The 56,121-nt window shown below is 43.2% G+C and overlaps 1 protein-coding gene across 1 annotated transcript; it reads left to right on the plus strand.

Annotated features, from left to right (window-relative positions):
* Window positions 1–3,938: 3,938 nt before the first annotated feature.
* Window positions 3,939–35,072, plus strand: lingo1b (leucine rich repeat and Ig domain containing 1b). The gene is made up of 2 exons (XM_029720559.1): window positions 3,939–4,218; window positions 32,680–35,072. The coding sequence occupies exons 1-2, from the start codon at window positions 4,207–4,209 to the stop codon at window positions 34,537–34,539; spliced, it is 1,872 nt and encodes a 623-aa protein (XP_029576419.1). The 5' UTR covers window positions 3,939–4,206; the 3' UTR covers window positions 34,540–35,072.
* Window positions 35,073–56,121: the final 21,049 nt, after the last annotated feature.

Here is a 56,121-nt window from a genome sequence, read left to right on the forward strand (position 1 = left end):
GCACTAATCTCTTTCTCTTCTCTTTTCTTTCTCTGTTAATACAATGAAAGTGCTGCATACTCCCTCCCTCTCTGTCTCCATCTGCACCCCCCTAATACAATGACATGCTCATATTCCTCCCATTAACCCACTCATCCCCACTCCACTAATACAATGACATGCTCATATTCCTCCCACTAACCCACTCATCCCCACTCCACTAATACAATGACATGCTCATATTCCTCCCATTAACCCACTCATCCCCACTCCACTAATACAATGACATGCTCATATTCCTCCCATTAACCCACTCATTCCCACTCCACTAATACAATGACATGCTCATATTCCTCCCATTAACCCACTCATCCCCACTCCACTAATACAATGACATGCTCATATTCCTCCCATTAACACACTCATTCCCACTCCACTAATACAATGACATGCTCATATTCCTCCCATTAACCCACTCATTCCCACTCCACTAATACAATGACATGCTCATATTCCTCCCATTAACCCACTCATTCCCACTCCACTAATATAATGACATGCTCATATTCCTCCCATTAACCCACTCATTCCCACTCCACTAATACAATGACATGCTCATATTCCTCCCATTAACCCACTCATTCCCACTCCACTAATACAATGACATGCTCATATTCCTCCCATTAACCCACTCATCCCCACTCCACTAATACAATGACATGCTCATATTCCTCCCATTAACACACTCATTCCCACTCCACTAATACAATGACATGCTCATATTCCTCCCACTAACCCACTCATCCCCACTCCACTAATACAATGACATGCTCATATTCCTCCCATTAACCCACTCATCCCCACTCCACTAATACAATGACATGCTCATATTCCTCCCACTAACCCACTCATCCCCACTCCACTAATACAATGACATGCTCATATTCCTCCCATTAACCCACTCATTCCCACTCCACTAATACAATGACATGCTCATATTCCTCCCATTAACACACTCATTCCCACTCCACTAATACAATGACATGCTCATATTCCTCCCATTAACCCACTCATCCCCACTCACATCCCTACAGTAAATCAGATGAAGTGTGGGGATATAGAAGTTAATTTGTTCCATTGTTGCCCCTGTTTTAGGATAGCACCCACCCCCCTCCCTCTCTGTCTCCCTACCTACCTACCTCCCTCCCTCCCTCCCTCCCTCTCTGTCTCCCTCTGCATCCCCCTCTCCCTCTCTGTCTCCCTCTGCATCCCCCTCTCCCTCTCTGTCTCCCTACCTACCTCCCTCCCTCCCTCTCTGTCTCCCTCTGCATCCCCCTCTCCCTCTCTGTCTCCCTCTGCATCCCCCTCTCCCTCTCTGTCTCCCTACCTCCCTCCCTCCCTCCCTCCCTCTCTGTCTCCCTCTGCATCCCCCTCTCCCTCTCTGTCTCCCTCTGCATCCCCCTCTCCCTCTCTGTCTCCCTACCTACCATCCCTCCCTCCCTCTCTGTCTCCCTCTGCATCCCCCTCTCCCTCTCTGTCTCCCTCTGCATCCCCCTCTCCCTCTCTGTCTCCCTACCTCCCTCCCTCCCTCCCTCCCTCTCTGTCTCCCTCTGCATCCCCCCTCTCCCTCTCTGTCTCCCTCTGCATCCCCCTCTCCCTCTCTGTCTCCCTACCTACCTCCCTCCCTCCCTCTCTGTCTCCCTCTGCATCCCCCTCTCCCTCTCTGTCTCCCTCTGCATCCCCCTCTCCCTCTCTGTCTCCCTCTGCATCCCCCTCTCCCTCTCTGTCTCCCTACCTACCTCCCTCCCTCCCTCTCTGTCTCCCTCTGCATCCCCCTCTCCCTCTCTGTCTCCCTCTGCATCCCCCTCTCCCTCTCTGTCTCCCTACCTCCCTCCCTCCCTCCCTCCCTCTCTGTCTCCCTCTGCATCCCCCTCTCCCTCTCTGTCTCCCTCTGCATCCCCCCTCTCCCTCTCTGTCTCCCTACCTACCTCCCTCCCTCCCTCTCTGTCTCCCTCTGCATCCCCCTCTCCCTCTCTGTCTCCCTCTGCATCCCCCTCTCCCTCTCTGTCTCCCTCTGCATCCCCCTCTCCCTCTCTGTCTCCCTCTGCCTCCCCCCCTCCCTCTCTGTCTCCCTCTGCATCCCCCTCTCCCTCTCTGTCTCCCTCTGCATCCCCCTCTCCCTCTCTGTCTCCCTACCTACCTCCCTCCCTCCCTCTCTGTCTCCCTCTTCATCCCCCTCTCCCTCTCTGTCTCCCTACCTACCTCCCTCCCTCCCTCCCTCCCCCCCTCCCCTCCCTCCCTCCCCCTTCCCTCTTTCTTTCCATCTCTCACCCTCTTCCACATATCCTTTTTTGATCTTCCTCTATCCTCATCTTCCTCTATCCTCATCTTCCTCTATCCTCATCTCCCATCTTCCTCTATCCTCATCTCCCATCTTCCTCTATCCTCATCTTCCTCTATACTCATCTTCCTCTATCCTCATCTCCCATCTTCCTCTATCCTCATCTTCCTCTATACTCATCTTCCTCTATCCTCATCTTCCTCTATACTCATCTTCCTCTATCCCCATCTCCCATCTTCCTCTATCCCCATCTTCCTCTATCCTCATCTTCCTCTATCCTCATCTTCCTCTATACTCATCTTCCTCTATCCCCATCTCCCATCTTCCTCTATCCTCATCTTCCTCTATCCTCATCTTCCTCTATCCTCATCTCCCATCTTCCTCTATCCTCATCTTCCTCTATCCTCATCTCCCATCTTCCTCTATCCCCATCTTCCTCTATCCTCATCTTCCTCTATCCTCATCTTCCTCTATACTCATCTTCCTCTATCCCCATCTCCCATCTTCCTCTATCCTCATCTTCCTCTATCCTCATCTTCCTCTATCCTCATCTCCCATCTTCCTCTATCCTCATCTTCCTCTATCCTCATCTTCCTCTATACTCATCTTCCTCTATCCCCATCTCCCATCTTCCTCTATCCTCATCTTCCTCTATCCTCATCTTCCTCTATCCCCATCTTCCTCTATCCTCATCTTCCTCTATCCTCATCTTCCTCTATACTCATCTTCCTCTATCCCCATCTCCCATCTTCCTCTATCCTCATCTTCCTCTATCCTCATCTTCCTCTATACTCATCTTCCTCTATCCCCATCTCCCATCTTCCTCTATCCTCATCTTCCTCTATCCTCATCTTCCTCTATACTCATCTTCCTCTATCCCCATCTCCCATCTTCCTCTATCCTCATCTTCCTCTATCCCCATCTTCCTCTATCCCCATCTTCCTCTATCCTCATCTTCCTCTATCCCCATCTTCCTCTATCCCCATCTTCCTCTATCCTCATCTTCCTCTATACTCATCTTCCTCTATCCCCATCTCCCATCTTCCTCTATCCTCATCTTCCTCTATCCCCATCTTCCTCTATCCCCATCTTCCTCTATCCTCATCTTCCTCTATCCCCATCTTCCTCTATCCCATCTTCCTCTATCCCCATCTTCCTCTATCCCCATCTTCCTCTATCCCCATCTCCCATCTTCCTCTATACTCATCTTCCTCTATACTCATCTTCCTCTATCCCCATCTCCCATCTTCCTCTATCCTCATCTTCCTCTATCCCCATCTTCCTCTATACTCATCTTCCTCTATCCTCATCTTCCTCTATCCCCATATTCCATTAATCATTTTATTTTTCACATTCAGTCTTTCACAACCCTCTTTCTGCAGCTCCCCAGTTCATTTGAATCCAGCTGGAAATGGGGACGTTCAAGTAAACAGCATAACATATCGCCAATGCAATCAGAGAGCCTCCCTCCCTCCCTCCCTCCCTCCCTCCCTCCCTCCCTCCCTCCCAATGCATTGCAGCTCCTCCCTGCACCTTGCTCAGCAGCGGCCCCTCCCTCTATCTCTCTCCCCTCTCGCTCTCTCCCCTCTCCCCTCTCCCACTCTCTGTCTCACTCAGCTCGGTGCAGCATGTATGTTAGAGTGTCTGAGACACCGGAGCCTGTGTTTACATGCAAGCCTATCAGTGGAGGTGGATTTAGAGCATCTGGAGGACCCAGGCATCTCCCATGCTCCTCACCGAGGACTCACCTCCTTTTATCTCGCCTCGGGTATCCCATTTCTCCCTTTGAATCCTCCTTTCAATGGCCTCTTCAATCTCTGCCCTGCTCTCTGAGGCATTTTGGATTTCCTTGGCAACGTGGAGCAGCTTAAATTAGAATTCTGTGCATGACAGTCCTGGTAAGTAGCCTCCTCTGTCTGTTCTGTGGGTTTCCAGCACTGAGCCACAGAGACAGGCTCATCATGGTGCAGTGTTGGGGCAGAATTGGAAGGAAAATATTTGTCTGGACAAATGGTACATTATGAAAGGGGTAAAGGGAGCGCGAGAGAGAGAGGGAGGGATGGGATGTTTGATCATTCTACTGAATAGGATTCAGGACCAGGTTTGTTCTGTCACCTGGATGCTGCCATTTATTTAAATGTGTAAGAGCATACATGTAGGCTACTGTGTGTGTGTGTGTGTGTGTGTGTGTGTATGGTGTGTGTGTATGGTGTGTGTGTGTGTATGGTATGTGTGTGTGTGTGTGTTTGCATATGTGCACCAGTTTGTACCTGTATGTTGTGTGTGTACAGTGTGTCTGTGTGAGTGTACGGTGTGTCTGTATGTGTGTGTGTGTGTGTACAGTGTGTCTGTGTGAGTGTACGGTGTGTCTGTCTGTGTGTGTGTGTGTGTGTGTGTGTACAGTGTGTCTGTGTGAGTGTACGGTGTGTCTGTGTGTGTGTGTGTGTGTACAGTGTGTCTGTGTGTGTGTACGGTGTGTGTCTGTGTGAGTGTACGGTGTGTCTGTGTGTGAGTACGGTGTGTCTGTGTGTGAGTACGGTGTGTCTGTGTGTGAGTACGGTGTGTTTGTGTGTGTGTATGGTGTGTTTTGTGTGTATGGTGTGTCTGTGTGTGTGTGTGTACGGTGTTTGAGTACGATGTGTGTGTGTGTGTGTGTGTGTGCGTGTGTGTGTACGGTGTGTCTGTGTGTGTGTATGTGTGTACAGTGTGTCTGTGTGAGTGTACGGTGTGTCTGTGTGTGTGTGTGTGTGTGAGTGTACGGTGTGTCTGTGTGTGTGTACGGTGTGTGTCTGTGTGAGTGTACGGTGTGTCTAGGTGTGTGTACCGTGTGTCTGTGTGTGTGTACGGTGTGTCTGTGTGTGTGTGTGTGTGTACAGTGTGTCTGTGTGTGCACGGTGTGTCTGTGTGTGTGTGTGTGTGTGTACAGTGTGTCTGTGTGTGTACGGTGTGTCTGTGTGTGTGTGTGTGTACAGTGTGTCTGTGTGTGTGTACGGGTGTGTCTGTGAGTGAGTACGGTGTGTGTCTGTGTATAACTGTTTCTCTTTGTGTGTGTGCATGAATGTCTCTGTATGTGAGTCTCTCATGTGCTCCTGTGTCCCTGCTGTTTCCAGAAGTATTTTAAAAGGTGTGTCTTATTACTAGTGTTGGGGTGTGTGTGTGATGGAGCGTGCCTGCTGTGTGTTCCTGTCTGAGTGCTCCTCCACCACCATGCTTATTGTAGCTCCAACTAATCTGTCCTTGTTAGCACGCCTCTTTCTAAAGACCCTAAACACGCCGTCTAGCCTGACACTGATTTGCTTCGGGAGGTCAAACCTCATTCAATCACAATGAATTTGCTGTGTTCCCTCTGGGGTTGAAAGAATGGTGTTTCATTTCACCCACAGGTTCCAGGGAAGGCTTTTTGTCCCATTTGTATGTAGGTCAAACACCCCAGCCTCTCATCTGTTCTCTGTGTGTGTGTGTGTGTGTGTGTGTGTGTGTGTGTGTGTGTGTGTGTGTGTGTGTGTGTGTGTCTGTGTGTCTGTGTCTGTGTGTCTGTGTGTCTGTGTGTCTGTGTGTCTGTGTGTCTGTGTGTGTCATCCTTTCATCCTTCCAGCCTGCATTATTTGCATCCCTCATAATTCTGCCTGGCTGCAGTGCTCTGGCACACAGTAGAAATCTATAGAGACTCTTCTACCTCCTATAGAAGTACAGTACAGCAGCTGCCTGCAAGCCACAAGCTGCCACCTCTAGCTGGTGAAGTTGAGGCTGTTTTTGCTTAGAGACACACACTACACTGTTGGTTACTGTACACGAGGCTCCCTAAAATAGGCGAGACTGGAAAGAGACTTCTCTTCCACTGGTTTCACCCCACTGCTATTTTGTAACACTGTGAGACCCAAAGATGCAAAAATACGTTTCCTAAATTGCGTTCTAATCTAAAAAAAAATCCTATCCAACACTACCTAGTTAATCTCCTTCATCACTACCTAGTTCATCTCCTTCATCACTACCTAGTTCATCTCCTTCATCACTACCTAGTTCATCTCCTTCATCACTACCTAGTTCATCTCCTTCATCACTACCTAGTTCATCTCCTTCATCACTACCTAGTTCATCTCCTTCATCACTACCTAGTTCATCTCCTTCGACCCACATGTATCTCTGTGTAGTATTGTGTCAGTAGGATAAATGTTGGCATCAGCAGCCTCTGAAACGGTAGAAACATGGTCCACTCGTCTGACATCAGACTAGTCCCCTACACAAGGATATGTTGTAGGCCATTACATGAAATCTTCTTTCTTGTCTTCTCTAATATGTAATGACTATGAAGAACAAAAATACAGAGGGAAGCAAACAATCTGAACCTGAGATAGAGGTCGCTTTGGAAATGTTGAAGAAACCCAACATTGGGCTGAAGGGTTTAAACTGACACACAGGGCTACATTAATATACTGATAGAAAAGGGTTTAAACTGACACACAGGGCTACATTAATATACTGATAGAAAAGGGTTTAAACTGACACACAGGGCTACATTAATATACTGATAGAAACATTAGAGGGATTGTTTTCCTTCCAATATTCTGAAAATATGTACAACCAAATACTTCAAGAGTAAATTCGATGTCTCCTCTACACATCAAAATAACAGAAATGAATATATCTTTTAAAAAAGGTGTGGATTGTGAGGTCAGAATACTGCCGTGACGACCATTCCTTATATGGTAAAGAAGTAAGATAGGAGGTTCTCTCTCCAGATGAAGCCAGAAAGGACAACCAAATATTACTGAAAGTAACTTAGATGTTCTCCATACATAGGAAAAACCCCAGAATACTTGATCCTTTCAAAAAGATACACTACCGTTCAAAAGTTTGGGGTCACATAGAAATGTCCTTGTTTTTGAAGGAAAAGCACATATTTTGTCCATTAAAATAACATAAAATTGATCAGAAATACAGTGTAGAAATTGTTAATGTTGTAAATTACTATTGTAGCTGGAAACGGCTGATTTCTTTATGGAATATCTACATAGGTGTACAGAGGCCCATTATCAGCAACCATCACTCCTGTGCTCCAATGGCACGTCGTGTTAGCTAATCAAAGTTTATCATTTTAAAAAGCTAATTGATCATTAGAAAACCCTTTTGCAATTATGTTAGCACAGCTGAAAACTGTTGTTCTGATTAAAGAAACAATAAAACTGGCCTTCTTTAGACTAGTTGAGTATCTGGAGCATCAGCATTTGTGGGTTCGATTACAGGCTCAAAATAGCCAGAAACAAATAATTTTCTTCTGAAACTCGTCAGTCTATTCTTGTTCTGAAAAATGAAGGCTATTCCATGAGAGAAATTGCCAAGAAACTGAAGATCTCGTACAACGCTGTGTACTACTCCCTTCACAGAACAGAGCAAACTGGCCCTAACCAGAATAGAAAGAGGAGTGGGAGGCCCCGGTGCACAAGCTCTTTCTGAGCAAGAGGACAAGTACATTAAAGTGTCTAGTTTGAGAAACAGACGCCTCACTGGTCCTCAACTGGCAGCTTCATTAAATAGTACCGGCAAAACACCAGTCTCAACGTCAACAGTGAAGAAGCAACTCTGGGATGCTGGTCTTCTAGGCAGAGTTCCTCTGTCCAGTGTCTGTGTTCTTTTGCCCATCTTAATATTTAATTTTTATTGGCCAGTCTGAGATATGGCTATTTCTTTGCAATTCTGCCTAGAAGGCCAGCATCCTCAGAGTTGCCTCTTTACTGTTGACGTTGAGACTGGTGTTTTGCAGGGTGCTATTTAATGAACAGTAGTGTATGTTTTTGACAGCAAAATGTAAAAAAAAAAATGGAATTTGTAAAGTTGATCAATTTGTCTATTTCAGAAAAAATATGACTTCATTTCAGATGTATATATCATTACACAATATGTTCCTTCACATGTAAATACTTTTGCTCCATTTTGATGGGATTTTAGTTGAATTTCACATTTTTCTAACATTTAAGCCCAATGTTGCAACGTTTCCAGAAAATTCTACAAATTTGATTTTTAAAATATGTATTATTATTTTCATAATCAGAGGCGTATTCCAGGTATTTTTGAAGGGTAATGAAATGTTTTCCTCGTTTGGATCTATGTTTGGGTCTCACAGGGTAAAATGGGAAAGAAGCAGAAGGTCTATAGTAGTGTTTGTATTGTTTGTGCTGCAGCTTTAGGTTAATACATACAGTATGTGTCACGATAACAAGGTGACAGTACATATCAACCTACAGAACATCGATGTCACATGAAATGTGGGGCTGTCACATCGTGACTGATTAAAACCACGACGGTTACCTGGCAACACGTTACTGTAGGTGGTCTAATGTAACAATCTATAAAACCTTCAGAAATACTCTTCTCCAATTAGTCTTGCCATAATGCAAGCACAGATTCTTTAGCAAGCCCATCTGTTGAAGCACAATATCAGCACATGATTCCTTATAATAAGTACAGCATGTGGATATCAGGCTCATTCATGTCAATGATGGTGCAGTAGCAATAGAATGTTCATTACTGTAGCAATAGAATGTTCATTAAGTACCGCTTAAAGCAGGACAATGTGTGTGAGCGCCACAGCGCCCCTGGTTGTTCCAATACACTCACTGTTCATATGCTACTACCGTTCGCTGATGTATGAGCCTATTGTGGGCCGCTGCAGTCTTCCAACATGTGATTGCTCAACCGTGACATGTCAGACAGGAAGTCATCACTCATCACTGTTTTGACTCTGTAAGCAGAAGTGTCTCACGCATAATTCTGTTTTATCCTCTCAGACTACACAGAGATGCTACAGAGATTGCGGGCAGTGTATAATGATTGTCTATAGCCTTGCTGTTACATTGTTCTCCTGACCTATAGTGGTCATATGAAGGGTCTGTTCTGAATGTTCACCTCAGGGCCTTGGTACTTAAACTGAACCCAATAACCATTGGCTCTTTCTCCCATTTAACCTTTTTAATTGATTGTGTTGTCTGTACAGTTGGGTAGCATGTAAGCACTGGGAACGCCAATCTATACGCAGTTCCAAAATTGATAATTGCACTTTGATTGATTTGATTAAAATGGGAATGTTTTAACTATCTAGCAGAGGATGCCTCCATAGCGCCCTATTTGGCTTTTAATAGGATGGAAAACCAAATAGTGGTTAAGGTTGAGGACAATGCAGACGATGGCTGTACACAGTCTCTCTGGTGGTCCGACTGGTCATTACAGTAATAAGGCGGTTCACTATCCCCCTTTTGTTACACACAAGACGGAATAGAACGTAAGTCATCAACAAGCCATTACTAGTTCAACTCTTGACACGCAATAACAGATCTATAGATTAACATGTTCACTGTAGGCCAACTTCCTGTTCAACAGTCCATCCACACCGCCCATCTCTTACATTGTGTGACCCTGTTGTGAGCAGTAGCTTTTCATGTAAATCTGTGCCAAGGATATTTAGTCTGCCTGTCCTGTACTCTAGTCCTCCGTGAGATATGGGGGGAAGTTAGAGGGTGAATGAAGCTACAGAATGCTCTAATAGTGATGTTGAAAGATGGGCGGATTATAATCTCAACAGGGAGAGTGTTAAGGATGCTGCTGAAACCACGGCATTGCAGTAAACAGATGTAGGATCTTAATTTGATGACACTTTTATTGCTGAAAATGTTCCTGCAAAGCAGGAAATAAAAATAGTTGTATATTCAAGGTTTAAAAGCTTCTGAAGTTTGTAATTTCCACTATAAATTTCAGACTTGATTTTCCCTAACGAAAAATGTATCAACCCCTACAAAAATATCCATGAATTATAATCCACATAATAATTCACACTTCCTGTTGCTGCAGGATTATTTTCCTGCTGTAGCAAATTTGCTCAAATTAAGATCCTAAATATGTAATGGTTCCTTCCTGTCAGGGACCGTTAAGATGGTCGGACCACGTGTAGACCGCGTGCAGGCGGGAGAGACGGGTGAGACAGACAGACAGACAGACAGACAGACAGACAGACAGACAGACAGACAGACAGAGACAGACAGACAGAGACAGACAGACAGACAGACAGACAGACAGACAGACAGACAGACAGACAGACAGACAGACAGACAGACAGACAGAGGCAGATCAGTCACGGGGTAGCCTACTCAATCTTGCTCTCTACAAATGTATTCACAAGGTCACAGTGGCGCTTCGCTGCAGCATCCTCTCCCATTTAAATGTAATCATAACAGCTTTATGTAAAATATGATCCAGGCATGGTGGAGGATGGGGTTTGATTCTCCCTCTGACTCCTACACTCCACCGGCTCTATAATGCACTGATCTTTGCATATTCTAAAGCAAAGTGTGGGCTACCGATTAAACACTCCTCCTGCCCATTTGTTGTAATTGTCACTGTGAATATTTATTTATAAGTATTGGCTAGAGTGAGCTATATCAGCTAAATTAATATGAGAACGAAGATAGCTGGTGGTAATTATTATACGGATGATTTGGGATGAAAAAATCTCCCAGAATCGCCCATTGTGCTGTCCATAAAAGGCCTTAAGAAGCTTGGCCGGTGGAAAATTGCCTTCAGGATTGCATTGAGCCACAGTTTTCAATTCTACTGGAAACTTGGATCCCTGTTGATACAGAGGGGAAAAGGTTTGTGTAATTACCAGCTTAGGCTGCTGCTATAGCGAGAAATTTCCAAGAGGAATGGTGTTAATGAGGAAAGAAGCATCCCTTTACAGAATTATTATTAGACATTCAGTCAGAGCAGAGAGAGACAGATCTGTGTGGAAATATTACCAATTAGACTCGGCGCAGGCTTTGCACCGCAAGTCATTTCATACAGAACAAAGCACCCAAATGAAGTGAAACCAACTAAACAGCGACCATTACAATGTGTTCAGCACTTGTACAGGGATGTGTCATGCAGCACCATTTTCTGCATATTACATAAGGAGCTGATGTTCTTACAGATCCAATATTCTATTTGGGTTTTTCACATTTCAGGTATTCTTCATCTGGTGTGTTCCAGTTCCTTAAACACAACAGCTACGGGTATTAGAACATAGTGTAGCTAATTACATAAGACATCTTACTTACTAGTCCCTATGTACTGTACATTGGAGCAGGTCAATTGGTGGCAGTGGTGGGATCTCCTTGTAGGGCCAAGTCCAATGGATAAGCATGACAGAGGCATAGATTAACAGCAGTGGAGGCTGGTGACTTGAAAAATGGAGGAGGATGGGAGACCCACGGTATAGGAGCGGAACGCACGGAAACGACAGTGTGTTTCAAAAATCGTCAAAGACTAATTATTTTAACCTATGTGATTATGTGTTTTCATCTTTGCTAAGTAAATACCGGAGGAAAGTGGAAAGCCTACTTGAGCGCACGCGAAGAAATGCGACGCCTCAACATCTCTCTTTAATCAACATTTTTTGGATGATGCGATGGAAGCTATCTAATCATTTGGAATTGTTTTCGACATCCTAGAAAAGACAGTTGAATGTTCAATATGTTCAGCAAGTAAAGCATTGTAACGTGCAATTACCTCTGCAAGCTCCATGTAGTTGCCCTTGTTGGCAGAACTTTCCCTCTCACCGTGTCCTCTATCGATGCAGCTTTTCCCAGAAGCTTGAATCTGATGTGGGCATGTATATGCTCCCTTCTTTTGTTTTGCCGTTTAGCTGAACGATCGATGTTCTTCAGGTCACTGTACCCACTTTTCGACCAAGGCTCAGACTTTCCAAAAAGCAGACTAGCAATACAGGCGGCTTGATGACAGGTTCCCGATTAACCAGCTATAGTTTTGAAACCAGTTGGTTTTGAACAGAGGTCAGAGGTCGACCCTTGCTTTTAATTTGCACCTTTTCTGTGTACCCCAGAGAATGAAAGGGGTTCTTCAACAAAAAGTCCACAACATTTTCGTCAGTGTTGGCCATTCTAACATTCTGGCGGAGAAATATTTTTTTAATAAATTGCACTAACTGGACACAACATTTTTGTTTTAAAACCAAGAAAATAATGTATAATATACCTCCTCCGTCTCCTGTAATTTGAAAAAACTAATTTGAATTGAATAATATCCCAAAAATGTCTAAGGGGGTGAGGCCTATGAGCCTCCTAGGTTTTGTATTGAAGTCAATGTAGCCAGAGGAGGACGGAAGCTAGCTGTCCTCCGGCTACACCATGGTGCTACCCTACAGAGTGCTGTTGAAGTTACTGTAGACCTTCATTGCAAAACAATGTCATCTGAGTATATTTTGACATGGCCTGTGGATTAACCAGACACACCATTTCTCTTATTAGTAGTAATAATTTGCCCTTGACCTTGAAACATATTATCATAATGGGGAACCCTTAACTTGAAAAGCATATCAATATATTATTTCTGAATCAAGAAAAGGTATAACACAAGCTCTCTGGTAGGAGCTCAGCTCTTCGAATCCCCCCTGCCTAGTTTTGCAATCTTCACTTCAGTGTGCAAGGGCTTATTCTGTGGGATTCAAGGCTGCAGATAGAAACGATTTGCAAAGCTGGTAAAATCCCCTATTCTACAAGACAGAGAACAATGGCTCTTCTATTAACACTCCATTTCTGTCTGGATGTGCTGTGACATTGTGCCCTAACAAATCAGCCCATAGGGTGAATCCCAATGTGGTCGTAGTATAAAACGTCTTCTCCTTTCCTGCACCAGCACTGACTGGAAAAAGTGAAAGCAATCATGGTATGGAGGCATTCAATACTTAGCTTTCACCTTCCACATGTTGTCAGATCAGCCAAGAAAAGGAGATGAGGAAGCCTCTTTAGACTATTGGGACCAACTGCTGTCTGGTTGCCATGGTAGCGGACAGTCTTTCCAAGTGTTCTGTGTCTGAGATCCAGAAACCAATTGTAGTTCTTGCTCTGGCAGTTCCTCCCATGGTACACATACATTAGAGAAAAAGGCAGGCCCCTAAAATAGTCCCAATCCAATATCATAGACAAGCAACCAGGACGTTGAAACCGTTGGAGCAAACATGAATTTGAACTGAGATCACCTTTCAGTCCAGTAGCAGCTAGGGAGGCTTTCACCTAACCAAACCTACATATTACAACAATAAATCACCCCAACTACCCAAGTACACTGACTCGGTACCGGTACTACTTGTATATAGCCTGTGACAAATAACATTTTATTTGATTTGTGTTGGGGTTGGAGCCCTGTATTCCAAGCTGTCAATTTTATCCCCTTGTTTTGTGTGTTCTCTAGAGTAGATTTGTCTGCTCGGATCTCCCACAATTCCCAGCAGCAATCTTCCCTCCACTTGGATCACTCCCCTTCAATCAGCTGTCACTCAACTCTCATTAGCATATCCATCACTGTTTTATAGGGGGAAAAGGCTTCTTGGAACAGGCTCCTGTTGGAGGTCTAGGTGGAGTCGTCATGATGGCTGATACCTAGTCTTTTGTCTTTCCCCCCTTTTTGGGAGGCGCTAGTAAAAGGGGCATGGTCTAACACAGGTTAAATAAGTGTATTGAATACCTATTCAATCCCTTCATCTGTTTGTGGTAATGAGGGAAAAGAGCACAGAAAAGGAAGGCATGCAAAAGCATTGAGATGCAACCCCATGTCTGAAAAGCTCCCCTGAAAGAGCATTGAGATGCACCCCATGTCCCTGAAGGAGGGGAGCACAGATGTGCTGCAGGCGAGAGTCTGTTGAATTCGATAAGAGAAGACAGACGAGACAGTTCTAAGTCATCAATGAGCTCTAATTTACTTCATTTCTCATGTAAAATCAACCTGCAACACATGCAAAGTGTACTTTTATGAAGTACTTAATAATACCCAGCTTTTCATTTTACGCAATCTACAGTATGTAGCCTACACTTTAGACAATAGTTTGAAAATGTTGAATTGCTTTGAAATTATCTTTGATTGATGGTTTGTGAAATTTGAGAATATTTATTGATTTTGGCACAATCTGTCTGAGAAGTGTCTCTTTACAGTATGTCAACATCAAGGTGTCCAGAGTTTTTGCTGTAAGTCAACTTTTAACAGATTCTCAGCTGTCAAAAACTCTTTGATCTAAATCTTAGAGTAGTCAAACGGAACATCAAAGGAGGGTTGTTTTAGACTAAAAATAAAGCTCAAAGCATAAAAAAGAAGTTGTTTCCATTTCCATTTCAAATTGAACGTATTGGGATGCCAACTGCTTTACCCTCATTAGCTTCATGGTATTACAGTATCGTTGAGATGTGAGGCTAACTCATTAGCTTCATGGTATTACAGTACAGTATCGTTGAGATGTGAGGCTAACTCATTAGCTTCATGGTATTACAGTACAGTATCATTGAGATGTGAGGCTAACTCATTAGCTTCATGGTATTACAGTACAGTATCGTTGAGATGTGAGGCTAACTCATTAGCTTCATGGTATTACAGTACAGTATCATTGAGATGTGAGGTTAACTCATTAACTTCATGGTATTACAGTATCGTTGAGATGTGAGGCTAACTCATTAACTTCATGGTATTACAGTACAGTATCATTGAGATGTGAGGTTAACTCATTAACTTCATGGTATTACAGTATCGTTGAGATGTGAGGCTAACTCATTAGCTTCATGGTATTACAGTACAGTATCATTGAGATGTGAGGTTAACTCATTAACTTCATGGTATTACAGTATCGTTGAGATGTGAGGCTAACTCATTAACTTCATGGTATTACAGTACAGTATCGTTGAGATGTGAGGCTAACTCATTAACTTCATGGTATTACAGTACAGTATCGTTGAGATGTGAGGCTAACTCATTAGCTTCATGGTATTACAGTACAGTATCATTGAGATGTGAGGTTAACTCATTAACTTCATGGTATTACAGTACAGTATCGTTGAGATGTGAGGCTAACTCATTAGCTTCATGGTATTACAGTACAGTATCATTGAGATTTGAGGCTAACTCATTAGCTTCATGGTATTACAGTATCGTTGAGATGTGAGGCTAACTCATTAGCTTCATGGTATTACAGTACAGTATCGTTGAGATGTGAGGCTAACTCATTAGCTTCATGGAATTACAGTACAGTATCATTGAGATGTGAGGCTAACTCATTAGCTTCATGGTATTACAGTACAGTATCGTTGAGATGTGAGGCTAACTCATTAGCTTCATGGTATTACAGTACAGTATCATTGAGATGTGAGGCTAACTCATTAGCTTCATGGTATTACATTTACATTTACATTTAAGTCATTTAGCAGACGCTCTTATCCAGAGCGACTTACAAATTGGATTAGTACAGTATCATTGAGATGTGAGGCTAACTCATTAGCTTCATGGTATTACAGTACAGTATCATTGAGATGTGAGGCTAACTCATTAGCTTCATGGAATTACAGTATCATTGATATGTGAGGCTAACTCATTAACTTCATGGTATTACAGTATCGTTGAGATGTGAGGCTAACTCATTAGCTTCATGGTATTACAGTATCGTTGAGATGTGAGGCTAACTCATTAGCTTCATGGTATTACAGTATCATTGAGATGTGAGGCTAACTCATTAACTTCATGGAATTACAGTATCATTGAGATGTGAGGCTAACTCATTAGCTTCATGGTATTACAGTATCGTTGAGATGTGAGGCTAACTCATTAGCTTCATGGAATTACAGTATCATTGATATGTGAGGCTAACTCATTAGCTTCATGGTATTACAGTACAGTATCATTGAGATGTGAGGTTAACTCATTAACTTCATGGTATTACAGCACAGTATCATTGATATGTGAGGCTAACTCATTAGCTTCATGGTATTACAGTACAGTATCATTGAGATGTGAGGCTAACTCATTAACTTCATGGTATTACAGTACAGTATCGTTGAGATGTGAGGCTAACTCATTAGCTTCATGGTATTACAGTATCGTTGAGATGTGAGGCTAACTCATTATCTTCATGGTATTACAGTATCGTTGAGATGTGAGGCTAACTCATTAGCTTCATGGTATTACAGTATCATTGAGATGTGAGGCTAACTCATTAGCTTCATGGTATTACAGTATCATTGAGATGTGAGGCTAACTCATTAGCTTCATGGTATTACAGTATCGTTGAGATGTGAGGCTAACTCATTAGCTTCATGGTATTACAGTATCATTGAGATGTGAGGCTAACTCATTAGCTTCATGGTATTACAGTATCATTGAGATGTGAGGCTAACTCATTAGCTTCATGGTATTACAGTACAGTATCATTGAGATGTGAGGCTAACTCATTAGCTTCATGGTATTACAGTACAGTATCATTGATATGTGAGGCTAACTCATTAGCTTCATGGTATTACAGTACAGTATCATTTTTTATTTATTTATTTATTTCACCTTTATTTAACCGGGTAGGCAAGTTGAGAACAAGTTCTCATTTACAATTGCGAGCTGGCCAAGATAAAGCAAAGCAGTTCGACAACATACAACAACACAGAGTTACACATGGAGTAAACAACATACAGTCAAAAATACAGTAGAAAAAAAATAAGACTATATACAATGTGAGCAAATGATGTGAGATAAGGGAGGTAAAGGCAAAAAAAATGCCATGGTGGCAAAGTAAATAAAGTATAGCAAGAAAAACACTGGAATGGTAGATTTGTAGTTTGAAGAAAGTTCAAAGTTCAAATCTAAATAATATGGTGCAAAGGAGCAAAATAAATAAAATAAATAAATACAGTAGGGGAAGAGGTAGTAGTTTGGGCTAAATTATAGATGGGCTATGTACAGGTGCAGTGATCTGTGAGCTGCTCTGACAGCTGGTGCTTAAAGCTAGTGAGGGAGATAAGTGTTTCCAGTTTCAGAGATTTTTGTAGTTCGTTCCAGTCATTGGCAGCAGAGAACTGGAAGGAGAGACGACCAAAGGAGGAGTTGGCTTTAGGGGTGACCAGAGAGATATACCTGCTGGAGCGCGTGCTACAGGTGGGTGCTGCTATGGTGACCAGTGAGCGGAGATAAGGGGGGACTTTACCTAGCAGGGTCTTGTAGATGACCTGGAGCCAATGTGTTTGGCGACGATTATGAAGTGAAGGCCAGCCAACGAGAGCATACAGGTCGCAGTGGTGGGTTGTATATGGGGCTTTGGTGATAAAACGGATGGCACTGTGATAGACTGCATCCAGCTTGTTGAGTAGGGTATTGGAGGCTATTTTGTAAATGACATCGCCGAAGTCGAGGATTGGTAGGATGGTCAGTTTTACGAGGGTATGTTTGGCAGCATGAGTGAAGGATGCTTTGTTGCGAAATAGGAAGCCAATTCTAGATTTCACTTTGGATTGTAGATGATTGATGTGAGTCTGGAAGGAGAGTTTACAGTCTAACCAGACACCTAGGTATTTGTAGTTGTCCACAAATTCTAAGTTTGAACCGTCCAGAGAAGTTATGCTGGATGGGCGGGCAGGTGCAGGCAGCGATCGGTTGAAGAGCATGCATTTAGTTTTACTTGTGTTTAGGAGCAGTTGTAGACCACGGAAGGAGAGTTGAATTGTATTGAAGCTCGTCTGGAGGGTTGTTAACACAGTGTCCAAAGAAGGGCCAGAAGTATACAGAATGGTGTCGTCTGCGTAGAGGTGGATCAGAGATTCACCAGCAGCAAGAGCGACATCATTTATGTATACAGAGAAAAGAGTTGGCCCAAGAATTGAACCCTGTGGTACCCCCATAGAGACTGCCAGAGGTCCAGACAGTAGGCCCTTCGATTTGACACACTGAACTCTGTCAGAGAAGTAGTTGGTGAACCAGGCGACGCAATCGTTTGAGAAACCAAGGCTACTAAGTCTGCCGATGAGGATGTGGTGATTAACAGAGTCAAAAGCTTTGGCCAGGTCAATGAATACGGCAGCACAGTATTGTTTCTTATCGATGGCGGTTACGATGTCGTTTAGGACCTTGAGCGTGGCTGAGGTGCACCCATGACCAGCTCTGAAACCAGATTGCATAGCGGAGAAGGTACGGTGGGATTCGAAATAGTCGGTAATCTGTTTGTTGACTTGGCTTTCGAAGACTTTGGAAAGGCAGGGTAGGATGGATATAGGTCTGTAGCAATTTGGGTCAAGAGTGTCACCTCCTTTGAAGAGGGGGATGACAGCAGCTGCTTTCCAATCTATGGGAATCTCAGACGACACGAAAGAGAGGTTGAACAGGCTAGTAATAGGGGTTGCAATAATTTCGGCAGATAATTTTAGAAAGAAAGGGTCCAGATTGTCAAGCCCAGCTGATTTGTAGGGGTCCAGATTTTGCAGCTCTTTCAAAACATCAGCTGAATGGATTTGTGAGAAGGAGAAATGGGGGAGGCTTGGGCGAGTAGCTGTGGGGGGTGTAGTGCTGTTGAATGCAGTAGGGGTAGTTAGGTGGAAAGCATGGCCAGCCGTAGAAAAATGCTTATTGAAATTCTCAATTATAGTGGGCTTATCGGTGGTGACAGAGTTTCCTATCCTCAGTGCAGTGGGCAGTTGGGAGGAGGTGTTCTTATTCTCCATGGACTTTACAATGTCCCAGAACTTTTTAGAGTTGGAGTTGCACGAAGCAAATTTCTGTTTGAAAAAGCTAGCCTTGGCGTTTCTAACTGCCTGTGTGTATTGGTTTCTAACTTCCCTAAAAAGTTGCATATCGCGGGGCAGTTCGATGCTAATGCAGAACGCCACAGGATATTTTTGTGTTGGTTAAGGGCAGTCAGGTCTGGGGAGAACCAAGGGCTATATCTGTTCCTGGTTCTACATTTCTTGAAAGGGGCATGCTTATTTAAGATGGAGAGGAAGGCATTTTTAAAAAATAACCAGGCATCCTCTACTGACGGGATGAGGTCAATATCCTTCCAGAATACCAGGGCCAGGTCGATTAGAAAGGCTTGCTCGTTGAAATGTTTCAGGGAGCGTTTGACAGTGATGAGTGGAGGTCGTTTGACCGCTGACCCATTACGGGTGCAGGCAATGAGGCAGTGATCGCTGAGATCTTGGTTGAAAACAGCAGAGGTGTAATCATTGACATGTGAGGCTTACCCAACCTGACTTATTGGTTACACTTCATGTGACAGTACCTTTGACAGACCTTTTGATTTATTTAGATGGGATTCATTGAAACAAGTGTCTCTAAATATTATTTGGTCCAATAATTTGAGTAATTTGGTAAAGGAATTTTGAAGCAGGAAAGTACCAATTAGAAGTATCACCTCTTTTAATTCCCTGGTTTTCACTGATAGGCATACTGAGTCATCTACAGTGTTGATGCCCAGCATAGCAGAATTGCTGCCTGTAAAATCAATATTTTTCTTGCCTTGAAGGTCACTATGTTACCAATTTGTGTGGAAGGGGAAGAGAAATAACAACATCCAACATGTAATTTGCGTTTTGTGTTCCCATGTCTCTATACAAAGTCATAGAAAATCCTTCATACTTCATGTGTTGTGAATGATTGACAACTATGCTTATTTGCACAGCTGACACAATAGGCCAAGTTGTCTCATCTATAGTATGTTGTGTAAGGTTGTTTGCTATAGTTAGTTTTGAATAGTTAGCCTTGAATATTTAGCTTTGAAAAGTTAGCCTTGAATATTAAACCTTGAATAGCTGGCCTTGAATAGTTAGCATTGAATAGTAAGCCTTGAATAGTTAGCCTTGAATTGGTCATCCCCAAAGCCAATACCCCATTTGGCTGCCTTTCCTTCCAGTTCTCTGCTGCCAATGACTGGAACGAATTGCAAAAATCGCTGAAGTTGGAGACTTATATCTCCCTCACTAACTTTAAGCATCAGCTATCTGAGCAGCTAACCGATCGCTGCAGCTGTACACAGCCCATCTGTAAATAGCCCATCCATCCAACTACCTCATCCCCATATTGTTTTTATTAACTTTTTTGCTCTTTTGCACACCAGTATTTCTACTTGCACATCATCATCTGCTCATCTATCACTCCAGTGTTCATTTGCTAAGTTGTAATTACTTCGCTACTTTGGCCTATTTATTGCCTTACCTCCTCACGCCATTTGCACACACTGTATACATATTTTTCTATTGTGTTATTGACTGTACATTTGTTTATTCCATGTGTAACTCTGTGTTGTTGTTTGTGTCACACTGCTTTGCTTTATCTTGGCTAGGTCGCAGTTGTAAATGAGAACTTGGTCTCAACTGGCCTACCTGGTTAAATAAAGGTGAAATAAAAAAATAGTTATCCTTGAATAGTTAGCATTGAATAGTTACCCTTGAATATTAAGCCTTGAATAGTTAGCATTGAATAGTTAACCTTGAATATTAAGCCTTGAATAGTTAGCATTGAATAGTTAGCTTTGCATAGTTAGCATTGAATAGTTAGCCTTGAATAGTTAGCCTTGAATAGTAAACATGGAATAGTTAGCCTTGAATAGTTATCCTTGAATAGTTAGCATTGAATAGTTACCCTTGAATATTGAGCCTTGAATAGTTGGCATTGAATAGTTAGCCTTGAATATCAAGCCTTGAATAGTTAGCATTGAATATTAAGCCTTGAATAGTTAGCATTGAATAGTTAGCATTGAATAGTTAGCCTAAAAAAATTAGGCTCATAGGTCATAGAATAGTATTTGGATTTATTATGGATCCCCATTAGCTGCTGCCAAGACAGTAGCTACTCTTCCTGGGGTCCAGCAAAATTAAGACAGTTATACAATTTAAAAAACATTCCAATACATCCACAACACATTAAGTGTGTGCCCTCAGGCCACTACTCTACTACCACATATCTACAATACAAAATTGTATTATTGTGAGTGTATGTGTGCATGTGTCTGGGCCTGTGTTTCTTCACAGTCCCCGCTGTTCCATAAGGTGTATTTTTATCTGGTTTTTTTTATACAAATTTACCGCTTGCATGAGTTACTTGATCTGGAATAGAGTTCCATGTGGTCATGGTTCTATGTGGTTCTGTATAGACAGGGAATGTATAGACATTCACAGTGTAAGTGGACCACTCCCTGTGATTACCAGCTTCCTTGCTCAGCTGCATCTTACAGGAGAGGGGGGGGGGGGGATAGTAGAGAGAGTAGTTGGGGAGAGAAAAATGTGTCAGAATGTGATGAGAACGAGAGGTCCAGAGAGGAAAGGGCTAGCAGTCCTACAACTGCAGGAGAGAGGAGGAAGAGGAAGGTCCACTATGCTTCCTCCCAAGGTCAGTACTAAGAGGACATGGAGAGAGGGATGGAGAGACAGGGAGAGAGGGATGGAGAGACAGGGAGAGAGGGATGGAGAAACAGGGAGAGAGGGATGGAGAAACAGGGAGAGAGGGATGGAGAGACAGGGAGAGAGGGATGGAGAGACAGGGAGAGAGGGATGGAGAAACAGGGAGAGAGGGATGGAGAAACAGGGAGAGAGGGATGGAGAGACAGGGAGAGAGGGATGGAGAAACAGGGAGAGAGGGATGGAGAAACAGGGAGAGAGGGATGGAGAGACAGGGAGAGAGGGATGGAGAAACAGGGAGAGAGGGATGGAGAGACAGGGAGAGAGGGATGGAGAGACAGGGAGAGAGGGATGGAGAAACAGGGAGAGAGGGATGGAGAAACAGGGAGAGAGAGATCGCTCTTGCTGCGGGTGATTCCCTGATCCACCTCTACGCAGACAAAACCATTCTGTATACATCTGGCCCTTCTTTGGACACTGTGTTAACTAACCTCCAAACGAGCTTCAATGCCATACAACACTCATTCCGTGGCCTCCAACTGCCCTTAAATGCTAGCAAAACCAATTGCATGCTTTTCAACCGTTCGCTGCCCGCACCCGCCCGCCCGACAAGCATCACTACTCTGGACAGTTCTGACCTAGAATATGTGGACAACTACAAATACCTAGGTGTCTGGCTAGACTGTAAACTCTCCTTCCAGACTCATATCAAACATCTCCAATCCAAAATCAAATCTAGAATCGGCTTTCTATTTCACAACAAAGCCTCCTTCAATCATGCCGCCAAACTTACCCTAGTAAAACTGACTATCCTACCGATCCTCGACTTCGGCAATGTCATCTACAAAATAGCTTCCAATACTCTACTCAGCAAATTGGATGCAGTCTATCACAGTGCCATCCGTTTTGTTACCAAAGCGCATTATACCACCCACCACAGCAACCTGTATGCTCTAGTCGGCTGGCCCTCGCTAGATATTCGTCGCCAGACCCACTGGCTCCAGGTCATCTATAAGTCTATGCTAGGTAAAGCTCTGCCTTATCTCAGCTCACTGGTCACGATAACAACACCCACCCGTATCACACGTTCCAGCAGGTATATCTCACTGGTCATTCCCAAAGCCAACACCTCCTTTGGCTGCCTTTCCTTCCAGTTCTGTGCTGCCAGTGACTGGAACGAATTGCAAAAATCGCTGAAGCTGGAGACTTACATTTCCCTCACTAACTTTAAACATCAGCTATCTGAGCAGCTTACCGATCGCTGCAGCTGTACATAGTCCATCTGTAAATAGCCCACCCTATCTACCTACCTCATCCCCATATTGTTTTTATTTACTTTGCTGCTCTTTTGCACACCAGTATCACTACTTACACACCATCATCTGCTCATCATCTGCTTATCTATCACTCCAGTGTTAATCTGCTAAATTGTAATTACTTCGCTACTATGGCCTATTTATTGCCTTACCTCCTCATGCCATTTGCACACACTGTATATAGACTTTCTTTTTTTCTATTGTGTTATTGACAGTTCGCTTGTTTATTCCATGTAACTCTGTGTTGTTTGTGTCGCACTGCTTTGCTTTATCTTGGCCAGGTCGCAGTTGTAAATGAGAACTTGTTCTCAACTGGCCTCCCTGGTTAAATAAAGGTGAAATAAAATAAAATAAAATAAGAGAGGGATGGAGAAACAGGGAGAGAGGGAGGTGGAGACAGGGAGAGAGGGATGGAGAAACAGGGAGAGAGGGATGGAGAAACAGGGAGAGAGGGATGGAGAAACAGGGAGAGAGGGATGGAGAAACAGGGAGAGAGGGATGGAGAAACAGGGAGAGAGGGAGGTGGAGACAGGGAGAGAGGGATGGAGAAACAGGGAGAGAGGGATGGAGAAACAGGGAGAGAGGAAGGTGGAGACAGGGAGAGAGTGATGGAGAGACAGTGAGAGAGGGATGGAGAGACAGGGAGAGAGGGATGGAGAAACAGGGAGAGAGGGAGGTGGAGACAGGGAGAGAGGGATGGAGAAACAAGGAGAGGAAGGTGGAGACAGGGAGAGAGGAATGGAGAAACAGGGAGAGAGGAATGGAGAAACAGGGAGAGAGGGATGGAGAAACAGGGAGAGAGGGATGGAGAGACAGGGAGAGAGGGATGGAGAAACAGGGAGAGAGGGAGGTGGAGACAGGGAGAGAGGGATGGAGAAACAGGGAGAGAGGAATGGAGAAACAGGGAGAGAGGGATGGAGAAACAGGGAGAGAGGGATGGAGAGACAGGGAGAGAGGGATGGAGAAACAGGGAGAGAGGGAGGTGGAGACAGGGAGAGAGGGATGGAGAAACAAGGAGAGGAAGGTGGAGACAGGGAGAGAGGAATGGAGAAACAGGGAGAGAGGAATGGAGAAACAGGGAGAGAGGGATGGAGAAACAGGGAGAGAGGGAGGTGGAGACAGGGAGAGAGGGATGGAGAAACAGGGAGAGAGGGAGGTGGAGACAGGGAGAGAGTGATGGAGAGACAGTGAGAGAGGGATGGAGAGACAGGGAGAGAGGAATGGAGAGACAGGGAGAGAGGGATGGAGAAACAGGGAGGGAGGGAGGTGGAGACAGGGAGAGAGGGATGGAGAGACAGGGAGAGAGGGATGGAGAGACAGGGAGAGAGAAATGGAGAGACAGGGAGAGAGGGATGGAGAGACAGGGAGATAGGGATGGAGAAACAGGGAGAGAGGGAGGTGGAGACAGGGAGAGAGGGATGGAGAAACAAGGAGAGGAAGGTGGAGACAGGGAGAGAGGGATGGAGAGACAGGGAGAGAGAAATGGAGAGACAGGGAGAGAGGGATGGAGAGACAGGGAGAGAGGAATGGAGAGACAGGGAGAGAGGGATGGAGAGACAGGGAGAGAGGGATGGAGAAATAGGGAGAGGGAGGTGGAGACAGGGAGAGAGGGATGGAGAGACAGGGAGATAGGAAGGTGGAAACAGGGAGAGAGGGATGGAGAGACAGGGAGAGAGGGATGGAGAGACAGGGAGAGAGGGATGGAGAGACAGGGAGAGAGGGATGGAGAGACAGGGAGAGAGGGATGGAGAGACAGGGAGAGTGGGAGGTGGAGACAGGGAGAGAGGGATGGAGAGACAGGGAGATAGGAAGGTGGAAACAGGGAGAGAGGGATGGAGAGACAGGGAGAGAGGGAGGTGGAGACAGGGAGAGAGGGATGGAGAAACAGGGAGAGAGGGAGGTGGAGACATGGAGAGAGGGATGGAGAGACAGGGAGAGAGGGATGGAGAGACAGGGAGAGAGGGAGGTGGAGACAGGGACAGAGGAAGGTGGAGACAGTGAGAGAGGGATGGAGAAACAGGGAGAGGAAGGTGGAGACAGGGAGAGAGTGATGGAGAGACAGTGAGAGAGGGATGGAGAGACAGGGAGAGAGGGATGGAGAAACAGGGAGAGAGGGAGGTGGAGACAGGGAGAGAGGGATGGAGAAACAAGGAGAGGAAGGTGGAGACAGGGAGAGAGGAATGGAGAAACAGGGAGAGAGGGAGGTGGAGACAGGGAGAGAGGGATGGAGAAACAGGGAGAGAGGGATGGAGAGACAGGGAGAGAGAAATGGAGAGACAGGGAGAGAGGGATGGAGAAACAGGGAGAGAGGGAGGTGGAGACAGGGAGAGAGGGATGGAGAGACAGTGAGAGAGGGATGGAGAGACAGGGAGAGAGGGATGGAAGGACAGGGAGAGAGGGAGGTGGAGACAGGGAGAGAGGGAGGTGGAGACAGGGAGAGAGGGAGGTGGAGACAGGGAGAGAGGGATGGAGAGACAGTGAGAGAGGGATGGAGAAACAGGGAGAAAGGGAGGTGGAGACAGGGAGAGAGGGAGGTGGAGACAGGGAGAGAGGGATGGAGAAACAAGGAGAGAGGGATGGAGAGACAGGGAGAGAGGAAGGTGGAGACAGGGAGAGAGGGATGGAGAAACAGTGAGAGAGGGATGGAGAAACAGGGAGAGAGGAAGGTGGAGACAGGGAGAGAGGGATGGAGAAACAGGGAGAAAGGGAGGTGGAGACAGGGAGAGAGGGAGGTGGAGACAGTGAGAGAGGGATGGAGAAACAGGGAGAGAGGGATGGAGAGACAGGGAGAGAGGAAGGTGGAGACAGGGAGAGAGGGATGGAGAAACAGTGAGAGAGGGATGGAGAAACAGGGAGAGAGGGAGGTGGAGACAGGGAGAGAGGGATGGAGAGACAGTGAGATAAAGATGGAGAGACAGGGAGAGAGGGATGGAAGGACAGGGAGAGAGGGAGGTGGAGACAGGGAGAGAGGGATGGAGAAACAGGTTCTATGTGGTTCTGTATAGACAGGGAATGTATAGACATTCACAGTGTAAGTGGACCACTCCCTGTGATTACCAGCTTCCTTGCTCAGCTGCATCTTACAGGAGGGGGGGGGGGGGGATAGTAGAGAGAGTAGTTGGGGAGAGAAAAATGTGTCAGAATGTGATGAGAACGAGAGGTCCAGAGAGGAAAGGGCTAGCAGTCCTACAACTGCAGGAGAGAGGAGGAAGAGGAAGGTCCACTGTGCTTCCTCCCAAGGTCAGTACTAAGAGGACATGGAGAGAGGGATGGAGAGACAGGGAGAGAGAGATGGAGAGACAGGGAGAGAGAGATGGAGAGACAGGGAGAGAGGGATGGAGAGACAGGGAGAGAGGGATGGAGAGACAGGGAGAGAGGGTTGGAGAGACAGGGAGAGAGAGATAGAGAAACAGGGAGAGAGGGAGGTGGAGACAGGGAGAGAGGGATGGAGAAACAGGGAGAGAGAGATGGAGAGACAGGGAGAGAGGGATGGAGAGACAGGGAGAGAGAGATGGAGAGACAGGGAGAGAGGGATGGAGAGACAGGGACAGAGGGATGGAAAGACAGGGAGAGAGGGATGGAGAGACAGGGAGAGAGGAATGGAGAGACAGGGAAAGAGGGATGGAGAGACAGGGAGAGAGGGATGGAGAGACAGGGAAAGAGGCAGGGAGGGATGGAGAGGCAGGGAAAGAGGGATGGAGAGACAGGGAGAGAGGCAGGGAGGGATGGAGAGACAGGGAAAGAGAGATAGAGAGACAGGGAAAGAGGGATGGAGAGACAGGGAGAGAGGCGGGGAGGGATGGAGAGACAGGGAGAGAGGCAGGGAGAGAGAGATGGAGATGGAAACAGAGAGAGGGAGGTGGAGACAGGGAGAGAGACAGGGAGAGAGAGATGGAGATGGAAACAGAGAGAGAGGGAGGTGGAGACAGTGAGAGAGAGATGGAGATGGAAACAGAGAGAGAGGGAGGTGGAGACAGGGTGAGAGGCAGGGAGAGAGAGATGGAGATGGAAACAGAGAGAGGGAGGTGGAGACAGGGAGAGAGGCAGGGAGAGAGAGATGGAGATGGAAACACGGCGGCGGAGACAGGGAGAGAGACAGGGAGAGAGATGGAGATGGAAACAGAGAGAGAGGGAGGTGGAGACAGGGAGAGAGACAGGGAGAGAGAGATGGAGATGGAAACAGAGAGAGGGAGGTGGAGACAGGGAGAGAGACAGGGAGAGAGAGATGGAGATGGAAACAGAGAGAGGGAGGTGGAGACAGGGAGAGAGACAGGGAGAGAGAGATGGAGATGGAAACAGAGAGAGGGAGGTGGAGACAGGGTGAGAGAGATGGAGATGGAAACAGAGAGAGAGGGAGGTAGTGACAGGGAGAGAGACAGGGAGAGAGAGATGGAGATGGAAACAGAGAGAGGGAGGTGGAGACAGGGAGAGAGGCAGGGAGAGAGAGATGGAGATGGCAACAGAGAGAGAGGGAGGTGGAGACAGGGAGAGAGATGGAGATGGAAACAGAGAGAGAGGGAGGTGGTGACAGGGAGAGAGAGATGGAGATGGAAACAGGTAGGTGGAGACAGGGAGAGAGACAGGGAGAGAGAGATGGAGATGGAAACAGAGAGAGGGAGGTGGAGACAGGGAGAGAGAGATGGAGATGGAAACAGTGGGAGAGGGAGGTGGAGACAGAGGGAGAGACAGGGAGAGAGATGGAGAGGGAAACAGAGAGAGAGGGAGGTGGAGACAGGGAGAGAGAGATGGAGATGGAAACAGAGGGAGAGGGAGGTGGAGAAAGGAGGTGGAGACAGGGAGAGAGAGATGGAGATGGAAACAGAGAGAGGGAGGTGGAGACAGGGAGAGAGACAGGGAGAGAGAGATGGAGATGGAAACAGAGAGAGAGGGAGGTAGTGACAGGGAGAGAGACAGGGAGAGAGAGATGGAGATGGAAACAGAGAGAGGGAGGTGGAGACAGAGGGAGAGAGATGGAGATGGAAACAGAGAGAGAGGGAGGTGGAGACAGGAAGAGAGAGATGGAGATGGAAACAGAGAGAGAGGGAGGTAGAGACAGGGAGAGAGGCCGGGTGAGAGAGATGGAGATGGAAACAGAGAGAGAGGGAGGTGGAGACAGGGAGAGAGATGGAGATGGAAACAGAGAGATAGGGAGGTAGTGACAGGGAGAGAGAGATGGAGATGGAAACAGGTAGGTGGAGACAGGTAGAGAGAGATGGAGATGGAAACAGAGAGAGAGGGAGGTGGAGACAAGGAGAGAGACAGGGAGAGAGAGATGGAGATGGAAACAGTGAGAGAGGGAGGTGGAGACAGGGAGAGAGGCAGGGAGAGAGAGATGGAGATGGAAACAGAGAGAGAGGGAGGTGGAGACAGGTAGAGAGGCAGGGAGAGAGAGATGGAGATGGAAACAGAGAGAGAGGGAGGTGGAGACAGGGAGAGAGGCAGGGAGAGAGGGGTTGAATTTCCTGTTTTTATGGGTTGAATTTCCTCCAAAGTGGAAAGAAATGAGATCATGCACTAAACTCCAATACAAACATGCAAAGTGATTTGAGACAGAAAGCAACATTGGTAATGGGTTCTCTTGCCATTTTAAGGGTTATTTCAATTACATTGTTTGGTTTATTTCTGACCCACATAAAATAACAAATAAAAATACAAACTTTTGCAAGTGAATCCCGGATTACATAATACAGTAGAATATCCATGTAACCATTCTCTCACTGTAACATATTTTCACAGGAAGACAAAACATCAATAAGGCTGCATGACTTTAGGTTAGGATACAACTAAAGCGCCAAAGCACAGCAATGCCTCTCATCTACACGTCCATGTTATTGTCTGGACATGCAGTGGGCGATACAGGCTGCGTTTACACATGCAGCCCAATTCTGATCTTATGCCCAGTTATGAGTTGGTCAAAAGAGCAATTCTTAGCAAAAGATCAGAATTGTTGTGCCTGTGTAAATGCAGCCTTAGTCATGTGTTGGCGAGTTGTTATTCCAGACCCCTTTGACTCATTGTGTTTGGCATTTCATCACAGTTCGAAATGATGTCACAACATTTACATTCAAGTGCTTTTATCAGTTGAAATATCAACATGTCTCCTTCATCCTTTTTATTTTCCTCGGCTGGTAGACTGATGTCCTGTCTGGGCTAGATAAAGGCCAGCCATTTCCTCTATCAGATATCTAATAGATGTTTTATTGTGTGGTATATTCCAACCCTCAATTAGCATCAGTGTGATTTCACAGTCATTAACCCAATACATTCATGAAAGCAAGGTTCAATTCTCATCTTTATTGTGTGGCATATTCCAACCTTCAATTAGGTTGGGTGTTGGTCTGTGAATGCTTTTAAACCAACCTGATCAATCCATTCACAAGCCACACAATAATACTGTATGGTGAAAGGCTGAAACATGTTCTTGCAGTTTGAAACAAACAAAGTAGACTTTGGTGTATTACAGGGGTTGTGTATACTGTCACTATACAACCCCTTGAAAAATGTGGATTTAGATTGGAGGAGAAATGTAGAAGACAGTTAGACCTACTGGGTCGCTGGTCCTGCTAAAACAGTCCTAGCTGTTTTAATGGCAGTACTTTCTCTCCGTCTGGCATTTGTAAGGTGTAATTTGTGTTAGCACACTGCTACCAGCGGAATCACTCTCATCCTACTGTCAAGTCTGTTTAGTTAATCGCACAACTATGTGACACAAGTTGCGCAACGAGAGATACTATCGAGCACCTCCACCGAACAATTGAAGCACTCTTGAAAAACCATTATGTGTTGCAGGGAATGAGCCTCCTCACTTCTCATCTGTGTGAGTTCAAGCTGTTTATATGCTGATTCAGCACCACCACTTATCAGCAGCGACGACATGCTGGTTCTCTGGCAGGAGGCTGTATCCACTTGATACTTCCATTCATACCCTAACACACCTGGACAGCTTTGTACAACTCTCTACTTTACACTCATGGTTTTGCTCCTCTCGCTGTGGGAAACCCTGTCGAGGTAGAGCTGTGGTACTGATCTAGTGCGTAGTACTACCGGCATATTATACTTTCATTATACTGTAATAGAGTGTTTCTCAGAAATACCTGAAAAACAGATGTCTGTAGATCAAAGTGAAATACTTCCTAGAGTAGTTATCTTTTGGAGAATGTATCGGAGACAACAGAAATGTTCAATATGAATGGTTAGCTTACTACTTTATATACCCCATAAACCATGAAATCTTACTGTACTGCCCAGTGGTTAAATATGATGTCGACCGCAGCCACTCTTGGAAGCCAAATGCAGCATGTGCCATAGAACTAGAATCCATAGAACAAGCCTCCCTATTCAAGTCAATGATGGCATAATGGGTAGATTCTGTTTCTATGGTATGTGCCACATAGTTTTGGTTACTGCGGTTACCGTGGTCCTAAAATGGAACCTTTGATCATTCGTTTATGTCCAGGAATCTGTCCCTGGAGAAATGTACAGTCTAGATAACATGTTTAGTATCTGTCCCTGGAGAAATGTAGTCTAGATAACATGTTTAGTATCTGTCCCTGGAGAAATGTACAGTCTAGATAACATGTTTAGTATCTGTCCCTGGAGAAATGTACAGTCTAGATAACATGTTTAGTATCTGTCCCTGGAGAAATGTACAGTCTAGATAACATGTTTAGTATCTGTCCCTGGAGAAATGTACAGTCTAGATAACATGTTTAGTATCTGTCCCTGGAGAAATGTACAGTCTAGATAACATGTTTAGTATCTGTCCCTGGAGAAATGTACAGTCTAGATAACATGTTTAGTATCTGTCCCTGGAGAAATGTACAGTCTAGATAACATGTTTAGTATCTGTCCCTGGAGAAATGTACAGTCTAGATAACATGTTTAGTATCTGTCCCTGGAGAAATGTACAGTCTAGATAACATGTTTAGTATCTGTCCCTGGAGAAATGTACAGTCTAGATAACATGTTTAGTATCTGTCCCTGGAGAAATGTACAGTCTAGATAACATGTTTAGTATCTGTCCCTGGAGAAATGTACAGTCTAGATAACATGTTTAGTATCTGTCCCTGGAGAAATGTACAGTCTAGATAACATGTTTAGTATCTGTCCCTGGAGAAATGTACAGTCTAGATAACATGTTTAGTATCTGTCCCTGGAGAAATGTACAGTCTAGATAACATGTTTAGTATCTGTCCCTGGAGAAATGTACAGTCTAGTGAAACCACAATGTTTGGTTAGTCACTGTATGTTCAGTATGTATATATGCCTACATGACTTGCATACAAGTGAGCCTCCCTGTAGCATGTATTTCATCAGATGTTTTTGGACTTGGGCACTTTTCTTTCACCATGCATTTTGAAAAAAACAAACAGTATTTTTGATTGACTTTAGAGGCTGTAGATTCTTGTTGCACTGTGCAGACAGCCTTTCTTCCTCTCGGTCTCTGTGGGCTTTAGCCAGGAGTCAGTGAAATGGTTTGAGGACAGTGACATTTGCCCTGTCCTTTAGGTACATTTAGCAACATTAGCGCATATTGATGGATGGTACAGATTTTAGCTTGACTGTGAAGTAAAGCCCTCTCAATAAAGAGAATGTCCAGAGAGCTATTATTCTAACTTATCATGGCTTCTTCACAAAGCACATCCCACAGACATGGATGAGCCTCAAATTGTATGATCGATGTGGGAACCAGAGCTTGAAGGCTTTTGCAAGTTAAAGCGCCCCTGAGTCTAAAGCAAATAAGGGTTTAAACAGTCTCTCTCTCTCCGTTTATCGCTTCTCTGCAGCAATCTCCGTTGTATATCACTCCAAGGTCGACAGCTCGCCAGACAGCCGCATGGTAGTGTTGTGTTTAGTTACAGGCAGCACACTTGTTTATTCACGCCATTTAATGCATTGAATTAAAGCAATTTCAGTAAGCTACTTCTCATTCCAACTACTTGTCACAGGGAGATTGACAGGCGACTCAAGGTGCTGCTAAGACCTAGAACAGTAACTGACAGACCCTGGAGCCCACAATGCAGCCCATTCTCCTTTGGCCAGCAGATTAAGAGTTCATAAAGCCAGGATGAAGAATGTATCTGTCCCTCACGGTTGGATGGACAGTAGTTCTTTGGGGTTTACAGAAGACTTAGAGTCCTAAGTCGATAGAGCAGCAGTTGGTGTTTAGGACCCTGACACACAGATAAGAGAAGAGTAACAGAGAAGAGTAACCTGCAATCGGAATAGAGGGTCCTCCAGGCAATTGCACTTGTACAGAACAAAACATTATGTTCCACACAAGCCTGGCATAATTCTCTTTCACATTGGAAGTAGGTATCTCTCCATGATTTGTAAATTAAACTGACATTTGTTTATTGCTGTAAATACTTTGTCTGCTTCATTTAGTTGATTGAGGTTTATGAGAGAGCCTAATCGGAAGTGAAAAGGACTAATTTGAGCTTTGTCGTCCATTGCATTAAAAAAACTATTAAAGCTGTAATTCAGATGTGCCCTCTGTGAATGGTGTAGTTACTAAACATGACAGAAATAGTTTTAAGAAGATTTTTGTTGTGAAAGGAAATCTGAGGTTTTCTGTTTACCTTCTGGTATTTCACCTGATATTTCTACCACTTGTCTAACCCAGAGCCTTTAGTCCAAATCTGAGGCGAATGTAACCCTGTGACATCATCTTTTGGGCAAGAGTTGTGATTTTTGTCTGTTGTGTGGCTAAAGTATTGTTTGTTAAATAAACACAATTGTTTTTTTATATCAATAATACTTCAGGAGATAAGCGTCAAACCTGACAAAATAATATATTTAAAAAAATGTGTTTATAGATGTAGTTGTCCTTTAAATGTACCAACCATCCCTCTTACTTCTGTCTCCGCAGGGAAGCAGTAGAATGGTGTCCGGGGAGGCAGGTGGGCACAGCTACCTGGTGGCGTGCTGGCAGCCCATCCTGGTCCTAATGCTGGGCACTGTCCTCTCCGGCTCCACCACCGGCTGCCCGTCCCGCTGTGAGTGTAATGCTCAGGAACGTTCCGTGGTGTGCCATCGACGGAGGCTGGCCTCGTTTCCCGAGGGCATCCCCATCGAGACGAAACTACTGGACCTCAGCAAGAACCGTCTGAAAAGCCTGGGGCCTGAGGAGTTCATCAACTATCCACAGCTGGAGGAGCTGCAGCTCAATGAGAACAATATCTCTTCCATGGAGCCCGGGGCTTTTAGCAACCTTGTCGGCTTGCGGACTCTGGGGCTGCGCAACAACCAGCTTAAGCTAATCCAGTTGGGAGTGTTCACAGGCCTCAGCAACCTCACCCAGCTGGACATTAGCGAGAACAGAATTGTCATCCTGCTGGACTACATGTTCCAGGAGCTGTACAATCTGAAGGCTCTGGAAGTCGGCGATAACGACCTGGTGTTCATCTCTCACCGAGCGTTCCACGGCCTCAGCAGCCTGGAACAGCTGACCATGCAGCGCTGCAACCTGACCTCGGTGCCCACCGAGGCCCTGAGCCATCTGCACAACCTGCTGTCGCTGCGACTACGCCACCTCACCGTCAACGCTGTCAGGGATTACTCCTTCAAGAGGCTTGACCGCCTAAGGGTGTTAGAGATCTCCTACTGGCCCTACCTGGACACCATGACCTCCAAATGCCTGTACGGCCTCAACATCACCTCCCTGACCATCACAAACTGTAACCTCACTGCCATCCCTTACCAGGCCATCCGACACCTTGGGCACCTTCTCTATCTCAACTTGTCTTTTAATCCCATTCACACGGTGGAGGGGAACAAGCTACACAATCTAATGAGGCTCCAGGCCTTCCACTTGGTAGGAGGGAGATTAGCCACAATCGAGCCCTACTCCTTCCGGGGCTTGAACCACCTCCGAGTCCTCAACGTATCCAGCAATAGCCTGAGCACCCTGGAGGAATCTGTCTTTCACTCTGTGGGGAACCTGGAGACCCTGGCACTGTACGATAACCCACTGGCCTGCGACTGCCGACTGCTCTGGGTCTTCCGCCGCCGCTGGAGGCTCAACTTCAACCGGCAGCAGCCCGCCTGCTCTTTGCCCGAGGCCGTGCAGGGCAAGGAGTTCAAAGACTTCCCCGACATCCTCCCCTCCGATTCCTTCACCTGCCAGAAGTCCAGGATACAAGACCACAAGGCACTGCAGAGGCACGTGGACGAGGGCACAACGGTCCATTACACATGCCAGGCGGACGGCGACCCAGCCCCCGTGATCATGTGGCTGTCCCCCAAGAAGCAGTTCATCACCACCAAGTCTGTGGGGCGTCTCAGCGTGTCCCCCGAGGGCACGCTAGAGGTGCGCTATGCCCAGATCCAGGACAACGGTACCTACCTGTGCATCGCCAGCAATGCAGCAGGGAATGACACCAAGCCTGCCCACCTGCATGTGCACAGCTACTCGCCCAACTGGCCGCACCAGCCCAACAAGACGTTTGCTTTCATCTCCAACCAGCCCAGCGATGACGGGGCCAACGGGACTCTTGCCCAGGTTCCCTTCCCGTTCGACGTGAAGACTCTGATCATCGCAACCACCATGGGATTTATCTCGTTCCTCGGTGTCGTCCTCTTCTGTCTCGTCATCCTCTTCCTCTGGAGCAGAGGAAAAGGCAACGTCAAGCCAAACATAGAGATTGAGTATATACCCCGTAAGGCGGAGGCAGGTGAGAGTAGTCCAACCGGTGATGCGCCGCATAAATTCAACATGAAAATGATGTGAGACTCAAGTTTACTGACTTCAAAATGAGGGTGGACACACTATATTCTCTTTAAATATATGTGGAATCTATGAGAGATAGACATCTTGATACTATACCCAAGACTGTTTTACCTTCAGGGACTGAATCTTAAACAGCGAGTGTTGGATTTAAAAGTATTCAAATCTCTGTGCGTTTTTATGGGCAATAGTCATTAAGAAAATAAGCCAGAATAAGCCAGTCATGTTTTATGCTCCTTTCAACCTGAAAATGGAGATTGTCTTTATCTAGTCTTTTGATTGTTTTTTTTCTCTGTATCTTGTTCTTCTTACCATGTACAATGAGCAAAGGAATGGTCGCAATACCACTTAAAGGGGTAGTTCACAAAAATACTGAAATTGACAGCAGCAACGGTAAGAGGAATATCATGTCAATTTGTTTGAACTATACCTTTAATGGTTATGGGTTTTGAGCATATTACTGTATTACGAGCAGGCGCAATTCAAGCAATGTATGTACAGTGCATTCGGAAAGTATTCAGACCCCCTTGACTTTTTCCAAATGTTGTTATGTTACAGCCTTATTCTAAAATGTATTAAATCGTTTTTTTAACTCATCAATGTACACACAACACCCAATAATAACAAAGCAAAAACAGGTTTTCAGACCCTTTACTCAGTAAACACCGGTATTTGGGGAGTTTTTCCACATTCTTCTCTGCAGATCCTCTCAAGCTCTGTCAGCTTGGATGGGGAGCGTTGCTGCACAGCTATTTTCAGGTCTCTCCAGAGATGTTCGATGGGGTTCAAGTCCGGGCTCTGGCTGGGCCACTCAAGGACATTCTGAGACTTGTCCCGAAGCCACTCCTGCGTTGTCTTTGTTGTGTGCTTAGGATCATTGTGCTGTTGGAAGGTGAAACTTCGCCCCAGTCTAGGTCCTGAATGCTCTGGAGCAGGTTTTCATCAAGGATCTCTCTGTACTTTGCTCCGTTCATCTTTGCCTCGATCCTGATTAGTCTCCCAGTCCCTGCTGCTGAAAAAAAATCCCCACAGCATGACGCTGCCACCACCATGCTTCACCCTTGGGATGGTGCCAGGTTTCCTCCACACGTGACACTTGCCATTCAGGCCAAAGAGAGTGTTTAGGTGCGTTTGGCAAACTTCAAGCCGGCTTTTACTGAGGAGTGACTTCCGTCTGGCCACTCTACCATAAAGGCCTGATTGGTGGAGTGCTGCACAGATGGTTGTCCTTCTGGAAGGTTCTCCCATCTCCACAGAGGAACTCTGTCAGAGTGACCATCGGGTTCTTGGTCACTTCCCTGACCAAGGCCCTTCTCCCCCGATTGCTCAGTTTGGCCGTGCGGCCAGCTCTAGGAAGAGCCTTGGCGGTGCCAAACGTCTTCCATTTACGAATGATGGAGGCCACTGTGTTCTTGCAATGCTGCAGAAATGTTTTGGTATCCTTCCCCAGATCTGTGCCTTGACACAATCCTGTCTCTGAGCTCTACGGACAATTCCTTCAACCTCATGGCTTGGTTTTTGCTCTGACATACACTGTCAACTGTGGGACCTTATATAGACAGGTGTGTGCCTTTCCAAATCATCTCAAATCAATTGAATTTACCACAGGTTGACGACAATCAAGTTGGAGAAACATCTCAAGGATGATAAATGGAAACAGGATGCAAATCATTTTTTGAAGTTTAATACATTTTCAAAAAATTCTAAAACTCTGTTTTTGCTTTGTCATTATGGGGTATTGTGTGTAGATTGATTAAGATTTTTTTTATTTAATCCATTTTAGAATAAGGCTGTAACGTAACAAAATGTGGAAAAAGTCAAGGGGTCTGAATACTTTCTGAATGCACTTAAGAGATAAAAGTAAGCTAGAAAGGCATAGAATGGCATATTCTAATTTGTAAAAAAATATATATATTATGCTTGACAATCATCAAAATCACAAAGGTCATTGGTATAAATCACAGAATGAGTACAATATAAAATATCAGCAATGAAGTTAGGGTCCTCTGATGCCATTTTGTCTACTTAATGTGGCTCAAATCCTTTACTAGCAAACTAGGAACATTCCCTGAACATTAGCTAATATTCCCCTTAAGTTCTAGTTAGGGTTTTAGGATGATAACATCCCAAAAACATTAAAATAATGTTTTTGTTAACAAAATAATTTTGTACAATATTTATTTTTAAATGAAATATCCTTGGAATGTTCTCCTAACATTCCCTAAAATGTTGTGCACAACATCTGTAAGAAACACCACAGAACATTCCCCAAACGTTCACATTAGGTTACCAGGTAATGTAATGACACAATGTAGCAGTAACGTTTTTTACAACATACTGCTGCAACAAAATATGAGAGCAACGTTCTGGGAAACTTCTTGCAAAATGCAAATGTTTTATACAAACCTTGTATAATCATCAGCACAAGTGAACAGTTTTTGTGTTATGAGAACATTTGCCGCAACCTACCAAATGTTCTGGGAACCTTCACAAAATTAATTTTGGTTTGCTGGGTTGTTTGTATAATCACAAACATGCTTCAAATGATCATTGTGATATTCAATTTGAATCCCTATGTTGTTGTTTTGTCAGTGTGTTCTCCTGTTTGCAGTGATCAGGAACCAGTTGTTGTAATACAGTTGATGTGTTAACAGGGTTTTATGTGGTGAAATACATTTTACAGCCATAGTCTGCTCTGAAAGTAATGTGTTCATAAACCCTTAAACCCCTGGTTATGAAATAATGGACGGAATGAACGCATATTAAAACAATAAAGTTTTATACAGTAATTGTATACATTTTTATGCTATTCCATTCAAGCACATTGAAAGGATACCAAATGAATCTATTTGCCTGCTGTATATCCCCGAATGTGAATACAGTAGTAGGCTAAACACTGTTGACAAGCCTAGGATTTCAGGTCTCAGAGTTGGTTTTCTCCCTTTTGTATGCGGTAGCCTAGCCAGATTGGAGATGCTATAACGAGTTTATTCTTTCATGCTGTGAGTGCAACTGTGAATAATTTACAGGGGATGACGTTGCTATGAGAACACCAAAGAAGCGAATATGAAACTGTGTCATCCTGACACTCTAGGAGTTGTATACGAAAGGATATTATTGGAGTAGATCCTGCAACAGTATCAGAGGCCAGGGAGGAGCTATGAAATATAGCAGTGGTTCCCAAACTTTTTATAGTCCCGTACCCCTTCAAACATTCAACCTCCAGCTGCAGCTGCAGCTCTAGCACCAGGGTCAGCGCACTCTCAAATGTTGTTTTTTTGACATTATTGTAAGGCTGCCACACACACACACTATACGATACATTCATTAAACATAAGAATTAGTTTTTGTCACAACCCGGCTTGTGGGAAGTGAAAAATAGCTCTTATAGGACCAGGGCACAAATAATAATATAATAATAATCAATAATTAGCTCTTTGTTTAACCATCTTACATATAAAACCTTATTTGTTGATCGAAATTGTGAATAACTCACCACAGGTTAATGAAAAGGGTGTGCTTGAAGGATGCACATAACTCTGCAATGTTGGGTTGTATTGGAGAGTCTCAGTCTTAAATCATTTCCCACACACAGTCTGTGCCTGTATTTAGTTTTCATGCTAGTGAGAGCCGAGAATCCACTCTCACATAGGTACGTGGTTGCAAAGGTCATCAGTGTCTTAACAGCGTGATTTGCCAAGGCAGGACACTCTGAGCGCAGCCTAATCCAGAAATCTGGCAGTGGCTTCTGATTAAATTAAATTTTCCCAGAACCGCTTCTTGCAATTTTGATGAGGCTCTCTTGTTGAGATATCGGTAAGTGGACTGGAGGCAGGGCATGAAAGGGATAACGAATCCAGTTGTTTGTGTCATCCGTTTCGGGAAAGTACCTGCGTAATTGCGCACCCAACTCACTCAGGTGCTTCGCTATTCGCAATATCACGTTTGACATTGTCAGTAAGCCTGAGTTCATTTGCACACACAAAAAAATACAATGACGGAAAGACCTGTGTGTTGTCATTGTTAATGCAGACAGAGAAGAGCTCCAACTTCTTAATCATAGCCTCAATTTTGTCCCGCACATTGAATAGAGTTGTGGAGAGTACCTGTAATCCTAGATTCAGGTCATTCAGGCGAGAAAAAACATCCCCCAGATTGGCCAGTCATTTGAGAAACTCGTCATCATGCAAGCGGTCAGACAAGTGAAAATTATGGTCAGAAAAAAAACTTTAAGCCCGTCTCTCAATTAAAAAAAACATGTCAATACTTTGCCCCTTGATAACCAGCGCACTTCTGTATGTATAAGTATGTATGTAAAAGCGTTACATGGTCGCTGCCCATATCATTGCATAGTGCAGAAAATACACGAGAGTTCAGGGGCCTTGCTTTAACAAAGTTAATCATTTTCACTATGGTGTTGAAAACGTCTTTCAAGCTGTCAGGCATTCCCTTGTCAGCAAGAGCCTCTCGGTGGATGCTGCAGGGTACCCAAGTGACGTCGGGAACAACTGCTTGCACACGCATTACCACTCCACTATGTCTCCCTGTCATGGCTTTTGCGGCATCAGTACAGATACCAACACATCTTGACCACCAAAGTTCATTTGATGTCACAAAGCTGTCCAGTACTTTAAAAATATCCTCTCCCGTTGTCCTGGTTTCCAGTGGTTTGCAGAAGAGGATATCTTCCTTAATTGACCCCATATAAACGGAACGGACATATACCAGGAGTTGTGTCAGGCCCGCCACGTCTATTGACTCATCCAGCTGTAACGCATAGAATTCACTGGCTTGTATGCGAAGCAGTAATTGTTTCAAAACATCTCCTGCCATTTTACTGATGCGTCGTGAAACAGTGTTGTTTGATGAAGGCATTGTCTTAATATTTTTTTTTTGCCTTTTCCCCCAGCATTGTCCCAGCCATATCCGCAGCAGCAGGAAGAATTAAGTCCTCCACAATATTATGGGGCTTGCCTGTCCTAGCCACTCGGTAGCTCACCATATAAGACACTTCTAGACCCTTCTTATTAATGGTATCTATTGCTTTTATACATGCCTTACTATTCGAAAGTCGGCTTAGTTCTCGCTCAAAAAACTCCTGTGGCTTATTTTTCAAATTGGCATGTTTTGTATCTAAATGTCTGCGCAAGAGTGAAGGCTTCATTGAGTTGTGAGATAGTACTTTTGCACATATAACACACTGTGGCTGAGGAAACGCACTACTCCCAACATACACTACTGTTCAAGAGTTTGGGGTCACTTAGAAATGTCCTTGTTTTTGAAAGAAAAGCACATATTTTGTACATAAAAAAAACATCAAACTGGCTCTAACCAGAATAGAAAGAGGAGTGGGAGGCCCCGGTGCACAACTGAGCAAGAGGAAAAGTACATTAGAGTGTCTAGTTTGAGAAACAGATGCCTCACAAATCCTCAACTGGCAGCTTAGTTAAATAGTAACCGCAAAACACCAGTCTCAACATCAACAGTGAAGAGGATGCTGGCCGGGATGCTGGCCTTCTAGGCAGAGTTGCAAAGAAAAAGCCATATCTCAGACTGGCCAATAAAAATAAAATATTAAGATGGGCAGAAGAACACAGCCACTGGACAGAGGAACTCTGCCTAGAACTCTGCCTGGAAGGCAGAGTCGCCTCTTCATTGTTGACGTAGAGACAGGTGTTTTGCGGGTACTATTTAATGAAGCTGCCAGTTGAGGACTTGTGAGGCATCTGTCTCTCTGTACGCCTATATACACTGTGTGCACTCTCAGTCAATCCAAAATGTTATTGAACCTCAAACCTGAATGTTTAACAAGGGAAAAGTGAGTTTTGTCTTTCTCAGGGAAATATATAAGTGTGCACATTTATTAGGCAACTATTAGTGTGCAGAATTATTAGGCAACTAAATTACAAAAATAATTTCTCTCAACTCACTTGTTTATTCTACATTTTTAGAGTAAGTGTAACACAAAATGACAATTCTATAAAATTTTTGGCCTTTCAAAAATATTCAGTGACCAATATAGCCACCCTTATTTTCAATAACTGCCATGAGCCTTCCATCCATGGAGTCTGTCAGTTTCTTGATCTGTTCACGATCAATTTTCGCAGAAGCAGCAACCACAGCCTCCCAAATGCTGTTCAAAAAGGTGTATTGTCTTCCATCACTGTAAATCTCACGTTTGAGAATGGCCCACAAGTTCTCAATAGGATTTAAGTTAGGTGAGGAAGGGGGCCAGGTCATTATTCAGGCATCTTTGAGGCCCTTGCTGGTTAGCCAAGCAGTGGAATACTTGGATGCATGTGATGGAGCATTGCCCTGCATAAAGATCATGGCCTTGTAGAATGCTGAGGACTTCTTCCTGTACCACTGTTTGACGAAAGAATCTTCCAGAAACTGGCAGTAGGTTTGGGAGTTGAGTTTCAGTCCATCTTCAACCCGAAAAGGTCCAACTACCTCATCCTCAATGATAGCAGTCCATACCAGTACCCCTCCTTCACCTTGCTGGCACCTGACTCAAAGTGGTGCCCTGTGTCCATTACTGATCCAGCCACGGGCCCATCCATTTGGTCCATCAAGAGTCACTTTCATTTCATCTGTCCATAAAACCTGAAAAATCTGTCTTCAGGTATTTCTTTGCCCAATCTTGACGCTTCAACTTGTGAATCCTATTCAGTGTTGGTCTTGTTCCAGTCTTCTTGACCTTGGCCATGTCTCTGAGCACTTGACACCTTGTACTTCTGAACACTCCAGGTAGGTTGCAGTTCTGGAATACGGTGGCACTGGAGGATAATGGGTTCCTGGTAGTTTGACGTTTAATTCTTCTCAAGTCTTTTGCAGTTAATTTGTGCCTTTTCTTCCCCATGCGTTTTTTGCGCCCCAGTTGACTATTCGCAACAAAACGTTTGAATGTCTGGTGTTCACACCTCAATAGTTTAGCTATTTAAATAGTGTCGCATCCGTCTGAAAGGCATTTTACATTTTTGGTTTTTCAGTGTCAGTTAAATTTATATTTGGCCCATTTTACCTGAGGTAATGAGGCTGCCTAATAATTATGCACACCTTGATATAAGGTGTTATTCACTTTGCCACACCCTCCCTCATTACACAAATACATATCACCTGAAAATGATTAAATCCAATAAGCATTCAAGTTTATATGGTTTGGAGTTTGAAAATGTGAATAGAAACAATGATAAGATCAGAATACTCACTTGCCTAACAATTGTGCACGCAGCTGTTTCCACCTACAATAGTCATTTACAACATTAACAATGTCCACACTGTATTTCTGATCAATATGATGTTATTTTAATGGACAAAAAATGTGCTTTTCTTTAAAAAATAAGGACATTTCTAAGTGACCCCAAACTTTTGAACGGTAGTGTAAGTGAACCCCAAATCAATGTAGTTCATCATATTTGCGCCTCTTCGCTGGTCCAACGTCCCTGTCTGTTGTTCGGTGCTTTCCCCGGTAGAGGGGCAGGAGCTCTTCGGCTGCATCAGATTCACAACTGTCAGTGTCCATTCTAGCTGGGCTAACAACAAATGTAGAATTACTGATGCTAGCATTGGATGTGCTTGTGGAAACAGAACAACTTGTGTAGTCGACAGGTGCAGGTGTAGTAGTGCTGGTAGTAGCAGTACTACCAGTAGAGCTGGTATGTGTCTCTATGGGCGCGGCCCTTGCTTTTTCTTAACCATTTATCCATTTTCGAGCAAACGGAATCAGCTGCAGCTACGTTTTGGCTACATATGGACCATTGGTGGAATTCCCGCGAGAGAGTAACGGTTAATGTGATTGGATGTTAATTATTTGACTAGATTACCTGTATTTGACATTGTGTTGTTATTTCGCTGAACACTAGATGGTTTCATTTTATTTTTGGCAGTGAAATGAGGCTACTCAGGCGAGAAAAATACCTCACCCAAAATGTATAGCCCTGCTGAAAAATATAAACGGACTGATTGAAAATGTGAAGGAAAAAAATAAGACATTTTTAATTTAAATTTTATTTTTTGATGTGAATCACATTTTTATTTGGCGTACCCCTGACGGCATTGCGCGTCCCCCTCCCCCCAGATTGGGAATACCTGAAAAATAGGAATAATTTCAACCTAATGTGGAGTTTAAGTTGAGTACATAGGGATTGCTTTAATTCATTACACTATCAAATGCAACCTGGCTACTATATATCCTATACCTCATATATCTCCTACAGCTCCTTAAACTAAAAAAGCTAATATAGCTCCTTTAGCTAATATATCTCCTATAGCTAATATATATCCCATTGCTAATATAGCACGTATAGCTAATAAATCTCCTATAGTCCTTAATCTCCTATAGCTCCTATAGCTCCAATAGCTCCTATGGCTAATATATATTTCTTATAGCTCCTATATCTCCTATATCTCATATATCTCCTATAGCTCCTATAACTGTTAAATCTCCAATAGTTCCTATAGCTCATATATCTCCTATATCTCCTATAGCTCCTATATCTCCTATAGCTCCTATAACTGTTAAATCTCCAATAGCTCCTATATCTTCTATAGCTAATATATCTCCTATAGCTCCTATATCACATATAGCTCCTGTATCTCCTATAGCTCCTGTATCTTCTATAGCTAATATTGTTCCTATAGCTCCTATATCTACTATAGCTCCTATATCTGCTATAGGTCCTATATCTCCTATGTCTCCTATAGCTAATATATCTCTCATAGCTCCTATAGCGAATATAATTCCTATATCTCCTATAGCTCCTACAACAAATATATATCCTATAGTTCCTATAGCTCCTATATCTCATATTGCTAATATATCTCCTTTATCTCCTATAGTTCCTATAGTTAATATATCTCCTATAGCTCCAATGTCTCCTATAGCTCCTATAGCTAATATATCTCCTATATCTCCTAATGCTTATATATCTCCTACATCTCCTATGGCTCCTATAACTAATATTTCTCCTATAGTTCGTATAGCTCTTATATCTCCTATAGCTCCTATAGTTCCTATAACTAATATATCTCCTACAGTTCCTATGTCTCCTATAGCTAATATATATCCTATATCTCCTATAGCTCCTGTAGCTCCTATAGCTCCTATAACTAATATAGTTCATACAGCTCCAATATCTCCTATATCTCCTATAGCTAATATATCTCCTATAGCTAATATATATCCTATAGTTCCTACAGCTAATATATATCCTATAGCTGCTATATCTCCTATAGCTCCTGTATCTCCTATAGCTAATATAATTCCTATAGCTCCTATGTCTCTTATAGCTCCTACAGCTAATATATCTCATATAGCTCCTATATCTCTTATAACTAATATATCTCCTATAGCTAATATATCTCCTATAGCTAATATAGCTCCTACATCACCTATATCTCCTACAGCTTCTATAGCTAATATATATTTCCTATATCTCCTATATCTCCTATAACTAATATATCTCCTATAGTTCCTATATCTGCTATAGCTCCTATATATCCTATATCTTCTATATCTCATATATCTCCTATAGCTAATATATATCCTATAGGTCCTATAATTAATATATATCATATAGCTCCTACAGCTAATTTATATCCTATAGCTGCTATATCTCCTATAGCTCCTATATCTCCTATAGCTCCTATATCTGCTATATCTCCTATAACTCATATGTCTCCTATAGGTCCTATGTCTCCTATAGCTAATATATATCCTATAGCTAATATTTCTCCTATAGCTAATATAGCTCCTACATCACCTATATCTCCTACAGCTTCTATAGCTAATATATATTTCCTATATCTCATATATCTCCTATAACTAATATATCTCCTATAGTTCCTATAGCTAATATATCTCCTATATCTCTTATAGCTAATATATCTCCTATAGCTCCTATATCTTCTATAGCTAATATATCTCCTATAGCTCCTATATCTCCTATATCTCCTGTATCTCCTATAGCTCCTGTATCTTCTATAGCTAATATTCTTCCTATAGCTCCTATATCTACTATAGCTCCTATATCTGCTATAGGTCCTATATCTCCTATATCTCCTATAGCTAATAAATATACTATAGTTCCTATATCTTCTATAGCTAATATATCTCCTATAGCTCCTATATCTCATATAGCTCCTGTATCTCCTATAGCTCCTGTATCTTCTATAGCTAATATTCTTCCTATAGCTCCTATATCTACTATAGCTCCTATATCTGCTATAGGTCCTATATCTCCTATAGCTCCTATAGTTAATATATCTCTCATAGCTCCTATAGCGAATATAATTCCTATATCTCCTATAGCTCCTACAACAAATATATATCCTATAGTTCCTATAGCTCCTATATCTCATATAGCTCCTGTATCTCCTATAGCTCCTGTATCTTCTATAGCTAATATTGTTCCTATAGCTCCTATATCTACTATAGCTCCTATATCTGCTATAGGTCCTATATCTCCTATAGCTTCTATAGCTAATATATCTCTCATAGCTCCTATAGCGAATATAATTCCTATATCTCCTATAGCTCCTATAACAAATATATATCCTATAGTTCCTATAGCTCCTATATCTCATATTGCTAATATATCTCCATTATCTCCTATAGTTCCTATAGTTAATATATCTCCTATTGCTCCTATATCTCCTATAGCTCCTATAGATAATATATCTCCTATATCTTCTAATGCTTATATATCTCCTACATCTCCTATGGCTCCTATAACTAATATTTCTCCTATAGTTCCTATAGCTCTTATATTTCCTATATCTCCTATAGCTCCCATATCTCCTATAGCTCCTATAACTAATATATCTCCTATATTTCTTATAGCTAATATATCTCCTATAGCTACTATATCTCATATAGCTCCTGTATCTCCTATAGCTCCTGTATCTCCTATAGCTAATATTGTTCCTATAGCTCCTATATCTACTATAGCTCCTATATCTCCTATGTCTCCTATAGCTCCTATAGGTAATATATCTCTCATAGCTCCTATAGCTAATATAATTCCTATACCTCCTATAGCTCCTATAACAAATATATATCCTATAGTTCCTATATCTCCTATAGCTAATATATCTCCTATAGTTCCTATAGCTAATATATCTCCTATAGTTCCTATAGTTAATATATCGCCTATAGCTCCTGTCTCCTATTGCTCCTGTAGATAATATATCTCCTATATCTCCTAATGCTAATATATCTCCTATATCTCCTATAACTAATATTTCTCCTATAGTTCCTATAGCTCTTATATCTCCTATATCTCCTATAGCTCCTATATCTCCTATAGTTCCTATAACTAATATATCTCCTATAGTTCCTATGTCTCCTATAGCTCTTATAGCTAATATATATCCTATAGCTCCTACAGCTAATATATATCCTATAGTTCCTATGTCTCCTATAGCTCTTATAGCTAATATATATCCTATAGCTCCTATAGCTATAATATCTCCTACAGCGCCTATAGCTCTTTGTTTTATTTAACCTTTATTTAATTAGGCAAGTCAGTTAAGAACACATTCTTATTTACAATTACGGCCTACCAAAAGGCAAAAAGCCTCCTGCGGGGACGGGTCTGGGATTAAAAATAAATAAATAAATAAAATATAAATACACGACAAAACACACATCATGACAAGAGAGACAACACTACATAAAGAGAGACAACACTACACTACATAAAGAGAGACAACACTACACTACATAAAGAGAGACAACACAACACTACATAAAGAGAGACCTAAGACAACAACATAGCACGGCAGCAACACAACATGACAACATGGTAGCCACACAACATGGTAGCAGCACAAAACATGGTACAAACATTGTTGGGCACAGACAACAGCACAAAGGGCAAGAAGGTAGAGACAACAATACATCTCACAAAGCAGCCACAACTGTCATTAAGAGTGTCCATGATTGAGTCTGAATGAAGAGATGGAGATTTTGTTTGTTGCAGCTCGTTCCAGTCGCTAGCTACAGTGAACTGAAAAGAGGAGTGACCCAGGGATATGTGTGCTTTGGGGACCTTTAATAAGGTAGTTGTTACCAAACTGTGTACATCAAGCTGCCTCAGGCTACAAAAACAGGAGATAGGCTCACGGGTTACGCCACTCACCACTCAGTCATATTAGGCAGTCCTCGCTAATTTTAATTTACACCACTCAGATTCATGAATGCATTCCAAATAGACAGCTCACATCCCTCTCGCTCTCTTTCTTACACATACACACACAGTACATTTCATTAGCACTTCTTGTTGTTCATCAGCAGACTACACTTTGGCGCACCGCCTCCTCCTGCGTTAAGCCCCCCTCACTCCCTGAGGCCGGTCTGGCTCGTGGACCAGTTGTTTCTTCATGGTAGGTGGTTTAGTCACTGGCAGGGAACAGGGCTGGAGGGAACAGGGCTGGAGGGAACAGGGCTGGAGGAAACAGGGCTGGAGGAAACAGGGCTGGAGGGAACAGGGCTGGAGGGCACAGGGCTGGAGGGAACAGGGCTGGAGGGAACAGGGCTGGAGGGAACAGGGCTGGAGGAAACAGGGCTGGAGGGAACAGGGCTGGAGGGAACAGGGCTGGAGGGAACAGGGCTGGAGGGAACAGGGCTGGAGGAAACAGGGCTGGAGGGTCAGGGCTGGAGGGCAGGGTGGTTGGAACACACACAGCCACAATCACACACCTCACCTGAGCACATACTAACATTCCATTTAGCAGAAGGCTAACACTGTATGAAGGCTAACACTGTATGTAGACCTCTACATACCAGGGTTATACCATAGACTAATAATTGTATGACAAATACCGTTCATAGTCATGGCATCCGTTGACTAGTAATTTAATATTTTATGATACAAACCATTATTTAGGTCAGTTGATTGGCTATGCAAACTGGCAGTTAACTAACATAACATTGAACTTACCTAAGGCTCTGCATCCTTTGACATGATGATGTAGCACAGCATGGCAATAGCAGAAATGTCAAACTTTCTAACCTGCTTGTTGGCAAAAACATGCTAGAGCCTGTTGCATCCTAATTGGTTTAGGATGAGTGTAATTGTTGTGCCCTTTGCATGCAAATGGCAGAAATCTCTGTTAAGTCTATTATCATCAGCTTGACAACGGTGTCTAATCAGGGATTTGGAGGAAACTGCTTAACATGGCTAATATTGCACTATATACATTTTTTTAAAGGCCTCAGTCTCATAAAAAAAATACAATAATTTATTGTATCTAATACAATAAAAGAAAACCAACAAGAGTATCTTGGCACACATAGGAGGGAGATATAGGATATATAGGAGATATAGGAGCTATAGGAGATATACGAGCAATAGGAGATGTAGGAGCTATAGGCGATTTGGGAGCTATAGGCGATATAGGAGATGTAGGAAATATAGTAGCTATATGAGATATAGTGGCTATAGCAGATATAGGATATATATGAGCTATAGGAGATATATGAGCTATATTAGATATAGGATATATAGGAGATATATGAGTTATAAGATATATAGTAGCTATTGGAGATATAGTAGCTATAGAAGATATAGGAGATATATGAGCTGTAGGATATATGGTAGCTATAGGAGATATACGAGCTATAGGAGATATAGGAGCTATAGGCGATATGGGAGCTATAGGAGATATAGGAGCTGTAGGAGCTATAGCAGATATAGGAGATGTACCAGCTATAGGAGCTATAGGATATATACCAGCTATATGATATATAGGAGATATTCCAGATATAGGAGTTATAGGAGCTGTAGGAGGAGATATACCAGCTATAGGAGCTATAGGAGATATACCAGCTATATGAGATATACCAGCTATAGGAGATATTCCAGCTATAGGAGATATAGGAGATATACCAGCTATAGGAGATATAGGAGCTTTAGGAGATATACCAGCTATAGGAGATATACCAGCTATAGGAGATATACCAGCTATAGGAGATATACGAGATATACCAGCTGTAGGAGATATAGGAGATATGCCAGCTATTGGAGCTATAGGAGATATACCAGATATAGGAGATATACCAGCTATAGGAGATATAGGAGCTATAGGAGATATAGAAGATACACCAGCTTTAGGAGATATAGGAGATATACCAGCTATAGGAGATAAAAAAGAATCTGCTGTCTCAGCCACTGCCTGTCACCAAGGGAGTATCCCAAGGCTTAATCCTAGGCACCACGCTCTTCTCAATTTACATCAACAACATAGCTCAGGCAGTAGGAAGTGCTCTCATCGATTTATATGCAGATGATACAGTCTTATATCCAGCTGGCCCTTCCCCGGATTTTGTGTTAACTTCTATGGGCTAGGTGGGACGCTAGCACAGCCAGTGAAATATCAGGGTGGCAAATTCCAAAACAACAAAATGTCATAATTCAACTTTCTCAAACATACAACTATTTTACACCATTTTAAAGATACACTTCTCCTTGATGTAACCACATTGTCCGATTTCAAAAAGGCTTTACAGCAAAAGCAAAACATTAGATTATGTTAGGAGAGTACAAAGACAAAAATAATCACACAGCCATTTTCCAAGCAAGAACATGTGTCAATAAAACCCAAAACACAGCTAAATGAAGCACTAACCCTTGACGATCTTCATCAGATGACACTCCTAGGACATTATGTTACACAATACATGTATGTTTTGTTCGATAAAGTTCATATTTATATCCAAAAACAGCATTTTACATTGGCGCATAATGTTCAGAAAATGTATTCCCACCAAAACGTCCGTGGAATGTGCACATCAATTTACAAAAATACTCATCATAAACATTGACAAAATATATAACAATTATTTAAAGAATTATAGATGACTACTCCTGGATGCAACCGCTGTGTCAGATTTTAAAATATCTTTATGGAGAAAGCACATTTTTCAATATTCTGAGTACATAGCTCAGCCATCACGGTGAGCTATTCAGACACCCGCCAAGTTCGGGGCAACCTAAACTCAGAATTAGCATTAGAAATATTCTCTTACCTTTGCTGATCTTCGTCAGAATGCACTCCCAGGACTGCTACTTCCACAAGAAATGTTGTTTTGTTCGAAATAATCCATATTTATGTACAAATACCTCCGATTTGTTCGTGCGTACAGATCACTTATCCAAAGGCATAATGCGCGAGCGCGCAACCAGAGACAAAAAGTCAAAATGTTCCATTACAGTACTTAGAAGCATGTCAAACGCTGTTTAAAATCAATCTTTATGGTATTTTTAATGTAAAATTGCGATAATATTCCAACCGGAAAATAGCATATTCATTCAAGAAGAAAAAGAGGGTACGGTGCGCTCGCGTGACCGCGCATATCCAATCCCTTTGTTGCCAGGCAGACCACTCAGTAACTGAGCTCCTATTATTGGCCCAGTGACAGGAAAATGCTCAAACCACTTTCTGAAGGCTTTAGACAGCCAATGGAAGCCTTAGGAAGTGCAACGTCCCCCACAGACACTGTAGTTTCGATAGAGAATCAAAAGAAGAACTACAATTCTCAGACTTTCCACTTCCTGCTTGGATTTTTCTCAGGTTTTTGCCTGCCATATGAGTTCTGTTATACTCACAGACACCATTCAAACAGTTTTAGAAACTTCAGAGTGTTTTCTATCCACATCACTAATAATATGCATATTCTAGTTTCTGGGCCAGAGTAGTAACCTGTTTAAATTGGGTACGTTTTTCATCCGGCCGTGAAAATACTTCCCCCTAGCCCAGACAGGTTAAATGCTCTACAACGAAGCTTTCTTAGTGTCCAACAAGCTTTCTCTACCCTTAACCTTGTTCTGAACACCTCCAAAACAAAGGTCATGTGGTTTGGTAAGAAGAATGCCCCTCTCCCCACAGGTGTGATTTCTACCTCTGAGGGTTTAGAGCTTAAGGTAGTCACCTCATACAAGTACTTGGGAGTATGGATAGATGGTATATTGTCCTTCTCTCAGCACATATCAAAGCTGCAGGCTAAAGTTAAATCTAGACTTGGGTTTCCTCAATCGTAATTGTTCCTCGTTCATCCCTGCTGCCAAACTAATCCTGATTCAGATGACCATCCTACCCATGCTAGATTATAGAAACATCATTTATAGATCGGCAGGTAAGGGTGCTCTCGTTATAGGACACGTCACTGCACTCTATACTCCTCTGTAAACTTGTCATCTCTGTATACCCGTCGCAAGACCCCACTGGTTGATGCTTATTTATAAAACCCTCTTAGGCCTAACTCCCCCATATCTGAGATATCTACTGCAGCCCTCATCCTCCACATACAACACCCGTTCTGATAGTCACATTCTGTTAAAACTTCTTTGGGACTGGGGGGCAGTATTGAGTAGCTTGGATGAATAAGGTGCCCAGAGTAAACTGCCTGCTACTCAGGCCCAAAAGCTAGAATATGCATATAATTAGTGGATCTGGATAGAAAACACTCTGAAGTTTCTAAAACTGTTTGAATGATGTCTGTGAGTATAACAGAACTCAAATGGCAGGCAAAAACCTGAGAAAAAATTCAACCAGGAAGTGGGAAATCTGAACTTTGTAGTTTTTCAAGTGATTGCCTATCCAATATACAGTGTCTATGGGGTCATATTGCACTTCCTAAGGCTTCCACTACATGTCAACAGTCTTTAGAACATTGCTTCAGGCTTCTACTGTGAAGGGGGAGAGAATAAGAGTGGTTTGAATCAGGGGTCTGGCAGAATGCTATGAGCTAAGTCTCGCGCGCGGCCGTGAGCGTGAGCTGCGTTCCCTTTCATTTCTAAAGACAAAGGAATTGTCCGGTTGGAATATTATGATAAAGATTTATAATAAAAAGATCCTAAAGATTGATTCTATACATCGTTTGACATGTTTCTACGAACGTTAATGGAACTGTTTTGACTTTTCGTCTGGACTTAGTGCCTGCGCATTGTGCATTTGGATACTGGACTAAACGCGCAAACAAAAAGGAGGTATTTGGACATATGTGATGGACTTTATCGAACAAAACAAACATTTATTGTGGAACTGGGATTCCTAGGAGTGCATTCCGATGAAGATCATCAAAGGTAAGTGAATATTTATAACGCTATTTCTGAGTTTTGTGACACCGCTCCTTGGTTGGAAAATGGCTGTATGGTTTTCTGTGGCTAGGCGCTGACCTAACATAATTGCATGGTGTGCTTTTACCGTAAAACCTTTTTGAAATCTGACACAGCGGTTGCATTAAGGAGAAGTTTATCTTTAATTGTATGTTTAACACTTGTATCTTTTATCAATGTTTATGATAAGTATTTCTGTAATTTGATGTGGCTCTCTGCACTTTCACCGGATGTTTGTTTGAGACAATGCATTTCTGAACATAATGTGCCAATTTCAAATGAGGTTTTTGGACATAAAGATGAACTTTATCGAACAAAACACACATTTATTGTCTAACATGATGAAGTCCTGGGAGTGCCATCCGGTGAAGATCATCCAAGGTTAGTGATTCATTTTAACGCTATTTCTGTCTTTTGTGACACCTCTCCTTCTTTGGAAAATGGCTGCATGTTTTTCTGTGGCTAGGCGCTGACCTAACATAATCGCAAGGTGTGCTTTCGCCATAAAGCCTTTTTGAAATCAGACACTGTGGCTGTATTAACAAGAAGTTTATCTTTAAAATGGTGTATAATTCTTGTATGTTTGAGGAATTTTAATTATGAGATTTCTGTTGTTTTGAATTTGGCGCCCTGCAATTTCACTGGCTGTTGTCGAGGTGGGACGCTAGCATCCCACATATCCCAGAGAGGATAACCTGTTTGGGATAGGGGACAGTATTTTCACGTCCGGATGACAAGTGTGCCCAAAGTAAACTGCCTGCTACTCACGCCCAGAAGCTAGGATATGCATATAGGTAGATTTGGTAGATTTGGATAGAAAACACTCTAAAGTTTCTAAAACTGTTAAAATAATGTCTGTGAGTATAACAGAACTTATTTGGCAGGTGAAACCCCGAGGACAAACCATCCAGGATTCTTTTTTTTAGTTCACCGTGTTTTCAATTGGGTTTCTGTGGGAACCTAGATATCTGTGGCACTTGGTTGCAGTTCCTATTGCTTCCACTAGATGTCAACAGTCTTTGGAAATTCATTGATGTTTTTCTTTAGAGAAATGAAGAAGTACGGCTATTCAGAACGAGGGTCCAGCCTAGTGCTCTCTAATGTTTTTGTACGCGTGACCTGGAACGTGCTTCACTTTGTTTTCATCCGGTATTGAACGCAGTTTATCCCGTCTTAAATTTTACAGATTATTTATGTTTTAAAATATCTAAAGTTGGATTAGGAAAGTTGTTTGAAATGTGTTGACAAAGTTTACAGGTAACTTATTAGATATTTTGTAGTCATGTTGGGCGAGCTGGAACCAGTGTTTTTCTGAATCAAACGCGCCAAATAAATTGACATTTTGGAGATATAACGACGGGATTAATCGAACAAAAGGACCATTTGTGATGTTTATGGGACACATTGGAGTGCCAACAGAAGAAGCTCTTCAAAGGTGAGGCATGAATTATATCGTTAATTCTGAGTTTTGTGTCGCGCCTGGCGGGTTGAGATATGATTGCCATGTGTTTGTTTGATGGGGTGCTGTCCTCAGATAATCGCATGGTTTGCTTTCGCCGTAAAGCCTTTTTGAAATCTGACACGGTGGCTAGATTAACAAGAAGTTAAGGTTTAATTTGGTGTTTGCACTTGTATGAAAGTTAAATATTTCTAATAATGTTTTGGGAATTTCGCGCTCTTCAATTTCACCGGATGTTGTGGAAACGTTCCGCTAGTGGAACCCCTAGCCGTAAAAGGTTTTAAGACTATATCCAAGTGCTTATTAATGTCAATGGTTGTGAAAGCTCAGAATACAATACTGTACCATCTATGGAGTAGTGACAGTACATAGCAATGTTGTACAGAGGAACCATTCATAATTCAATAGATATGGATGGATGGATTCTTGAACAAGCAACACACATTCATCTATTATGATTAGGAGGGCTTAGAGATGTAGGTTACTGTAATAAATACAAGCATGTTGTATATGAATGACATGGATTCATGTGGCAGGGATGTGTCTGCTGTCTAAGAGACCGGGCGGGAATCAGGTGCCTGCTGGGATTTTAAAGTAAAACCACAACACATGGATACCCTATAGATTCAGTACCAGGAAGTAGAACAGTTGGAAATTCTCTCCAGAGAATCTCTAAAGTGAAATGTCTGCAGCCTGTGACGTCTCCGACTCTGTCATATCAAGCTAACAGGCATGATTTATGTGTGCACTGGCTCTTTTCCCCCAGAATGGATCGATACCTCTCAGGCACTGACATGCTGTTACGATCAAAGCATAAGGGGGACATGTTCATAATTCTACACAGCTAATGTCTTAGCTTCCATTAACCCTATACGTGCAAACAAGAGACACATCATTTAAAACTAGCTGCTATGGCAAGATGAAGACAACAAAATTGACCCAGGGTTTATGCTCCATATTGCAGGTTGCGTGATAACTTGTTCCATTCTGAATATCAACAATAGCTGAGTTGCTAAGTGTGGGTGTGTGCAAATAGTAGTCTTTATATAGACTTATACAAATGCCTTCAGAAAGCATTATTCAAATATTGTTGTGTTACAGCCTGAATTCAAAACGGATTACATAGATTTTGTCCCTCCTCCATCTACACACATTACCCCATAATGACAAAGGGAAAACAGGTTTTTAGACATTTTTGCAAATGTATTTGGCAGCAATTACATCTGTTAGTCTTTCTGGGTAAGTCTTTAAGAGCTTTGCACACCTGGAGTGTACAATATTTGCACATTATTCTTTATAAAATTCTTCAAGCTCTGTCAAGTTGGTTGTTGATCATTGCCAGAAAGCCATTTTCAAGTCTCTTGCCATAGATTTGTAAAAATGATTCCATTTTCACATTATGGGGTATTGTGTATAGGCCAGTGACACTAAATCTCAATGTAATCCCTTTTAAGTTCAGGCTGTAACACAACAAAGTGTGGAGAAGTCAAGAGATGTGAAAACATTCTGAAGGCACTGCATATGGAGATGTAGGCCTTGGAGCTATGCCACAATAACATTTCAATTCTAAACATATTAAGATAGACATATGAAGGCATTATAGCTTATGGTGAAGTGTAGCGTAGGATATGTATACCGTAGACATATATAATGTACACATGAAATTTGGCCTTGTGGGTAGAGTGTCTGCCCTGAGATTCTAAGGTTGGGAGTTCGATCTCCAGCCGAGTCATATAAAATAAATTGGACCCGATACATAAAGGGGATGTATTGGGGCTAATGCCCTGCGATAGACTAGCGTCCTGTCAAGCTGCTATAGAAACAGGGGCAGGCTCCTGCTCCAATGAGCCATTCCAGCTTGCACATGCCAAGGATACTTACTACAGTAACTCAAATTCAACAACCTTCTTGTTGTCGTCTCAAATGGACTCATCTGCCATTTGTAAAGTCATACAGTTTTACTGGATGCCATTTCCTCCAGCCATTTCCTCCAGGGAGTAAACAACTGAAAGCTCTGAATACAAGGCCACAAGATATAATGGGTCCCAGGAGAAAGGATGGGGATTCAATGTGGGAGTAGGGCAGCACCTTAATAATATAGGATTATGCCTCTGTAAGCCCATGTGAATTTTCAGGGCTTAAGATATCTGTCTAAAGAGCACTGAGTATATTGAAACATGGACTCTCTAGAGGGGAAATGTGATTTGTGATGGACGAAGTGTTTGTGTTTGTGTGTGTATTATGTTCCTGCAATGTCATTGCTATTGTGTGTGTGTTCATGAATGTGTGTGTGTGTGTGTGTGTTCATGAATGTGTGTGTTTGTGTGTGTTCATGAATGTGTGTGTGTGTGTGTGTGTGTGTTCATGAATGTGTGTGTGTGTGTGTTCATGAATGTGTGTGTTTGTGTGTGTATTATGTTCCTGCAATGTCATTGCTATTGTGTGTGTGTTCATGAATGTGTGTGTTTATATGTTCCTGCAGTGTCATTGCTATTGTGTGTGTGTGTGTGTGTGTGTGTGTGTGTGTGTGTGTGTGTGTGTGTGCACGCACCAGCTGTGTGACTGACATCTGTGAAGAACCACCAGGGACAAACAATATCTCTGTCCTCTCTGTGAAGAACCACCAGGGACAAACAAGATCTCTGTCCTCTCTGTGAAAGACCACCAGGGACAAACAAGATCTCTGTCCTCTCTGTGAAGAACCACCAGGGACAAACAAGATCTCTGTCCTCTCTGTGAAGAACCACCAGGGACAAACAATATCTCTGTCCTCTCTGTGAAGAACCACCAGGGACAAACAAGATCTCTGTCCTCTCTGTGAAGAACCACCAAGTACAAACAAGATCTCTGTCTTCTCTGTGAATAACCACCAGGGACAAACAAGACCTCAATCCTCTCTGTGAAGAACCACCAAGGACAAACAAGATCTCTTTCCTCTCTGTGAAGAACCACCAGGGACAAGCAAGATCTCTGTCCTCTCTGTGAAGAACCACCAAGGACAAACGA

This window comes from Salmo trutta, chromosome 29, assembly GCF_901001165.1.
Source record: "Salmo trutta chromosome 29, fSalTru1.1, whole genome shotgun sequence".
In the NCBI taxonomy this organism is placed as follows: Eukaryota; Metazoa; Chordata; class Actinopteri; order Salmoniformes; family Salmonidae; genus Salmo; species Salmo trutta.